Below are 71637 nucleotides of genomic sequence, written 5' to 3' on the forward strand. Positions count from 1 at the left end.
ACTCGCGCAAACATACACCTGACAAAAATATACTTATTATATACACGACTCCATGGCATTAAGATTGCAAATTCTTCAGTTTGCATCAAATGATGGATATATACTACAGAGTACAGATAGGCACACTGAAATTTTTTCAGCACCTTAGACTACATACATGACAATAGTCGTCTTTGCCAAATAGATAGGAAACCAAAAAACAGAATCACCGTGCTGGTTTATTTAATGAGCCTTTTAACAGAATCACCGTGATGGTCCATTAAACCAAAAAACAGAATCACCAAGATTACCGATATCAAGATTTTCCAACTCCATGCATAGTATAGCTGCTTTTTATTTTTCTACGAATCACCGTGCTATTTTATTTAATGGACCATCAGTTAAAGCAATACAGTGGGGGAAATACATAAATGAGCCTTAGCTAATACAAACTCCACTAATGTTTTTCTCAGCACATTGCTAGCAGTTATATCAGTTTAACTTCTTCCTTGATTTATGTAATTGATACATAACCAAGGGAGCTATCAGTTAAAGATCCTCAATGACATTAGAGCCATATCACATCGACTTCAGAACAAGGGAATAACAAGACTTGCGACGGAAATACCTAGAATGAAACTAGAAGATGTGGCGGAAACAGATTTCTTCAGTTAATGATCTCTTCCTCTGATGGTCTTGCTTGCGCCTGCGCCTTGTCTTCAGTCCCTGAGCCTGATGCAGCTACTTCATGGTCCTCCTCCGCATCTACCAGGCCGGCTAAACAAAATGAAGGGAGGAAGCAACAGAATTAAATAATTATGAAAAATTAGTGGGAAGACCAAGCAGAGCAGTTGTGTCGATTCACCTCCTGATTCAGATGGCATGCTGGTCAAGAAGTATCGTGACAACATATCCCTTGCCCTGATAGCGTCCTCACTTTCGACCTGCCGCACGTCCTCACAGTAATATGAATCCTCAATGCTCGGCATGGCTGCATCATCCTCCATATCTATGACTATGTTATGCAAGTAGCAGCAAGCATGGATTGCTTCAACTAGAGTGTCCGTATTGACAGGGCATGACGGCTCTCCCTGCAGATACTTCCATGTGTCTCTTAACCTTGCCAGCGCTTTCAGTGCACAATTTGTGGCTCTGGAATGTCTCCTATTGAACTCTGCCTTGAAGTCTGAGAGGTCTTCTTCCTGGTAAGGTGTGAGTAGCCACGGGAGAAGAGGGTATCCTGCATCACCAATTATGTACTCCCCGACTTCTGATCCATCTAATCCCACCTTCAGCTTGCTGCCATTCAGCCAACCGCCCTCCTCGCACTTCTTGAACAAATAAGATTCATGCAAAATGCTCGACTGGTTCATGCTGCTTATCGGACCCCACCAAATGTTCCTGAACCTCATCTCTGGATCAATGACGAGCTGGACTAGGATGCTGTCATTCTTCTCGCGGTCCCAGTTTGGTCCAAATGGGATGTGAGTTGTACATATAACACCGCAGCAATTATGCATATTGTGGATCTTGTCAAACATCGACTTGAACTTATCCATTTCACTGGACTCTGTCCAGCGCAAGTTGCGCCTTGCTCGCTGCCACACAGCAACAGCGAAGCTCTCAGTTACCAACAAGACTGTTGACTCCTTCATGCCAACAGAGGATCCTATGGTCTCTGTTGGCTCACTAGAGTGCAACCTTTTCAGAGCAATGGCTACGCGGTCTTCTAAAGCCAGTAACCTCCCATCATCAAAGGTGTAGCTGTTCATATCTTTTAGTGACGGCACATAAACCAAGCTGCAGATGTAGCTAAAGGTTTTTCTCGTCATTTTGAAGACAGACTCAAATCTTTGTGTGTCCTCAAAATGAGTTAAGGTTCCTGCATGAGAAGAAAACATAAATGTGGTCACACAATTCATAATTTGCATGGAAGAGTTCAACTGTGATATTTGAAAAAAATACTGAGGTCCAGAAATCACATATGAGCTATAATTATTAAAAGAGATTACTCTCTATTTTCAATCTGGATATAACCATTACAAAAGGATGAAAAACTAGTTGTCTAATGTCTATTTTCTTTAGAGAAAAAGCTAGTCATATCTTTGTTGACATTACTATCACATTTTGTTGGCCTACCCTGGAAGGGCATCTGCACGGAGAATATATTCATACTTCAACATACAAATGAAAGATAGAAAACAAAGAGAACAAAATAACACAAACAGACAAGTTAAGATGAATGAGCAATGCTAATTTACCTTTTGACATGAAAGCAGAGAGGTTGACATTCGTCTCCAAGTTGCAGGGGGTTGCTGTGTACAAGGCATACCATTTTTTCGAATTATCTCCTTCACGTGCATATGCCTTTACATGCTCAACCTGGCTGAACTTGTCCCACTCAGGACCAGATTGTCCCATGGCTATGGAAGCGAGCAGTGCTAGGCTACAATGTAGCTCCAAATGCCTTGGGTTTATACCTCCCATGTATTTTGGAAATGTTTCCATGTCTTTGTCCGTGAGTATGAGCCTCTGGAGTGCGGGAACACCCTCCAACATCTTCAATTTTGAGCAGTGGGTGATAATAAGCTTCTGCAGTCTGGGGAGATTGGCTATCCTCTCCATGTCAGGGTTTCTATGCAGTTCCAGGTCAACCAGATATGGAAAGTTCTGTAGAGAAGTGAGAGCCTGGACATATTTTATGGATAATTTTTTCAAAGCTCTTGCCTGGAAGGCAAGGCCAGGAGGAAGACATGACAATTTGCAGTGTGTTAGCAAAAGTTCCTGCAAGACAGGAAAGGCCGGGACTTGCTCCTCCCACTCCCACTCCTCCCATTCCACCATTACTATAAAGTTCATTGAATACAATCTCGGAAATGCATCCACCATCTGGGAAGGACATGGACCGTGGCCATGGTAGGACTGGATGAATTCAGGCCCAACACGCCTGATGGCCGGAGCACGTCGGATCTGAATGAACTCCAAATAGGGGAACTGACACAAGCCATCAGGAAGTTGTGTGCAGCAAGTTAGGTCCTCAATGAACAGAATCCTCAAGCACTCAAGGGGCACAACTGATGATGACATCATCCAGCTTGGGAACCATCGGCCAAAATATCCTTTGATGTAAAGATATTCTAACCCGGGCGGAGGGCAGAGCTCATCAAATACCTTCTTGATTAGTTGCTGCCCTTCGTGAGAGACACCATCTTCCTCTTTAATCAGCCCATCATCTTGCAATCTACTACCACAATACAAGGATAGGTCGGTAAGATGCACCTTCTCACCAAGCTTTACCTTTGCTGCAGACGAGGAAGAAGTTACATTCTTCAGCCCCCTTATTCCAACATGCCGAAGCTGATAAAGAGGGCCCAACTCTTCCAAGCTGCACCAATCACCATCCACCTGGGCTGGAAAACCACGTACTATCCTCAGGTTTGTTAGAGCACAAAACCCCCTTGGTATGCCATTTATACTTGTGTCACTGAAGTTAACAGACCTTAGCTGCCCTAACTTCACAATGCTATCTGGAAGATTCACAAATTGTTGGCATCCAAAAAGGCTAATGTACTGCAAGAATTTCATCTTTCCAATGCTATCCGGCAGACTAGATATGTCCGTGTTTTCTAACGACAAGTACCTCAGGTGCTTGAGTTCTTGAAAAGATTCAAGCAATGCTACAACATGTGCAGAAGTTATACATAAAGTTCGTAAACATGGAAAAGTACCTAAAGAATCAATAGGCTTCATATTTATGTGGCCAACTGATATTAGTGTTCTCAATGTCTTTTGTGCCTGTAGAGAACTCCAGTCTAACCCATTTGATTCCAATGCTTTGCTTTCTAGAGATAGCCGAAGAAACTGATGTGCACTAAGTTTACTAGCAATATTAGTTTCTCCACTGTGAGCTGCTAGTGCCTCATCTCTAGACACAAATTGAGCAAATGAGCGTACGACATCATGCATGTTGCAGATAGATTGATCAACATATCTTACATTTGGCTCTATTAGGTTCCTCAATATCAGCTCCTTATAGTACTTCCTTCCTAGTTCTTCCAAGTCGTGTGAGGATCCATGAAGAAATCCTTCACTAATCCACATGCCAATGATATCATCATCACAAAACAATCCATTATTAGGGAGAAGAGAGTAGTATAGGAAGCATTGTTTCATGGAAGAAGACAGATCTTCATAGCTCAAATATATTGCACGGTTTAGTGCTTCAGGCATTTCAGATACCGACCACATAGAATCATCCAGAACCATCTTCCACTCCCGCTGTGTTTTATCCTTCTGACACAAGAGTCCCCCCATTATTTTGAGAGCAAGAGGCAAACCGTCACATTTTCCTATGATTTGCAACCCAATATCCTTTAGCATATCAATTTCACGTCCAATTGTCGAGACTATCTACAAGCAGTTTAACCAATAGTCAATGCAGAGAAGCTTGCCTTTTTAGAATAGTAGCGGTTACTTAGCCGCTAGTGTCAATTCAATGTTAGTCAATAATTAGCTTGTGAAGAAAAGAAGCTAATAAAATACCAGTTAATGTATTACTTAAACTAAGTTGTCAAGTGAATGAACTGATAACCAGGGATGTCGCTATCTCAACCGGGTTATCTAGCACGTGAGCTACTATCATCAGAACAAGATGACAAGGACGTAAGTGCTAAGCTGTATTCTGATCTTTTGTATCATATTAATATTTTCTAAATTACCCGCATCTGTAACATGGACAGGGTGGCCTATGTCTATTGATTGGCCTGGGCATGCTTCCATGTGATTCTAGTTTCTACTGATTACAGTTATGTTGCCGCTTCATGTGGGTTTATTGACACCTCCAGCCAAACACAACTGAATTTTGGTCCAAGGATTGAGCATATATTTGTGAGCATGGTGGTAGAACAATAACACCTTGCTAGTTTCTTACATTTATACCATGTCCCAAATTATACATACTGTTTGGACTTGCATTTCTTGTCGACCACATATATCCTTTTTTTTACTTTCTACTTCATTTGTATATACAAGGCCACCTTGTAGTTTGGGTTTAACTTTGACCATTGATTTGACCAATAAAAAAAAATATATATAGAGAGAGATACTAAGCTCTCATGATTTGAAACGTTCTAGTGCTTCAGGGGTTATGGGGTCACTGTGGGCCCTGCATGTAAGGTTGTGTGCTATTAATTTTATTTCTCCTTTTTTCTCCACACATTTTAATTCATGAGTGCTTATTGAAATTTGTCAACCTCTTCTCTTTCCGTGTTTCGACCCTGATGTCAGCCGGCGGCTGCCATGGATCCATCACGGACCTTTGTGCGGGGCCTCGTTGCGGGTGGAAGAGGTTGCTCCGAGCGCCATTGAGCCACAAATTCGTGCTCACAGCCTCCGCGCCCGTCGGGGCCGTGCGGCCGTGGGGAGGTAGGGACAGCGGATTTGCTACCTGTTGTCGGTGGGGAAGAAGCACCGCCGTCCTTGCAGCCAAAGGTAGTTTCTCTAGTAGTTTTCGTGCGTTTTAATTTTAGGACGGGTGATATGTAGATTAAATCGCGGATTAATATTTTTTAGATGGATAATGATTGAAGTTCGTCGTCCTCATCGTCGTCGGATGATTCCGACATAGAGGATATGCTTTTCGACAACGATGTCGAGCACCTTGACTTCTTGTATCTCGTCCAAGAATTTGAGGCTGGCAAGAAGAGAAAGCGTCGAAGGAGAGCCTTGGCGCAACGGTAAAGTTGTTGCCTTGTGACCATGAGGTCACAGGTTCAAGTCCAAGTCCTGAAATCAGCCTCTTACAGAAATGTGGGGAAAGATTGCGTACTATAAACTAAAAGTGGTCCGATCCTGCACAAGCGACAGGTACGTGCACTGGGCTGCCCTTCAAGAAGAGAAAGCGTTGAGGATCGACGATTGACCATCTTTGCATTTCGCGCAACTGAGCTCTCAGCCATTCCATGTGCATGAAAGCTTACTTCACCGTGGCACCGACCTATCCGACTCACCTCTTCTAGGCGTTATCGAATGCTTAGATCTCTTTTTGTTCGCATTGTCGAAGCTTGCGAGCAGAACTGTCATTTTTTCACTCTCAGGAGGAATGCCGTCGGTTTGCTTTGGTTTAGTTCACACCAAAAGATATCGGCGGCAATGAGAGTGTTAGCATATGGAAATCTGGCTGAGTACACCGATAAGTATCTTCGCATTGTAGATGATACCACACTCAAATGCGTGCGGGTGTTTGCCAACGTTTAGATCTAGGGGTTTTGGTCCCGAGTATCTCCGAGCTCCCAATGAGGACACAAAGAAGTTGATGGCGATGAATGAAGCAAGAGGATGGCCGGGCAATACACCGGCCCATGGTTGCCAGAAATCCGGGTCATTCGGGTTGTGGGATGAGGAACGAGGTCGTGGGTCGCCACCCCTCCGGAACAAGGTGCGGCGCAGGGTTATACATCTTCGATACATCATTTTGGGACATGGATCACGCCCGATAATTATGGGTCGATGACATGGTACGATACATGACATGGAGGGAAAGCTTGCGTTGTTTTTCTTCAAATAATTGTGATATTCTTATGATATTTCCTAATATTGCGTAGATGGAAAATCTCGCCCAGAATTTCGCATCTACCACAGCCCACCAGCCCACTTCCTACTATTTCACCACCCCATGAGATACTTTCCTTTGGGCCGCAATTCTTCTTACCTTCTTCACTGAAGTCGTGCCTTCCCTAATCCTAAGTTCCTGACCAAGCCGTGGCCAGCAAGGCGGCGACGACCATAGTGGATCACAGAAGGGCAGGGCATTGTTAGATCTTCTAGCCGGGGTACTCAGAAATGGCGGGAGAGGGACATGCGACAGCTTGACGTCCGGACAACAGACGAACAGACTTCAAAATCTTGCGCAGAGCGGATTGCCTGGTAAACCTCCATGAACTAGTTCTTGTAATATTGTTCATGTGGTCTTGCTTTTGCAAATTCGGGATCATCCTAATCGATTTGGCTCACAATCCATCCACTGACCCTGGTCAACCCCATGTTATTCCCGACCCTCGATCCGAGTCGATTGGCCCTGGGTCAAGGAAGCACCATCATACCGCAAACTAAGCTACTATGCATCGGCCATAAACGTGATCCTGCTATTGTGCTCGAAGCCATGGCTTCGCATGACTTGTGGATTTGGCATTACTTCTTTGGTTTGCCGGGTTCTCTCAATGATATCAATGTATAACAGAGATCACATCTTGTGCTCGGCTTGCTAGTGGAGATGCTCCGGCTTGCAACTACACCGTCAATGGACATGACTATACCATGGGGTATTATCTTGGCAACGGTACCCTTAATGGTCAACATTTGTGAAGACCATCAGTAAGCCAAAAGTCAAGAAGCAAACTATTTTTTCCCAAGCACAAGAAGCATGCCGAAAGGATATCGAGAAGGCATTTGGTGTGTTGCAAGCTCAGTTGCCATTGTGCGAGATCCTGCTCACTTCTGGGATAAGAAATCACTCTCAAATATCATGACTGCATGTGTAATTCTACACAATATGATTATTGAGGATGCTATGACAATATTGGTAGTCGTGTCAAGCCTGCCAGGAACCAGGATAGGATCAATGCATTTCTGGTGACCTACCGGCAAATTGAGGACAATGTTGCACACACCAGCTCTGTGATGATCTCATTGAGCACCAACACCAGCTGTATGGGAGGTAGACTCCCATTTTGTTCATTTGATCTTAGTTTTATTCATGTGTGATTTGAACCATTCTTTTCATTCCGAACCATTCGTTATTATTTTAATTATTCGAATTTGAACATTCGTTGTAATTGAAGTCCGCCTATGTTGTCTCAACATAGCCAGTGCCAAGCCCGGGTAAAGGAGGAGGGTTGTGATATGTTTGGTGAGCCAACGTCAAAACTCAACCACTCTTATGGAGATGAAACCCAAAAGAAAATCGTTGGGGCATAATCCTATCAGCGACGCGCCATATCGAAACCCGGGTGTGGTGTTAAATGGGAAAGGGTCGGGTCGTCACCCCTTGGTAGTGCGCCGTATCTTGATATAGATACAATCTCAAGTGAGCAAGGATCGGGTCATCGCATCCTTAGTGGTGTGCTACATCAGTGTGTGGGTGCAGTGGAAGGGTCTTCACATTTGAATCGACGAGTGCGAAGGGTAAGGAAGCTAGACGAGCCTAGGAGGGTTCGTTTAGGTAGCTAGAACGTAGAGTCCCTTACAGGTAAGCTTTAGGAGCTAGTTGATACAGCGGTGACGTGAGGAGAGGTGTTGATATCTTTTTTGCCCAAGAAATCAAATGGAGGGGACAGAAGGCGAAGGAGGTGGAGGATACCAGCTTCACGCTATGGTACACGGGGACGGCTACGAACAGAAATGGATTAGACATCTTGGTCAACAAGAGCCTCAAGTATGGAGTGGTAGACGTCAAGAGGCATGGGGACCGGATTATCCCGGTCAAGCTGGTAGTTAGAGGCTTTGTTCTCAATGTTATTAGCGTGTATGTCCCGCAAGCAGGCCACAACGAGAACACCAAGAAGGAGTTCAGGGAAGGCCTGGAGGACATATTCAGGAGTGTACCTATTGGCAAGAAGCTCTACATAGAAGGAGACCTCAATGGCCACGTGGATACATCTAATAATGGTTTTGAACGGGTGCATGAGGGCTTTGCTCTAGCCTACGACATGGTCATAGCTAACACTCTCTTTAAAAAAGAGAGAATCACATCTAGTGACTTTTAGCAGTGGTCAACACTCTAGCCAGGTTGATTTCTTCCTCTCGAGAAGAGAAGACAAGCGTGCTTGCCTAGATTGTAAGGTGATACCTGGAGAGAGCGTTGTCCCTGAACATAAGTTTGGTGGCTGACTTCCGCTTTTGGATTCGCGTCCAACAGGATAAGTCTGCAAAAGTCGCTAGAACGAAGTGTTGGAAGCTCGAGGGGGAGTAGCTCAGGCATTCAAGGAGAGGGTCATTAAGGAGGACCCTTGGGAGGAAGGAGATGATGCAGACAATAAGTGGATGAAGATTGCGACTTGCACACGTAAGGTGGCCTCCGAGGAGTTTGGAGTGTCTAAGGGAAGTAGAAGCGAAGCTAAAGATACCTAGTGCTAGAACTATGATGTTCAGAAGGCTATTAAGGAGAAGAAATATTGTTTCGGACGCCTTTACCTGGATAGGGGTGCAGACAACATAGAGAAGTACAAGGTGGCAAGGAAGGCCGCAATGCGAGCTGTGAGTGAAGCAAGGGGTCGGGCATATGAGGACCTCTACCAGCGGTTAGACATGAAGGAAGGCGAAAGGGACATCTATAAGATGGTCAAGATCCAAGAGAGGAGGACGAGGGATGTCGACCAAGTCAAATGCATCAAGGACGGAGCAGACCAGCTCCTGGTGAAGGACGAGGAGATTAAACATAGATGGCAGGAATACTTCGACAAGCTGTTCAATGGGGAGAATGAGAGCTCTTCTATTGATTTGGAAGACTCCTTTGATGATACTATCAGACATTTTGTGCATCGAATCCAGGGGACTAAAGTCAAGGATGCTTTGAAAGGGATAAAAAGAGGCAAGGTGATGGGCCCTGATTCTATCGCCATTGAGGTGTGGAGAGGCCTCTGAGACATAGCGAGGACATGGCTAGTAAGCTTTTCAACCTCATTTTTTAGCAGACAAGATGCCAGAAGAATGGAGACAGAGTATATTAGTATCAATCTTCAAGAACAAGGGGGGTAGTCAGAGTTGTACAAATTATCGTGGAATTAAGATGATGAGCCATACAATGAAGCTATCGGAGAGTCATTGAGCATTGCTTGAGAAGACTGACAAACGTGACCAAAAATCAAATTGGTTTCATGCCTGGAAGGTCGACCATGATCACCGCAAAAAAAAGGTCGACCATGAAAGCTATTTTCTTGGTATGGCAATTTATGTAGAGATATAGGGAGAAAAAGGATGACCCGCATATACCCGCATATGGTATTCGTTGACTTGAAGAAGGCCTATGACAAAATACCGCGGAATGTCATGTGGTGGGCCTTAGAGAAACAAAAAGTCCCAACAAAGTACATTACCCTCATCAATGATAGTACAATAATATTGTGATAAGTGTTCCAACAAGTGATGGCAGCACTGATGACTTTCCTATTAAAATAGGACTGCACCATGGGTCAGCTTTGAGACCTTATCTTTTTTGCTTTGGTGATGGATGAGGTCACAAGGGATATACAAGGAGATATCCCATGATGTATGCTCTTTGCGGATGATAGTGCTAATAGTTGATAGTCGCACGGGGGTTAATATGAAGTTAGAACTATGGAGACAAACCTTGGAATCGAAAAGTTTTAGACTTAGTAGAACTAAAACCGAGTACATGAGGTGCGGCTTCAATTTACTAGGCACAAGGAGAGGTTAGCCTTGATAGGCAGGTAGTGCTTCAGAAGAATACCTTTCGATATTAGGGGTCAATGCTGCAGAAGGATGGGGATATTGATGAAGATGTGAACCATCAAATCAAAGCCGGATGGATGAAGTGGCGCCAAAGTTCTGGCGTTCTCTGTTGACAAGAGAGTGCCACAAAAGCTAAAAGGCAGGCTCTATAGGACAGCGATTCGACCCGCAATGTTGTATGGCGCTCAGTGTTGACCGACTAAAAGACGACATGTCAACAATTAGGTGTGGCGAAGATGCGCATGTTGAGATGGATGTTTGGCCTGACAATAAAGGATTGGGTCCAGAATGATGATATACGAGATAGATCTGGAGTAGCACCGATTGAAGAAAAGCTTGTCCAACATCGTTCGAGATGTTGGGGCATACTTAGAGCAGGCCTCCAGAAGCTCCAGTGCATAGCGGACGGCTAAAGCGTGCTGATAATGTCAAGAGAGGTCGAGATTATGTTTTTTTAGACAAACATCAAGATTATGTCAATACGTATCGTTGCCCCCCCCCCCCCCCCCCCCTAATAACCCGAGTAAAAACCAAGAGGAAAGAAAGGAGAATAGGCCCATAAGAAAGCCCACTCGTGGTAATGGCCTGTTCTCCTAGTGCCCCGGGTATTATGTGAAAAACCTAGACCCTGGCGTGATTAACGCGTGCCCGAAGGCGATAAGTGTCTGCTGCCGGTTGTCGCTCCGGTGCCTCTGCCCGCCTGCTCGTCACTAGATTCCACTCCGATTAAATCAGGCAGACACTGACGACAGGTGATCCTCCGTACAATACTATAAACTCCAACTAGCCAAGGTTAGCACGTACTCTTTCCTAATCTATCTGAACTCTCATCTTATATGTGTCAGAAATTGTTCATCCGATTCTAGTTATTTTGACTGCATGATCTACTATGCTAATTTGTTTTTAAATTCTTTTGATTGTGCAATCCGTGACACGGTCATGAGGAGAAAAGCCCCCCGAAACGCCATAAATATTGATTCAACTTTAGGCATGCTGCTTAAAATTCTCAATATACTAACATTGTTAAAGTGGATAATGTGCTAGATCCAATTGAAGATAACTTGATTCAAAATTTCATGATAATTTACACTTATTGGGAATTAGCTAGCAACTAGGTTATCTTCTGATGAAATTGTTAATAATTTTAATATTTTTGGTGATTATAGGGGCAAATTTAAACTAATATAAATGTAATCATTTATTTTAATTGCATCAAAGTGACGTATTATTCTAGTATTATGGAATTATTTCTTTGCACATGACAATTTTCTTTAACTATCTTGGCTTGGGCCCCCCCTATACCCAAATCCTGGCACCGCCCCTGAGGTAGACCGAACTTGACATGGGAGGAGTCTGTAAAAAGAGATCTGAAGGATTGGAGTATCACCAGGACAGGGGCGTGGAAGCATGTTTTCCATGTGCCAGAATTATGAGTTGGTTGCGAGATCTTATAGATTTCAGCTCTAGTCTACCCCAACTTGTTTGGGACTAAGCTTTGTTGTTGTTGGGCATTTGTTGTAGTTGAGATGATTATTCTGTTGTATGATGCTAACATATTAATAAGTTTGATTTATATTGCTGTTGTATCAAGATTTATGTTGTTCAAAATCATGAATTGGGCAAAAACCCTAAAAATGGGTTTACGGTACTGCATGACCTTGGGCGGAACAGATGTCGTAAGCTCGTACGACAGACTTTTGGGGAACTGTAAACTGGTTCTGCGGGACGAGTTTTTTTGGGGATCTGCTAGAGATGCTCTTACTATCATACAACTTATTGTTTGTTTATTGACTCTTCCAGCCAAACTCGACTGAATTTTGGTCCAATGATAAACGATGGATATGTGACGATGATGGAAGGACAATACCAACTTGGTACTTTCTCACATTTATACTCCCTCTGTAACAAAACGTAAGATGTTTTTATGCCCTATGCAACCAAAAAACACCTTACATTTTGGTACGGAGGAAGTACCTTATATCCCGGATTAGCAATTTTGTTCGGACTTGCATTTCAAGTGACTATTATATACATTTCAAAATTAACTTTCTGAAAGGAGAACAATTATTTCTTTAGGAAGAAACTAGCTCAGGTTTGGAAAGGAAACAAAGTAATTTAATGCTCTTGTGGATCAAAGGGCAAGAGAGAGTTTAAGGATGAGACTAATCTTTATTGATAGCTGGAGATTCATGAACAGCCAATAGCTCCTTATATATTAGAGACTCCAACTAAAATCAACAGAAGGGAAAACCGAGAACCTACATAAATCTATAGCCTCCTATGAATCCAGACCTGATCAATCTGGTATGAATCCAGACCTGATCCCAACTGCTGCTAACCTACTTCTAGACTGGGCTTGTGCCTGAGTAAAAGGTGATGGTTAACATAGGCATTTTACTCACACCCTTAATTGTGGTTTTCAATTCTAAACAGAGGCCATACTTTATTCGGTTTACATCCAAAAATGATACATTTGGGAATATATGAGCATGAGGTCGTTTAATCAACCTTGGTCATGATACCTAGGTTAAAAGTATTTTGCCTTTTTTACACAGGGCACACCAGGGTGTGTACATGTGTGTAGTTGCATAATTATAGTGTCCATGTGGTGTATAGATTGGCTGTTTTATTTGGACTGAGGCTGCAATTGAGGTAGTGCTTGAAAATGCTACTCTATTCCTGGAACCTAATGGTTTAGACCCTGGCAGACACCCATGCGAGAACAAAGGAAAATCACCATACCAGCATTTCTGGAGATATGCAACTCTTTATTTCTAACAAGACCTATTACTATTTCCGGAATCATAAGGCATCCAATGACTCAAAACTGTATTCTAATATATTTACGAATAGGCTGGATTGCATACCTAAAGATTGGTGTAATGTGTCTGTCGACTCCAAGAAAAGGTGGGAGAAAAAACTTCAATGTGGCACATAGTTATCACAACGCCCTAGTCCTGGCCATCTCAGGCCCGGCCCTGTCGGCCCACCCAGGCCCGGCCCTAAAATCCAGGGCCTAGGCCCGATGGGCTTGCCCATGGGCCGGGCTTGGGCCTGAGTTTTGAGCCCACCAGTAGGGCCTGGACGAGCTTGGGCTTGGCATATTGGCATTTTAAGGAAGAGGCCCGGCCCACGGCCCTAAGCCCTAAGGGCTTTCTAGGGATTTTTACCAGATGGGCCGGGCTTGGGCTTGAAAAGTAGGACCAGTGATAGGGCCTGAGCCTCAATTTTTTGCCGTGGGCTTTTTCAGGCCCGGCCCAAGCCCGGCCCGGCCCGGCCCATGGCCAGATATACAAGGCCCTAAGAAAAAACTAAGCTGGCACCATACAAATGCCAGAACGATGGTGTAACTTACTAAATGAAAATGGCTAAGATATAACACTCTAAAAACTATGCATCCGGGAAGTTCTATATATACAACAAAATCCATCGTCCAATAAGAGACAACACACTGTGAGTAGCCTTACTATCTCTACTCCAATCAAGCATTGAGCTAGTAATTATAAAGATGCATAGAGTTTAGTTACACACCTGTTTCTTGAGCAATGACCATGCATCCTCCTCCTTCAATTTGTCCACATGGTGGTAGGGAAGCACATCTTTCATCCTCGAGCCACTCTTTCATCTCTAGTAGTGACGACGACTCGACTACCTCGAGCCACAACATTAGACAAGGGTGTTTTAAGCACATCATCCCATGCTCCATGGTTCCAAACATCATCTAGCATCAGGAATAGCCTCTTCCCTTTCAAGGTAGTGGAAAGGATTGACTGAAGCAAAGCCAACACCTTTTCACCACCATGTACTCCCCCGGCTTGCGTGATGATTGTCCTTAGAAGCTCAACCTTGTCAAAGTCCTTGTTGATGCTCAACCATATTGTCTTGTCAAAGTTGGCATTCATTGTTTCGTCATTGAAGATTTTCTGGGCAAGAGTGGTCTTACCGATCCCACCAACACCAACAACAGCGAACACCATGATATTGTTGTTGCTCTCTTTTTCAGAAAGCATCATCTCAACCAGTTTTCTTGTGTCTTCTTCGATCTTCTCCCCGACTACACCCTGCCGGTCGAACTCCCCTGATGTCTCACGCCTGGCATCACTAGAACGAGGGGCGTGCACATTGATGCCACGATCCTCATAGGAACTAAGATTGATGAAGCTAAAAGCAGCGCTTCGCTCCTTGATGGCGTCGAGCCTCTTGTTAAGCGCCTTGATGCGGGTGCCGATATCGCGGGCAAGGGAGGGATTCCGCATGCAAAAGAGCAAGGGGTTGAAGCACCCGCAGTCTACTTTGGATGGACCGCGCTCCATGGCCTTGAGCTTGCAGAGGTCGAGGATGTCGGCAGCTTTGTACATGGCGCGCTTGAGCTGGCCGACCCACTCTCGCACGGTCTCGTCGGTGATGTTTCTCCTGTCAGCGTCGGCAAGGAAGTTCTTGAGGTCCCTAAGCTTGACGTCCATCTTGTCGATGTCGTCTTCGACTCCAAGTAGCATGTGCACCTCCTCGCTCACCATTTCGGTCAGCATGTTTTGCACGTAGGATGCGAAGGCATCCAGGACCATGGCCATTTTTGCTCTGTTCTGCTGTAACAAAAGAGGGCAAAGTCAGGTAGGAATTAACCACTCAACAGAGGGTGAGAAACCAAAAACTGCTGCAGTAAGAAGCTTTATTTGTGGGACTCGCCTGCAGTCAAGCTCCGATTTTTCTTTTCCAATAAATAAAATTTCCCCAATCTCACTCCGGCGGCGCCCAGAAGCGACCCGGCACCGCGGCCAGGACCTGAACCGTCCGTCCGGGATCCCACTGCGAAGGCAGGGGGAGCAGCCCGTCCTTGTGGACGGCGAGCGGTAACTCGGGGCAGTCGAGTGGATGTCCTCCGGCCGGCAAACTGACGGCAGCCACGACTGAAATACCGACCACACCCGGCCGTCGCCGGAATCGAACCGCAGCTCGCCGGCGTCAATCTGAGCCTGGGCACTCGCGATTTGTAGCGAGGGAGCTCGGTTCAGGCTGGGAGTTGCTGTGATTGGATCGGATTTGGGTATGGTGTGGCGTATGGCGCGCCGGAGGAGGGGAGGCCAGGCAGGGGCACCGAACCGGGGAGGAAGCCATCTATAGCTAGCTACGCGAGAGATGAGATTCTTTGAGCAACGGCACACGCTGCCTGCCGCGGTTCCTTGCCCTCTCTCAAGTCTCAACTCAACTCAAAAGAGGGCGATGCGAGAGAAGAGAAGAGATGCTTTGCTCTCCTTCCACTCCGGGCGGAAGGCCTTCTTTTTCTTTTTTCCTTTCCTTCTTTTGGTCCGATGCTGTTTTCTACTACAATACTTATTAATTAAATAATTAATTGGTTCGATCCTTTTTTTATGATGAAACTACATATGTTGAGCTCTATTGATTAACAGCAATCTTCATAGAGATTAATACACGAACTAACATTACATAAATGTTAAACAGCAAATTTCGCCAAGCTGTGTGCTCCGTGGTCACGGTTTCTTCCTTCATGTCTGTAGTAGCATTCTTCATATTCCTTGGCATGCCCAACGACCTCTCTGTTTTCTCAGAGATATCTCTAACAATAGTCATACAGTCCGATGCAATGAATTACATGCAAGGGCTTGCGCCTCACGACAATTTCAACTATTATTTTTTGGGGGTAAATAAGGTATTTCATATTCATCATAGTAGTATTCTTCTGATGCCTTCTGGAGCCAAATCTTGTTATCCTAACCCAGATCGATGAACTTCGAACATCTCCGAGGGGACACCACAAACGATCCCCATATGTTCGAGCGAACAGTCTGGACACAAAAAAAGCCCCCTCTACAATCGGGCCCCTCATACCGCCTGGTTCATTTTGTCAGACCGTCCGGCACCACCCAAATCTAGTCCATATGCGGAGCCGATTTGGGGTCATCTGGACGTGTTTGCCACGTCAACCAGACACACCAGATCCATCCATTACCGAACATGCCTTCTTCCTCTCCTATTCTATAATACTCTCTTCATTTCTTTATGTAAGGTGTATTATTTTTGGCACAGTGACCAAGACACATAATTATAGACATTTTAGGACAAAATTACCCTTGACAAATTTATTTGTTAGTGGCAAGTAAATCAGTTATTCGAGGAAATATGAGATACATGCAATCGACAGAGAGATACTTTCTTTCTTTTGCTACAAGGAGACATACAGACAATCAGAAGAGAGATACTTTCTCTTTTTATGGAGGGCTAACAAGGAAATTATTAGGAATTAGAAGAAATGCACCTTACATTCTGCATTTTTATAAAAAAAACAAATACACCTTATATAAAGGAACGGAGGGAGTATTACAGCTACCTAAGGGCATCTCCAATGACGACCCGTAAATTTTCTACACATCCTTCCGCGGACAGGATGCGCTCTAGGTGTGGAGGCGTCCCGATCCGGATCTGGGGATAGGCACTCGTCACGCTCATCCAGTGTCCTAGTGGCACCGAGGAGCGACCAAGCGAAAGCTTCACACTTTGTTGCCGATGACGGCGACTCTCACGAGCGCCTCTTTCTTCTTGAAGACGTCGTCGTGGTGCTCCTATTCGTGTCTGGGCTCCAGGTGAAAACTTTTGTCCGTTTCGGACTCGGCAGCGGTGATGCTTTGCACCGTTCTCCCTTCGAAGGGTGTTATTGTGGAGTTTAGCTGTACTAGGGTGTTGTGTGGCATTGTACTCCTTTCTTCCTTTGTTCTCTTTCGGTTGCGTACTCACGTGCATTCTGTGTGTGCCGATTATCCTAGGATCGGTTTTATAAGAGGGCTACCTCTTCACTTTGTGTCGTCTGGCCGTGTGCTTTGTTCGGTTGGTGCTTTATATATAAAACGGGGCGAGAGCCTGTTTTGAGAAGTGTGTTTTCCTTTTTTACAATGCGTTATTTTGATGGTCTCTTTCCGAGGGTATAATTATGTGTTATCTGCAAATTTAATCGATACGCACAAAAGTTTTGTGCAGTGGTCACCATCACTACATGTATTATATTGGTGCTACAGTGTCATATGTTGGCATTTAGAGATTGATATATTTTATAAGTTGGCTGTCGCAGATTGATCTGAGAAATCATTGACCAGTCAAAATTGTTAACCAAATTCAAAACTAGACACATCAGAACCAAGTATTCTCTCAAAACCTAGTTGTTCGGCCATCATCAGTATGAAACCTTCCCCTATCGAAAAAAGAAACCTTAGTTTTCATCAAACACTTTGAGAATGATCAATCAAACAGTTACACGGTGACTTGAGACAGAGTCTTTGAGTGTGCATATTTGTTAGGCAATAACCGTATCCTTCAAAGCGAGCATGTAAAGTCATTTGCTAAGCAAACACTTGACGAGCTAAACGATGATATAGGATACATGTGTTATTTAATTCATACCAACAAGGTCCAAGACCTTTCATGAGTTGGCTGATCATCGATATAGTTTCGACTTATAATGATCTGGATATGTATGTCAGTATACATTATTATTAAGTCATGGGTAAAAGATCGATGCGGATGAACCGTGTGTCAGTGTACGTGTAACATCTTTAACTGAATTTACATGTTTTTTCAGTCTGAACCTAGATGTTTTATCCAACCCGTGCGAGCTTGCGACTTCATGTGCTGTATGTAAACTCTAATTAGGCAGCTTTATCTAGCTTCTGCCTTTGATACTACATCTGGCTCATGCACTAGGGATCCTTTGCCGTCTGATAATAAATGAAGGTGGTATGCCTAATTTGGATCTTAATTTGAGCGCCAACGTATGCTTTGAACTGCTGTCTGCGAAATTAACCGCAGCTGAACATTGCCTGCAGTGACATAGGCCCCCTATTGAGAAAGGCTTCTTTGGGAAACCTTGATGGTTTTCTGGATGAATGAAGCCGAGTGGATGACATGATGGACGAATTCTTCAAATCAACTGGATTTCCTTGAGCACACCTACACCTGAGTACCTGACACTTCACACTGGGACCCCCTTTCCCTTCTCGTGATTGATAATCACCTTGATCAGCACTTGATTCAGAATCACTGGTGTTCCATCAGCAAAGTGGGAATGATTTTGTCAACAAAAGAAAGAAGCCCGAAACCGCGCGCATATGGAAAAACAGCTTGACTTGTCAAGTTACATGCGTTGCTGGCAGGCGTCCATTCTACTGCTCTCTCCAATTCCTAGCTTTTGATTTCTGAAGTCAAAGCAAGCAAACTGAAGAAGTCCTGTCTCCAAACGACCAAGCCAAGAAACAAAGGAGGAAAGACGACTCCGTTTTACTACTGCTGGAGTTTCATGGATGATCTCAGCAATAATAATAATTGACTTAAAAAATACTACCAGTCTTTGTTCTTTTCCTTTCCTAATACTCGTATCAGTTATTTGGGCATCACACCTCCAACCAACAAGCCAGTTAAGAAATAAAGAAAGAAAATGACTCTGTTTTACTACTACTGGAGTTGCGCTTGAAACTAAGATCAAGGTGTTTCTCTTCACCTTTTCTCTTAGTACAATTTAATCCGTACTAGTAAATACAGTAATGTCAAATGGCCCCCAATATCTCTGAGACTGGAGTCAAGCTGATCCATTCATTCTTGTTGCATTATGGAATTCATCAAAAGTTCCCAAATTAAATAATTACTTGCACAAACATACGTATGTCACAAAAAAGACAAGTCTCCAAGCAGCTACACTACATCGTCGTTTCTCAACACAACAAAGCTTACTGCCAATCCACAAAGTACAGACTACATAGCAACACTCTGTCTTTGCCAAGTAGATAGATAACCAAAATTAAAAAAGAATGTCGAACTTCAGTAGTTCATGCTGCAGCGTCAAAGTAGGCTTCCCTTTCACCAGGGCTTCTCTGCATTCATGCATGGATAAGCTCCAATCACATCCAGCATAATCGATGCCTGCTTCCCTTTCACCAGATCAAACCAGCACAATCGATGCCTGCTTCCCTTTCACCTGATCAAACCAGCACAATCGATGCTGGCTTCCCTTTCACCTGATCAAACCAAGGTTTCAATTATATCAGATATATACGACCATGCAACAGGGCTTAACATATCAAGAAGTTCCATGTTTCCACGCATAGTACAGCTGCTAACTTTATTAACCAGACCACACATGCTATTATATGAACCATTGGCCAAAGCCTAAAGCAATAGCCAGTACAGAGTGTCAGTCAACGCACTGCTGATAGTTTGTATCAATTACCATTCTTTCGGAGTTCTGTAATTAACATATACTGTAGTAACCAAGGGAGTTAACCAGTTCAAGATTATCACTAGCATTATAGCCATACCAAAAGAATAAACCAAGAAAAGAGAACTCTAATTTTTCTGGATGGAGGGAATCACAGGCCTTGAAGCAGTGTGCTAGCAGTAGTACCTAGTTAATGATCTCTTCATCTGCTGTTCTTGTATGCGCTTCTTGGTTCTTGTTTTCACCCACAGGGCCTGATGAAGCTCCTTTGTTATCCTCTGCATCCACCAGGAAGAAATAGGGTTTAATATATCAACATTTTTTATCTCCATTGGCTAAAGCACAGATGCTATTAAATGAACCGTTGGCTAAAGCAATTGCCAACACAGAGTATCAATTACCATTCTTTGAGAGTTATGTTATCAATATATAGTAACCAAGGGAGTTAATCAGTTCAAGATTCTCACTAGCATTAGTGCCATATCAAAAGAACAAACCAAGAAAAAAAGAACTCTGATATTTCTGGATGGAGGGAATAACAGGACTTGAAGCACATTGTGCTAGCACTAGTACCTAGTTTATGATCTCTTCATCCTCTGTTCTTGTCTGCACTTCTTGTTTCTTGTTTTCACCCCTTGAGCCTGATGAAGCTGCTTCATCATCCTGCTCTGCATCCACCGGAAGAAAATAAATATGAAAAATTACGAACAGAGCAACCGAACGATCAAATTAAGATGCAGGAGAAGTTACGGTAATTTACCTCTCGATTTGGAAGACCTGCTGGGCAAGAAGTGTTGCGACAGGATATTCCTCGCCCAGACAGCGTCCTCGTTTGCTAACTGGCGCACTTCCTTGGAGTAATTCCTCCCCTTGGGGCTCAGCATTGCTGCATCATCCTCCATTTCTATGACTATGTTATGCAACGTGCAGCAGGCATCTATCATTTTACCTAGAGTTTTCAGGTTGGCCGGCCACCACGCCTCTCCCTGCAGACACTTCCATATATCTTTGAGCCTTGCCAGCGCCTTCAGAGCACAGTTTGTGGCCGCAGAATGTCTCCTATTGAACTCTGCCTTGGAATCTGAGAGATCTTCTTCCTGGTAAGGTGTGAGTAACCATGGGAGAAGAGGATATCCTGCATCACCAATTATGTATTCCCCGACTTCTGATCCATCTAATGCTACCTTCAGCTTGCTGCCATTCAGCCAACCTCCCTTCTCGCACTCCTTGAAGATTCGAGAGTCCTGCAAAACGCTCGACTGGTTCATACCTGATCTGAGCCAAATATTTCTAAACCTCATCTCTGAATCAACGACAACTTGCATCAGTGTACCAAAATTCTTCTCATGGTCCCAGTGTGGTCCAAATGGGATGTGCGTTGTACATATAACACCGCAGCAGTTATGCATATTGTGGATCTTGTCAAACTTGGATTTGATTTCATCCTTTTCACTGCAGTCTGGCCAGCTTGTGTGGTGGACTGCCCTCTCGCACATTGCAGCAACGAACCTCTCAGTTACCAACAAGATGATTGACTCGTTCACACCAACAGAGGATCCTATGCTCTCTGTTAGCTCACTGGACTGCAACCTTCTAAGAGCAACGGCTACCCGATCTTCTAAAGACAGCACCCTACCGTCAACAAAGGTGTAGCTATTCATATCTTCCATTGATGGCCCCATCACCAAACTGCAGATGTAGCTAAAGGTTTTCTTCGTCATTTTGAAGAGAGACTCGAATCTTTGTGTGTCCTCAAAAAAGGTCAAGGTTCCTGCATAAGAAGCCGTAAAAGCGGTTACACAATTCATAGGTAAGAGCTCAGTTGTTGACAGAGTTACTACAGTGAGAACCAGAAACATCACATGAGCAGGGGAACTAGTAGGGAACAAGTGAGAACAATAGAAACTTAGTAGATGACGGACTCCATCCAAATCAGAAAGTAACATTGGTCAACAAATAGCCATTGCAAAATGATAGAAGGCTAGTTATCTATTTTCTTTGGAGAAAAAAAAGCTAGTAATATATTCAAAAAACCATGTTCACATTACTACCATGTAATTGTTGTTGTACTCTGCGAGGGTGTATTCAAAAGGAGTAGTTGGGAGCATATTCAAACTCCAACATACTGACGGAAGGTAGAAAACAAGGAGAATAGTTCAGATAACCAGAATAAATTACCTCTCAACATGAAAGAGAGGCTGACATTTGTCTCCAACTTGTAGGGGTTAGCTGTGTACAAGACATACCATTTCCTTGAATTATCTCCTTCGCGTGCATATGCCTTGACATGCTCAACATGGCTGAACTTGTCCCACTCAGGGCCAGATTCTCCCGCGGCTATGGAAGCGAGCAGTGCTAGGCTGCAGTATAGCTCCAAATGCCTTGGGTTTATACCTCCCATGTATTCTGGGAGTGACTCCATGTCCTTATCCGCGAGTATGAGCCTCTGGAGTGCAGGAACACCCTCCAGCACCTTCAGCTTTGGGCAGTCTTCGATGCTAAGCTTCTGCAGTCTGGGAAGATTAGTGAACCTCTCCAGGTCAAGGTTTTCATCCAGTTTCAGCTCGACCAGAGATGGAAAGTTCTCTAGATAGGTAAGACCTTGGACATATCTTATCGATAAGGAATACAAAGCCCTTGCTTGGGAGGTAAGACCAGGAGGAAGACACCTCAATTTGCACCGATATAGCCTAAGTACCTGCAAGACAGGAAAGGCTGGCACTTGCTCCTCCCACTGCCACTCCTCCCACTCCACCATTCCTCCTAAATTCATCTCATGCAATCTTGGAAATGCAGGCAGCATTTGGGAAGGACGAGGACTGTGGTGATGGTAGGACTGCAGGAAATCAGGTCCAACAAGCTTGATGGCTGGAGCACGATTGATCTGAATGAGCTCCAAATAAGGGAGTTGACACAAACCAATAGGAAGCTGTGTGCAGTATGCTAGGTCGGCAATGAACAGAATCCTTAAGTTCTTGAGGGGCACATCTAGTGATGAAATCATCCACCTTGGGAGCCGTTGGCCAAAATATCCTCTGATGTAAAGAGTTTCTAACCTGGACGGAGGGCAGAGCTCATCAAACAACTTCTCGATTTGTTGTTGCGCTTCCTCAGACACGCAATCTTCCTCTTTAATCAGCCCATCATCTCCCAATATACTACCACAATTTAAGAATAGAATAGTAAGATGCACCTTGTTGATAAGCTTTGCCTTTGCTGCATATGAGGAAGCAGTTATATTCTCTAATCCGTCCAATCCAAGACTGTTGAGCCGAGAAAGTGGACCCAACTCTTCCAAACTACACCAATCACCATCCACCTGGGCTGGAAAACCATGTAATACCCTCAAGTTCGTTAGAGCATGGAACCCCCTAGGTATGCCTTCTATGCTTGTTCCACTGAAGTTAAGGTACCTTAGCTGCGCTAACTTTACAAAGCTACGGGGAACTTTAACAAATTGCTCACATCCTGTAAGGCTAATGTACTGCAAGAATTTCATCTTTCCAATGCTATCAGGTAGACTTGATATATCAGTGTTTCCTAAGGACAAGTACCTCAGGTGCTTGAGTTCATGCAAGGATTCAAGCAATGCTACAACATGTGCATAATCTATATGTAAAGTTCGTAGAAATGGAAAATGAACCAAAGAATCACCAGGCTTGATATTTATATAGCCAACTGATATTAGTGCCCTTAATGTCTTTTGTGCTTGCAAAGAACTCCACTCCAACCCATCTGATTCTGATGTTTTGCTTTCTACCGATAACCGGAGAAACTCATGTGCAGTAAGTTTACTAACAATATTAATTTCTCCACTCTGAACTGCTAGTGCCTCATTTCTAGCCACAAATTGAGCAAATGAGCATACAACATCATGCATGTTGCACACATCTTCACCAACATACTTTGTATTTGGCTCTAAAAGATTCCTCAGCATCAGCTCCTTATAGCAATTTCTTCCGAGCTCTTCTAAGTCATCTGAGGTCCCGTGAAGAAATCCTTCACTTATCCACATGCCAATGATTTCATTGCTAAAAAACACTGCAGTTTTAGGGAGAAGGGAGAAATGCAGAAAGCATTGTTTGGCACAAGAAGGTAAATCTTCATAGCTTAAATATAATGCATGGTTTAGCTCTTCAGGCATTCCAGATATCGACCATACAGAATCATCCAGAACCATCTCCCACTCACGGTGTCTTTTGCCCTTCTGACACAATAGACCTCCCATTACTTTTACTGCAAGAGGCAAACCATCACATTTTGCTATAATTTGCAACCCAATGTCCTTGAGCATATCAATGTCACGTCCATCAGTCTCACTTGAGATTATCTGCAAGCAGTTGAACTGATGGAGTCAATAAGGAGTGTTTTTTCCTTGAGAGAAAAAATTGCCGTTTGCTAACTGCTAGCGTTGAATCAATATTAGTCAATAATAGGCTAGTGGAGAAAAGAGACTCGAAAGATTGGTTAATGTACTGCTTAAATTAAACTATTAAGTGAATGAACTGGTAAGCAGGGATGTTGCTGTTAGTATCATGTGAGTGGGCCTGGGCACGCTTTAGTATCATTGACTGATTACAGTTTTTCCATACTGCAGGTATAGTACTACTGGACAACTTAATGTGGATTTATTGACACCTCCAGCCAAACACGACCGAGTTTCAGCCCAAGGAAGAACAATACCACTGTTTTTCACCTCTTTATGAGTTTTAGCCTAAGGACTGACTATGTATTTGTGAACATGATGGAAATGGAAGAACATTTTTTCAGCTTTGATAAATCGAAGAACATTTGTATAATCCTAATTATCCATTTTGTTTGGACTAGCATTTTAGGTAATGACTACATATATTTCAAAATTTTAGCTTTCTAAAAGTGAGAAACAATGCCAAGAAGGGAAAATAATTCTTTGACACTAGCAAAAGTTAATTGCTCTCAGATAGAACTGTATTTGCGTTATTATTGGAGTTTAGTTTTGCACCTGTTTCTTGAGCAATGACCAGGCATCCTCCAAGTCTAATTTGTCCACATGGTGGTAGGGAGGCATAGCTTTCATCCTCTGAGCTACTATTTCACCTCTAGTAGTGACAAGGACTCGGCTACCTCGAGCCAAAGCATTAGTCAAGGGTGTTTTAAGCACATCATCCCATGCTCCATGGTTCCACACATCATCTAGCACCAGAAATAGCTTCTTCCCTTTCAAGGTAGCGGCAAGGATTGGCTGAAGCACAGCCAATGCCTTTTCACCACCATGTACTCCCCCGGCTTGCGTGATGATTGTCCTGAGCAACTCAACCTTGTCAAAGTCCTTATTGATGCTCAGCCATATCATCTTCTCGAACTCAGCATTCAAGGCTTCATCGTTAAAGACCTTCTGGGCAAGAGTGGTCTTGCCGATTCCACCGACACCAACAATGGCGACCACCATGATGTTGGTGTTGCCCTCCTTTTCACTCAGCATGATCTCAACCAGCTTTCTTGTGTCTTGTTCGATCTTCTCTCCGACTACACCTGACCGGTCAAACTCCCCTGAAGTCTCACGTCTGGTATCGCCAGAATGAGATCCATGGACCTTGTTGCCACGATCCTCATAGGAACCAAGATTAATGAAGCTGAAAGCAGCGCTTCGCTCCTTGATGGTGTCGAGCCTCTTATTGAGCGCCTTGATGCGAGTACCGATGTCGTGGGCATGGGAGGGATTCCGCATGCAGAAGAGCAAGGGGTTGAAGCACCCCACATCTTTAGTGGACGGATCATGCTCCATGGCCTTGAGCTTGCACAGGTCTAGGACATCGGTGGCTTCGTACATGGCACGCTTGAGCTGGGCCACCCACTCTTGCACGCTCTTGTCGGTGATGTTTCTCCTATCAGCGTCGGTGAGAAAGTTGTTGAGGTCCCTGAGCTTGAGATCCATCTTGTCAATCTCGTCTCCGACTCCAAGCAGCATGTGCACCTCTTCGCTGGCCATCTCCGTCAGCATGCTCTGTACATAGGATGCAAAGGCATCCAGGACCATGGCCATTTTGGCTGTGTTTTGCTGCAACAAAGATAAATCAACACCACGTCGTTATCATTCCTTGCCAGTCGGTGCAGCTAAGGGTTAATTACTGGTTGTTACTATTTAAAAAATGATCAATTACTGGTTTAAAAATAGAAACTGGCATCAGGTTGGAATGCTGAAGCGATAAGCATGCGAAACAGCAAAATGAAAATAGGCAAGCACAAGCTACCTGCCAGATGGATAGAAGCAAGCAAACCCAAGCTTATGTGTCACTCAAAGTCTGAGTATTCGTCGTCGTCGTCACCGGCTCACCGCCGGCTCCACCATGCCGCCCCCGTCGCGGCTGCAGCTGTGCTGCCACTGCCCTCACCGTCGTGTCGCCATGGAGCGGCTGGCATGGACCAAGCACGGTAGGACGTCGCTTGGAGGAGATGTGAGCAGGAGGGAGGCTGCGCTCGGAGTAGATGTGAGCAGGAGGGGCAGCAGCCAGCGAGGTGATTGATGGAGGAATCAGGGAGAGACGCGAGGCGAGTAATGGAGGCAGGGAGAGCAGGGGGGCAGTGACAGTGAGTGAGGAGTGGCGGTACAGCAGAGGGGGCGAGGAGTGGGGCGGAGCGAGCGACGAATGATTGAGAGAGAGAGAGAGGGTGTCAACATTAACTACTACGTACTTCCTCCGTTCATAAATATTTGTCTTTCTAGACATTTTAACAAGTGACTACATACGGAGCAAAATGAGTGAATCTACACTCTAAAATATGTCTACATACAGATGTATGTAGTAGTCCATTTGAAATGTCTAGAAAGACAAATATTTAGGAACGGAGGGAGTACTCTGCCACCGTTCCTCTGATGCATTTTCGTGTTTCGTTTTTTTTTGCCCACTGCTCCGTTCGTTCGGCTTCGGCCTCGCCTCCATCCAACCTGACCTAAATTAAGAACGGATTTGCGTCCACAAGAACAGTAGACGGACAGAAAATGAGTTTGCGTCCACGTATTGGGCCATCATTTCTACCCACGCAGAATCAAGCGAACAAAATGCGTGCATGCACAGACACTGCTATACCTTGCTTTTACTGAGACCAAGGGAAACCTCACATGAAGGGAGACACGAGATGACCCGGCCTAGGCGCGTGGGCAGCAGCAACCTCTCTTTTTTCGCATTCGTTCTTTCACTTTTGTTTATACATCCAAATATTCAAAATCAATATATTCCAAAAACACTCTACATAAAACATTTAAGAAATGTTAATTTAGTGTTTGTAAAATGTTAAATGTGTATAGCAAAAATATTTCTCATGTATATTGAAAATGTATACAGAAAATGCAATGTGTATGAAAAAAGTTGATCATGTACTTAATTTTTTTTAATCAAGCATTAAAAAGATATTTATCATTTTTTCAATGTTAAACGTGTATAAAAAATTGTTCCCTGATGTGTAGGAAAAATATAGAACATGTATTAAAAAAGTTGAACATAAAAACATAAATTGTGAAGAATGTTATCATGTATTAGAAATGTTAGCCATATATTTCCAAAATGTTAACCGTGTATACAAAACGTCTTGATATATACAAAAGATGTATTATGCGTATGACAAATGTAGTCATCAAACACAAGAAATATTAATCAACTACTTGAAAAAGGTTAAATATGTACAAAAATTGTTTCTCATGTAGACGAAAATTGTAGAACATGTATTAAAATTATGGAACATATTTTTTTTAAAGTGTTGAACATGTATAAAAAATGTTAATCATAGATTTCCAAATATTAAACATGTATTAAAAAATATGCCTGTTATATACCAAAATTGTACAATGTGTACTGGAAGAATTCATCAATCATATTTGTTTAGAATGCTAATCATATATTTTGAAAATATTAAACATGCATAAAGCAATATTGCTGTTGTATACACAAAAAGTAAAAATGTGCACGAAAATGTAGATATGGACTGAAGAAAAACAGGAAGAAAAATGGTCAAAGAAACAAAATAAATACCTCAAAAAAAATCCAAGGAAAACCATGAAATCCCATGAGAAAACAAAGAAAAACAGAATAAAACCAAAGAAAAACATAAAAAAACTGATGAAAACTAAGAAAGAAAGAAAGAAAAACCAAGGAAAATGGAATAAAAATGAAAAAAACCAATAAAAAGAGAAAGAAACAAATGAAAAATCAAAGAAAAACGAAGATAGAAATGGAAAAAATAGTAAAGCCGGAATAAAACAGAAAACGATGAAAAAACAAAGGACAAACACCAAAAAGCATGAAAAAACAAAAAGGCCCAAGAAGAACAGGAAAGAAACAACAACAACACAAAAGCAAGCAAAACGCAGCGAGTGAATGAGCGCCCGAGCGTGCGAGCCCGGCAAAATTAACAATTTTGACCTATGGACGCAATCAATTCACGAAATAAACTGCACCTAAAACTATTTCACGCGGCTGACCTTTTTGAGTGGCGCCCGGCATGCAGGCGGCACACCCTACGGTGCAACCCCCAGCTCTGGGGGGTTGCACCTCTGTCCACCGTGGCAGCCCCTGGGCCCGCACCCAGCAGTGCAGCGCCTCCGAGCTAGGCGCCACACATGTAATGTGCAGCGCCTAGCCCTTAGGCGTTGCACTGTCTGTTACTAGTTGGTCGGGCCCCTCTCCCCCACTCCCCCCACACACACCCCAACCCCAAACCCGAGATCTACCCCCTCTCCCCCTCTCAAATCCTTCCCCAAATCTTACAAATTTGAAGATTTTGTCTGTGGATTTCGAACTCAAACCCTCCCTCAAGGTAATATTCTCCGATCCCCTTGTTTTGATCCAAGTAATGTTAACAAATTGCTCATTTGTTGCGAGTTTGGGGAAACCCTAGTTTTCTATGGATCTAGAGATTTGCATGGAGATGTGAGATGTTTGTTTGCCAATTTCCTATGATTCGGCTTGTTGGTATGTTAGGGTTATTCTTATGGGTGTTCTTATTTTGGTTCTAGGGTTAGGGTTAGGGTTAGGATTATGGTTGTTGTTTCATATATATGTTAGGGTTTGTATTCCGTGTTAATCTTTGGATTAGTACTCATGGAAGAAATGTTACGTTGTGTTGTTTGAATGCTTATAGGGATGGGAAGAACATGTGTGTTTGTTCATCATGGGGACAAAGACGCCTTCTTGAAAGGCAATATTGAACCGAACGCAGATGAAATTGACATGGTGTTTGATAATAGTCCTAGCTATGCGGAGCTCTTGCAACAAGTGAGGAAAGATTTGAATTGGATGGCCCTAGATATCGTTCAGTTGGAGGGAAGGAATAATGTTGGTTTTGGAATGCACATACGTTGAAAGACAATGTGTGTCAACTCGGAGCAACGTTGGGTTGCATACAAGAAGACGGTGGCCGAATCACTAGACAAGGCTCTTGAGTTATTTGCAATGAAAAAGGTTGATTCAAGTTTGCATTTGGACTTGAACCGGAACCCCTCCCCTTTGGTTGCTAGTAGCCCCCCACCCTTGAACCGGGATGAAATGGTTGAACCTCTTATGACCCAAGAAGTGAGGCCAACATTGAGCCCATTTCCAAACAATCAAAATGAAGCTTTGCAAGAGGAGAATAATGAGTATGCGGACGATGAAAATGAAGTTGATCTCCATGACAACAATGTGGGTGATCTTGACCAGTATGATTTGCAAGAGACAATGGACCATTCCATCCCTTATTCCCGTGGCTATGTGATACGTCTCCGTCGTATCTACTTTTCCAAACACCTTTGCCCTTGTTTTGGACTCTTACTTGCATGATTTGAATGGAACTAACCCAGACCGACGCTGTTTTCAGCAGAACTGCCATGGTGTTATTTTTGTGCAGAAATAAAAGTTCTCGGAAGGACCTGAAACTCCACGGAAGTTATTTTTGGAATTAATAAAAAATACTGGCGAAAGAATCAAGGCCAGTGGGTCCACACCCTGTCCATGAGGGTGGGGGGCGCCCCCCTAGGGCGCGCCCCCTGCCTCATGGGCCCCCTGGTGCTCCACCGACCTCAACTCCAACTCCATATATTCAAGTTCGGGGAGAAAAAAAATCAGAGAGAAGGATTCATCGCGTTTTATGATACAGAGCCGCCGCCAAGCCCTAAACTCTCTCGGGAGGGCTGATCTGGAGTCCGTTCGGGGCTCCGGAGAGGGGAATCCGTCGCTGTCGTCATCATCAACCATCCTCCATCACCAATTTCATGATGTTCACCGCCGTGCGTGAGTAATTCCATCATAGGCTTGCTGGACGGTGATGGGTTGGATGAGATTTACCATGTAATCGAGTTAGTTTTGTTAGGGTTTGATCCCTGGTATCCACTATGTTCTGAGATAGATGTTGCTATGACTTTCCTATGCTTAATGTTTGTCACTAGGGCCCGAGTGCCATGATTTCAGATCTGAACCTATTATGTTTTCATGAATATATATGAGTTCTTGATCCTATCTTGCAAGTCTATAGTCACCTATTATGTGTTATGATCCGTTAACTCCGAAGTGACAATAATCGGAATACTTATCGATGATGACCGTAGTTTGAGGAGTTCATGTATTCACTAGGTGTTAATGCTTTGGTCCAGTACTCTATTAAAAGGAGGCCTTGATATTCTTATTTTCCAGTAGGACCCCGCTGCCACGGGAGGGTAGGACAAAAGATATCATGCAAGTTCTTTTCCATAAGCATGTATGACTATATTTGGAATACATGCCTACATTACATTGATGAACTGGAGCTAGTTCTGTGTCACCTATGTTATAACTATTGCATGAGGAATCGCATCCGACATAATTATCCATCACTGATCTAATGCCTACGAGCTTTTCACATATTGTTCTTTGCTTAGTTACTTTACCGTTGCCACTATTACCGTTACTTTCATACTACTTTGCTACTAAATACTTTGCCGCGGATACTAAGTTATCTAGGTGTGGTTGAATTGACAACTCAACTGCTAATACTTGAGAATATTCTTTGGCTCCCCTTGTGTCGAATCAATAAATTTGGGTTGAATACTCTACCCTCGAAAACTGTTGCGATCCCCTATACATGCGGGTTATCACTATGCATCGGATTCAGATGACGAAGGTCCCGATGAACAAGTTGATGAGGACGAGTTCACGACAAAGGAGGCCGAAAGTTTCGAGAAGGTATTCAGTCGGGATCATCAGACTACATTGTTCAAGGATGTTAGTCTCGCGGATGAAGCCCTGGTAGATGGTGGCCAAGGTATATCTCTTGGGGTTAGGCCAAGCTCTCACCGTAATTTGGATGATGGCAAGAACAAAATTGTGGGTTTATGATCAAGTTTATCTATGAGAAATATTTGAATCTCCTCTGAATTCTTTTATGTGTGATTAAGTTATCTTTACAAGTCTCTTCGAATTATCAGTTTGGTTTGGCCTACTAGATTGATCTTTCTTGCCATGGGAGAAGTGCTTAGCTCTGGGTTCAATCTTGCCGTGTCCTTTCCCAGTGACAACAGGGGCAACAAGGCACGTATTGTATTGTTGCCATCGAGGATAAAAATATGGGGTTTATATCATATTGCATGAGTTTATCCCTCTATATCATGTCATCTTTCTTAATGCGTTACTATGTTCTTCATGAACTTAATACTCTAGATGCAGGCAGGAGTCGGTCGATGTGTGGAGTAATAGTAGTAGATGCAGAAGGGAGTCGGTCTACTTGTCACGGACGTGATGCCTATATACATGATCATGCCAAGATAATCTCATAATTATTTGCTTTTCTGTCAATTGCTCGACAGTAATTTGTTCACCCACCGTAATAATTATGCTATCTTGAGAGAAGCCACTAGTGAAACCTATGGCCCCCGGGTCTATCTCTTATTATGTAAGCTTTCAATCTATTTTTATTTGCATCTTTACCTTTCCAATCTATATCATAAAATACCCAAAATATATTTATCTTATCATATTATCTCTATCAAATCTCACTTTCGCAAGTGGCCTTGAAGGGATTGACAACCCCTTTATTGTGTTGGTTGTGAGTTCTTGTTTGTTTGTTTGTGTAGTTCTTCAAGGAAAACCAACGCAAGCTCAAGACGTAGCAGCGTCCACAGGTTAAAATTGTCAATTTTGCCAGCGAGCCCGTTACTGTAGTGAGCACTGACAACTTTTAGCGAGACAGAAGCTATTCTCGCTAGAAGCGAGATATAGCTGTCGTGCACTGGTCCGGGGCTTGGGATATTTTTGTGCCTAGCCTAAGGCCATCTCCACCGCGCGATCCCAAATGGACGTCCGTTTTGTCCGGATTTAGTCCGTTTGGGTAGGGCGATGGGGTCGTGTCCGGGCCTGTCTTGGGATGCGGTGGTCGTGCGTCCAACGCGCGGCCGCATCCTTTTACCCCATCCCGCCCGCCTCTTTCAAACAACAACGTTTCAAATACCAGTGGCTGGCCTAGTTCACGCCCGGCAACAAAGCCAGCGGCCTACACGTCCTCGCCGGCAACACAGCCAACGGCCAGCAACACAGCCGACCTCCAAAATGAATAGTTTTGTTCGCCGGCAACACAACCAGTCTTCAGAATGAATCAGGTTCTCGCCGGCACACAGCCAGCGGCCCAGCGGGCGGCACCCATGCCAGCCTCCAAAAAAGAACGGCCATAGCCAATCGGATGACCTAGTTCAGGCCGGCGGCGTCGAACATCTCCTTCTGCATGGCCTCGAACCAGCTCCTCATCTTGTCGCTCATCTTGCTCAAGTCCACGCTCATGATCGCAAGGGCGACCTCCTTCGGTTTGGTTGCGGCATTGGTGGCCTCGATGTCGAGCTGCCTCTACCTGGCCTTGACATTCTCGGCCTCGATGTCGAGCTGCCTTTGCTGCGCCGCCTCCTTCATGCCGATCTTCCGTCTCTTGGCCGCCTCCTCCATCTCAAGCTTCTTCCTTTGAAGCTCTAGGTATTGTTTCATTTGCTCGTCCTTGCTTTGCCGCTTCTTCTCATCCCTTACATCCTTTTGAGACATCATGCCATGCAACGTCTCATGCAAGGCCATGGATGAGGCATCATGTATGTCGTCCACCTAGGAGTTGGTCTTGCCCCTCGGCCTCTTCAACGCCTCGCCATCTCCACCTCCGACGAACTTGGCCGTCTTCTTGCCTCTCTTCCTTTGTCGCTCACGGTATTGATCCTTGATCTTTGGGCACATGTTGATGATCGTCCAACAATGCATAAGAGTGAATGGCTTGTCATTGTGCCGGGCCTTGAATGCTTCCAAAGATTGAAATGCCCACACCATAAGATCAACAAGAATTGGACATGCAAACATGCACAAGGCTGAAGTCACTTTGCCGTAGCAAGGAAAAGAACTAGGATGGGGAGAGCATACCATGTCCCCAACGCCGAGACCACTCACGGGTCGTGCTTCAACGCTCTCAAATGCGGCGCAATATTTGTTGCACTCTTGTTGGATGAACAACCACCTCTTTTGAATCGAGGTGATGCCACGGTTGCTTGTGATTTGGTAGGGCTCAAACATCTTCCTTTCATGGAAAGTTTTGTGGACTCTCGTCCAAAAAACTATGCCCTTTTATTGAGCGCCCGTCCTCGGATCTTGGCTAATCTCCATCCAACATTGGCAAATCAACTTGTCCTCCACTTGTGTATATGGACCCGTGCGAATGCTCTTCCTCCTCTTTTGTGCTTCCGCTCTTTGGGTGAGCTCGTCGATGGACAATGGCTCGCCACTAATATCCACGTCATTGCCTTCTTCTTCATCACCATCACCTTCGACATAGATGTCATCGTCCTCATGCCACGAGTCACCATGGTCGTAGTCAGCACGGTCGTCGGCGTCTTCATTGGCAGTGAACTGTCCGCGGCCATCCTGACTTTGGGTCTCGTCGGGGTCGTAGACAAGGACGTGCCCACCCTCGCAGATCACTTCCTCAATGAACTGGTCGTAGTAGGGGTCGTTTGTGTTGTCATTCCGTCGAAAAAGACGCGGGGGGGGGGGGGGGGGCATGGTGCCTGTAAAGCGACCGTGCATGCTTTCTTTGCATCTCGATGGACGGACGGCCGCCGCTACTGGAACCAGGGGTGACGTTGAGGTCGATGTCGGCCGCTGTGCGCGGGGTGGACGGCGGGATCGCGCTCACGTCCGGCGACCCCGAGAAACGGGTCTGTCCGTCGTGCCTTGGCGGGGGGAAGCCGGGCGACATTGGCATGGTCCGCGACGATGGCGACTGGCAGTGCGTAGGCCGGGTGACCGACGACCCTGTGCTCGCCGGACCGACGGCCGCTCCAGAGAAACCGGCCGGACGACAAATTCCCATCATGAGAAGGGCGTGCGCTTTGCTGACGATGGCCTCCTTCTCTTCGACCTCGGTCTTGTGCGCGCGGCCTCAATCGCAGCGCGGTCGGCGGCTCTCTTGGCCGCGGCGATGTTGTCCTTGGCGGCCGCCCTCCGGCTCTTCCTCTTCGCCGATTCCGCGTCCAACTTGGCGATCTCCTCCGGCGTGCACTCCGACCGCGGCTTCCTTGGCGCCTTGCCCTTCTTCTTCTTGGCCATTCCGGGCGGGGCGACGGCCGGCCCGCTGGAGTTTGGCTGGGCGTCGGTCATGGACGGGGGAGGGAGTGGGACGGCGGGACGTGGAAGGGTTTGGGGGGGGGGGGAAATGGCACCAAAGGGGCCGTAGGAGGTTTTGCTTTGTGTCACCGACAGGCGGGCCAGGGACAGACAAGCGCGCGCGTCCCACCTGTCCGCGCGCTGTCCGTTTAACCCCAAAACCGGCGCAAACTTGAGCCGGGATGGGTCGATAGCGGACACAAAACGGACAAAAGTCCATTTGCTCTGGGCCGCCCAGTTTGTCCCTTTTACCTCAAACGAACGGGGCCGAACAAAATGGGGTCGCGCGGTGGAGATGGCCTAACACAGCCCAGCACGCACAACCCGGCGAACTACAGCTTGCCCGCTGCACAGGCCAACCATCATCGCGCCTCGGCCTCCCGACCTAGACGGTCTCTCGCGCCGCCTCCCGACCTAGACCGACTTCTCCCTCCCGCGGTCCCGCTGTCTGCGGTGCGAGCGCTGCCGTTCGTCGCCCTCCCGACCTCCCACCGCCGCGCGGCTACCTGGCTCCGCTGCCACGACCGTCGAAGGTACTGCTCTTGCCTGCGGGCCTCCACCCTGCCGCAGACAATGAGTATGCAGGGTATTTTTGTTTTTTCTTGTACCTGATTCTTGGTTTGTGTGTGCACGTCTTGATGCCCCAGCACCTAGCTCCAATAAATCACCAGGTCATCTTCACGTTGTATAAACAGAGCTAGAATTGGACGCAATTGATATTTTGAACAGAAGTGCGTTGAGGTTACATTCTAGATTTATTAAGAAGTCAACATTCCAACTCTCAATTTATCCTCAAAGGTTATTCGAATACTAGATATTTCCATGGAGTCGTCAATGGCAGACACAAGAAAAAAATTATTCATTCCCTACAACAGGAAGAGGGAACGATTGAGGGGCATGAGCAACTTAAATCCTACATCACTAATTATTATAAAATTTTGTTCGGAGCCCCAGAGGAAGGAAACTTCTCGATGGATGAGTCCCGAATAGATGACATCCCCTAGGTCTCTGATGAGGAAAATGGACTTCTAACAGCCCCGTACACCGAGGAGGAAGTTAGAAATGCAGTTTTCTTAATGGAGCACAACAAAGCCCCGGGTCCGGATGGTTTTCCCGCTGAGTTCTATCAGAACTTCTGGGAAGTCATCAAACCGGATCTCCTACTTTTGTTTAGTGACCTACATGCTGGCCAACTAGAATTGTTTCGCTTAAACTTCAGTGAGATTATTTTATTACCTAAGGTTAATGAGGCTGAAAGGATACAACAATATAGACCTATTTGCCTCCTTAATTATGTTTTAAAATATTTACGAAGGTTGCGACGATCAGGCTAAATACGGTTGCTGAACACGTGGTTCGTCCTTCACAGACTGCTTTTATGCAAGGAAGACACATCCTAGATGGAGTTGTCATCCTTCATGAAACAATTCATGAATTACATCGAAAAAAATTGAATGGGGTGGTACTCAAATTAGACTTTGAAAAAGCTTATGAGAAAGTCAAATGACCATTTCTTCAACAGACTCTCAGAATGAAAGGATTTTCTGCAGAGTGGCGCGCTATGATCCATAGCTTCTTTTCTGGAGGTAGTGTTGCCATTAAGGTCAATGATGACATTGGACACTATTTCCAAACGAAAAAGGGGTTGCGACAAGGTGACTCCATATCGCCCATGCTATTCAATATAGTGGTGGATATGCTAGCGGTCATGATTGAGCGTGCCATGGTTGATGGCTAAATTGATGGGGTAGTAAATCATCTAGTTGATGGTGGTCTCTCTATACTTCAATATGCCGACGATACGATTCTCTTCATGGATCATGACCTCGAGAAAGCGAGAAATCTGAAATTAATTTTATCCGCATTCGAGCAACTCTCAGGTCTTAAGATCAATTTTCACAAAAGTAAGTTGTTTTGGTTTGGCGAGGCTCAAGACGACTCCCACCTATACGCCGAACTATTCGGATGCGGGTTGGGCCAGTTTCCGATCACATATTTGGGGATACCGATACATTATCGGAGACTCACAAATGTTGAATGGAAACACGTCGAGGAGAGACTGCAAAAAAGACTTAGCAGTTTGAAAGGTAAATTGCTGTCTCTGGGTGGAAGGTTGGTCCTCATAAATTCAGTACTAAGTAACACGATACTATATATGATTTCCTTCTTCCAATTGCCGAAAGGAGTTTTACATAGATTAGATTATTTCCGATCAAGATTCTTTTGGCAAGGAGATAGCGAGAAAAAGAAATATCGACTGGCTAAATGGAGTGTGGTTTGCCGTCCCAAAGACCAAGGTGGGTTGGGCATTCATGACCTTGAGGTTAAGAATAGGGCCTTCCTCGGCAAATGGTTGTTTAAATTAATGACGGGAGATGGTGTATGGCAAACCCTCCTGAGAAGGAAATATGTGGGTTCCAAGGCGGTATCTCAAGTATACTGGAAGCCAGGGGATTCTCACTTCTGGGCAGGTCTGATGGCTACGAAGAAATATTTCTTCTCGTATGGATCCTTCTTGATTAAGGACGGCTCGAAAATTAGATTCTGGGAGGACAAGTGGCTGGGAAATTCCACACTCCGAGAACAATATCCGGCTCTATATAACATTGTGTGTCATAAGGGTGATATTATCGCCACGGTAATGGAATCATTTCTGCCAAATGTGACATTCAGAAGAGATTTAAATTGGATCCAGACTTCAATCATGGCATATCCTGCTCCAACGTTTGTCCACGATGCATTTGTCACATGGGTCTGATGTATTTCGATGGAACCTACATGCGAATGGACAATTCTCAGTGGAGTCTATGTATAGAGCGTTAATCCAGTCTGATGTGCCAGTTGATAATAACAAGAAGATCTGGAAGATGAAGATACCTCTAAAGAATAAAATCTTTGCATGGTATCTTCGTCGCGGAGTCATTCTTACTAAAGATAACCTTCTTAAGAGAAATTGGCATGGAAGCCCGCAATGTATCTTTTGTCACCATGATGAGACAATTAAACATTTATTCTTCCAATGCAAATTGGCTCGTTCTATATGATCAGTCATCTAGATAGCTTCTGGCTTGTATCCTCCTTGCAGTGTTGCTAATGTATTTGGCAACTGGTTACATGGGATAGATTACAAGTTTAGAACTATTCTTAGGGTGGGAGCGCTTGCCGTTATTTGGTCGCTTTGGCTATGTAGAAATGATAAGATGTTTAACGATAAAAGTACTTCTCTGATGCAGGTTATCTACAGGTGTACCGGGACTCTTCGTTTATGGTCCTCTCTACAACGTGTGGAGAATCGAGGCTTGTTTACGAAGGTGTGTACACGATTGGAGGATACGGCGAGGGATACTTTTACCCAACATGGGTGGCAGCATGATCTTAGGATTGGCCCACCTCCGCTTTAGGCGTTATACATACTCGGTTTCTTTGTATTTCGCCTTCTTAATTTTTGTTTCTGTGAGAGAACTTTTTTGGCTGTGTGCATCGTAGTTATGTAGAGGCCGGGTGTAATACTTAAACCTTTTAAGTAATAAAGCGCCCCTTTTTGATTTTTTTTTTGAGAAATTTTCGGAAAAATAAAAGTAAAATAAAAAAATAAAATAAATTTTCTTATGGGTCAATAAGCTACCCCATCGAACGAAACGTTCGATCTGGAGGTGATCCCCCACAGAGCAGAAGCGTTCGATCTGGGTGGAACCCCCCAGCGAACGAAATCACCCTGCCGACACCTCGCTCTCAGCACGACCCCTCTGGATGGCCCATAGGCCCAGTTAAATAGGAGTAATTGGTTGCGGAAAAATGCCATGAGCAAAAAAACTATATATATATTCTTATATTAAGAAAAAGGAACAAAGACATAAATTTACAGTTTGCCATGCCCTATGTATACAAGAATGTGATGTTATACTTGAAATAACTGCCATCCTCTAATATAGAAATTTGCAAGGTATATTAAAAAAAAGAGAAAAGTATATTTTTCATCCCTCAATTTTTGACGGAGTCTAGATTTAATCCCTCAACTAGAAACCGGGTAATTTGCACCTCAAACTTTCAATACGGGACAAATTTTGTCCCTCGACACAACTAAAGCGGTTTCTGAGCTGACTTGGCATGTTTTTGACCGGTCATAGTCCAAGTAGCCGTATTTCTCTGTCCTACTGATCCTATCTCTTCTTCCCTCTTGTTATCTCTCTCTAATGGGCATTTCAACGAGCACTTATAGTGCATCGGCTGCACAAGCGCTGTGGTGGCATGCCAGGACGCCGGCGGTGATGACGCCGAGCTAGCGCTTGAGGGGCTCTACAACTTGTCGGGAGCAGCACGGGCTGCCCGCAGCGGCATAGGACTCCTCCACGACTCGTCATGTGTAGGTGCTCCACCTCGCCGTCATAGTAAACCACACCAAAGGAAGCAACGCCGGAGGCCCTAAATCGCTGACGCCCAAATCGTCTTCCTCGACTTCCGTGACTGTCGTCGCACTGCGATCTCCCCCTCTTGCAAGCTCCGGTTCATCCTGTCGGCTTCCTAAGCTCCCCGTGGTCCTACCTAAGCCTCACGCGTCCTCCCCGTGCTTGGTTTCCCAGACGCGCGGACACCCCAGCTTGCTCCAAGGCATGGCGCAGCCTCTCCCCGCTAGCACCCGCCTCGTCCAGATTCCAGAGCGCTGCCGCCGGTGCAAGCTATTTTGCCAACGTGAGGAGCGATTTGCCAGCTCCTTTGCCATGTTGGCGTGGACCGGTCAAACCAGTCAAAATCCATGCTAAGTCGGCAGTGAAACCTGGTCTGCTGATACAAGGGACGAAATTTGTCCGGTATTAAAATTTGAGGTGCAAAATACCTGGTTTCGTAGTTGAGGGACTAAATCTAAACTCTATGAATAATTGAGGGACGAAAAGTATACGTTTCTCTTAAAAAATTGGTACAATGGCACCCAATGTGTGTTTAACAAGGTAGACCAAGGAGAAAAAATTGGTTTCTCTAAAAACATGGCAAATTTATAAAAAATATAAAGTTTTCATGCAAAAAGATATAAAAAGCAAGAAAGCCTTATGCTACATTTTTTTACTTAGTTTGTTTCAATAAAAAATGCCATGTTCGAAAAAATGGATAAAATTGGCCATGGTCTAACAAAAAAAAATAAAAACGCCATGTAAAAAAATAAAATTGCAATAGTTTAATTAAATTTTGAAAGTGGTCCAAAAAAGTGAAAAAAATGTCATGTTGGCACAAATTTGCCATCAATGTTATGCGGTATTTTGGGGTAGTTATAACTGCTAATTTTTTTATGTTGTCAATTTCTTTTGGACCCAGGGTTTACTTCAATCCTGGCCCCACCGCTGCCGATATTGACGGGTCTACTCAAGACAAAGCCTTCAAGAAAATATCTACGTCTTTTAAGAGTGGATTTTTTACTCTCGAGCACCATAGAGCCTGAATTTTAAATCATTCAAAATTCAACTTTTTAAGTTTCAAAAAAAATCCGAAAATAAATACTCAAATACTTATAGATGTATAATAAGATTTGTTAACATGATGCCTACATGTTTGTAAAAACAAGGAAATCACGGTTAAAGATAAAAGTATGTCCAGGTTGTTAGGAAAAGCATGTGTTGTGCAAGATAAGAGAACACACATGACACAACATTTGTTAACAAGGTTCAACAAAAGAGTCTGTCCTACAGGCATAAATAAGTGGGCTCCTCCCTACAGTATATTGTGCCATGATGGTTACAGAAGTGGTGCTCTCTATTTATGAGGCTCAGGTTACAGGATTCACAAATATAATCTAACCTTAAATCCTATTACAACACAAAGTCCACAAAACATATCATCATACACTTAAGTATTTAACCAAAGATTCCCTAAATAATTATTGAACCAAATATATGGAAAGGCATACTAGAGTATAGTGTGACGGAAGTTCAATAGAAACCAAACCACACTGACATCACCGAACTAGTCTAGCTAAGAGCTCTTAGCCTGAGGCCTTTTCCCTTGCCAATTCAGAGGCAAAGTGATCCTTTTTTATGTCCTTCAGCTTCAAAACCACATCGTTCATTGTCATCCTTTGCTCAGGGGATTCGCTCGAACAAATCAGACCTAGCTCAAATATTGACACAAGCAGGTTGGCATCAAACCGTGTGGAAGACGATGCTGGAGACCAAGTAGTACTGCTTTGCTGATGAAATCTGTGATCAATGTCCTCACGCTGTAGGAACCTCTCATCCACAACATCCATGAGCATTGATGGAAATGCTTGGGATACCCACTGCCTGAGGCTGAATTCTCCAATGAACATGGGACCCGTAGGACTCTTCCCAGTGAAGACTTCAAGAAGCATGATCCCAAAGCTAAACACATCACTTTTCCTTGAAGCCTTCCCCATGAGTGCAAGCTCTGTTCAAGGAAAAAAGGTTCAAGAGTACTATGATTAATAATAGCAATAACTAGCATCCTTCCAATAAGTTGATAAAGCTTGATTATACCAAGTATATATGTATGTATGTACCTGGTGCCATGTACCCAATTGTTCCTGGCATACTTGCTGAAATCATGGAGTTGTCATCACCGGTAAGTAATTTAGCAATTCCAAAGTCCGCAACATGTGATGTCATCTCCTCATCGAATAACACATTACTAGGTTTGAGGTCACAGTGTAGGACAACTTGATGATGATGATGGTGCAGATATTCCATTGCCTCAGCCACGCCAAGCATAGCATCCAATCTTTTGATGAACCCCAGTGGTTCCCTAATTCCTCCGTGCAAATGTGACTCCAAGCTGCCATTCGGCATGTACTGAAGCAACAATGCTCTGAAATCCATGTTGGAACAAGTATTCAGTATCCTTATTAAGTTGCGATGCCTAGCCATCCGCAACACTTCACATTCAGCATCAAAGCTCCTCATGGCTCGCTCGACATGCATGTTGAGCACTTTTACTGCAACCACCAAACCATGACCCAGTTGGGCCTTGAAAACTTTGCCAAAGTTTCCAGCTCCAAGGAGGTTGCTCTCGTTGAAGTTTTCTGTAGCACGTGCAATCTCATGGTAGGATACTAACTTGTGTCTGATAACATCAGCTATGTGAATGGAATTTGTAACATTTTGATGCTTTTTCTTCTTCCTTTTGTCAAGAAGGTATACACACGCTGCTAAGGCACCAACTGCTACGATGCCAGCAGGGAGTATGAACCTGAGAAAGTGCTGACTATGAGTTGACTTGTCCAAACATGGTGAGAATCCAATACGTGGAGCACCGCACAGCCCCTTATTCCCAATCAATGATTGCAAGCTTAGGCTTGAGAAAACACCTCCATTTGGTATTTGCCCTTGTAGCTCATTAAAGGAGAGGTTCAGATCAGTAAGGTAGGTAAAATTTGCAAGGTAATTTGGTATTCCACCTGAAAGATTGTTATAGGATAGGTCCAGAGTTGCTAAGTTGGTCAAATGATGAAAACTATCTGGTATTGAATCGTCAAATGAGTTCTGAGATAGATTTAGATAGCTTAACATCACAAGCTGTCCAAATGAACTAGGGAGGCGACCAACGAAGAGATTAGAAGATAAGTCTATTTTGTCAATGGCTTGCATGTGGCTTAGGTCAGAAGGCAAGGCTCCTGTTAGGGTGTTATGGAACAGACTTAATTCTATAAGGTTATCAAGATGAAATAGGTGTGATGGTATAGTCGAAGATAGATTGTTAGAGGACAGGAAAATATACTGTATTGTAGTAATATTTACTAGGCCATCTGGTATGGAGCCAGAGAATTTATTATCATTGAGAGCTATAACTACAATGTTCTTCAGCATACCTGATTGTGCGGGGATTGGTCCAGTCATGCTGTTTTCAGAGAGATCAAGTGCCTCGAGATTCTCCAACATCATGATGGATTCTGGGATTTCTCCAGTTAGTTGGTTGTCGCTGAAGCTTATTTTACGGATATCACTTAGATTTGACAGTGTAGCTGGAAACCTGCCGGTTAACTTGTTCCTGATTGCTGTAAATTCTAATAGATTCTGAGAGAGGTTTCCAACATAGTTAGGAAGACTCCCAGTGAATGAGTTTGTTGATATGGCAAGGATTTGAAGCTTCCTACAGTTACAAAGGCTGCCCAAGAAATCAAGGTTCCCTTGGAGGTGATTCATTCGGATATCAAGATGAAAAAGAGATCTAATGTTGCCAAGTGTTGATGGTACTGTTGCGGTCAACAGATTTGATTCCAATACCAAGAACTGTAGATCGGACAAGTTCCCTAGAAAGGCAGGAAAGGAGCCCGTAAGTTGATTGTATGAAAGATGCAGCACAGTGAGTTGGCTGAGTTTCCCCAGTTCCACTGGAATCTGGCCGCTTAGGTTGCAGAATGAGATGTCAAGCACGGAGAGCATGGTTAGGTTGCCGAGCACACTGGGGATTGAGCCAACAAGTTCATTCCGGCCTATAGAAACGAAGGAGAGTCGTGGCAGTTTAGCGAGCCATGTTGGCACAGTATCAACAAAAAGATTTCCACCAATCGAGATTACCTCAAGGTTGTGGCAGTCTTCTAGGCCTGATGGGAGATGACCAGTAAATTTGTTCCGATGGAGGGCTATCTTTCGTAACAGGGGGAGATTAAAGCTTTGGTTGCTTGGTATAGGCCCAGTTAGGTTGTTGGTTCCCAGCAACAAGATCTCAAGCCTAGACATGTTGAATATGGTAGGAGGTACTGGACCTGACAGACTGTTGTGGCCAAGGTCAAGAATTCTAATACGAGGTAACCTTGCAAGAACATCAGGGATGGAGCCAGTGAGGCTTGTGTTGGTGAGGTTGAGGACATGGAGGAAAGAAAGGTTACCAAGATGAGGGATGAGGCCTCCTTGGAGCGGCATATCCGGCAGCGACACAGCAGTCACACGTTGCTGATGTCGCCGGCTGCACGACACACCCACCCAGCTGCAGAAGGACTTGTTTCTTGTCCAGCCATCGCGAAGGATGCCGAGGGGGTCCGAGAGCTGGGATTTGAATGCGAGCAGCGCCGCAAGATCACCGGTGGTGTTGCTGCCGGCGTGATGCGAAGCATCTGCTGCCCCAGCCGCCGCTGACAGCAACAGTACGGATGCTAATAGCTGTAGGTGGTGAATGTGCAGTGGAAGTTGGCCCATGGTTTTCGTCTCTGAGGAACTTGTTTTTGGTTCCTTTCTCTGCGCTCTAGATCGCCTCTTAAACACCCAACCCATCAGATCGTAATCATGTTGGGCGTCAACGTCAAGTAGCCACCCACCATCGACCTTGACTCCAGCTTTCACATTATGCAATCAACGCTTGGTGTTTCATTGCTGATAGGGATGTAACTGGACATGACCCTGACCTTGACCCTGACTAGACCGCCACCAACACACGGCGGTCCTCTAACGTCCCTACAAAGACCAGAAAAGCAGAGCCCGAGTAAACCACCAGCAAAGGAGTAGAAATTTCTGCCGTCAAACACAACCCCACTAAAATGAGATCATGATCTGCAGCAGCAAAACCATGGGTAACTTCCCGGTTGGCTTCATTCCAAAGACCTTGGCTTGGCTTATACAGTATTGATGTAACACAGCCCTTCGACTACCAGTGCCATGTACTCCCTCCGTCCGGAAATACTTGTCATCAAAATAGATGAAAATGGATGTATCTAGAACTAAAATACATCTAGATGCATCTATTTCAATGACAAGTATTTCCGGACTGAGGGAGTAGTTTCGTGGTGCTCCGTTTGATACGATGGAACGGGTCGAAGCCAGCGCTCCCGTCCCTATCGGAATCATGGTCTGCAGCAACTTTGTAATGGAAATCCATGTAGCAGATCAAGTGGGCACACTGATGTACTTACATTCAGCTCGGCTGTTACTCATGCTTGCTGAAGGTGATCCGACTTACACACAACAGAAAATAGCATCGACATAAAAAAAGAAGAAGGCAAAAGGACCATATCGTCACAAAAAATATATCAATCCGCCTTCTTCTAGCTAGGGCAGCAGTAAAGCTTGACATATAGGTGAAGGAAAAAAAACCGTGTACCATGTCGCTTATCTTTATCTTTACCTAATAATAAAGTATCGATCGCTACTGGCCGCTCACCGTCACGGTATTTTTAAGAAAAATCTTGCAGTTTTGTCTAATCCAGTGCGCAGTCCATGAGTAAAAAAACGTTTCGCTAGGGTAACCGCCCTCAATTTCCCCTCCGCGCCACCACGCACGTGAGATGCCCGTCCACCTGTTTTCGTGCCGCCACCCACCGGAGACCACTTGCCGGCCGCCACTGACGAGGGCCCCACGCCGGCGATCTCCTCTCAGCCCACCTGCCTCCCCTTTCCTCTCTGTTCTTTTGCTTCTCTCTCCGCCCGTTGTTCATCCGCGACCGACCGAGCTCGCCCCAATCCATGGCCCTCTCCTTCCGCCCAGATCTGGCCCGTCGAGACTAGCCATTGAGTATTGCCAGGCAACGCTACTTGTGCACTTTAGTGATACACGTTCCATATAGCTTTTTTGCGTGTATATATATATCCTCGTATCTTCTCTTGTGTCATAAGTTGTTCCTGCAGATACTTGATTGTTATCTTGGTTTGAGAATTTCGGATAGTGGTCATATAAACAAAACCAATAATATAAGAGACAAAAGCTTTTAAGCAAAGAGAAAAACAAAGAACTTGTAAGCAATAGCCATAGCATCGTCACATTGCATATCAAATTGCCGTACTTGATAATCTTGGATCAACCTGAGAGAAACATCAGAAACCATACACATATAGCATACTTGGGATAGAAAGTCTATATATTTTGTCTCTCATAGGTTGTGCACAAGTTTCATATCCGCCAATTGAGCAATTGTGCAACAAGAGCGTTTTCCGTGCATTCCACATTTTGTGCCCATTTCTTGGTTGTACAACCCCATTTATCTATGCATGTGTGTGTTTCTGTGTGCAAGTGCCACTCCTTGCTATTGGTCTACTTGTTTCACTTGTGAATTTGTGAATCTCTTTCAACAATATTGAGTCTTGCTAACAATTGCATAAAGTTTGTGCCACTATCCTAACCAACCTCCTCAATAAGCTTTACTTGTCTAGGTGTGAGAAACAAACACGATACGAATTCTATTATCATAACATTACATTGAGTGATACTCGATACATCATCAATCTTCGGAAAAGATAACTTTGGTTTTGTTCTCTCATTTCCTACTCACCACTACTTAATCATGATGGATAGACCGAGCACTTCTTCAAATCCACTTTCGACGAGCATGACACACCGAACGACTAAATATCCAAGACCCGACTCTTTGGAGTGCAACGAGCCTTGCATCAAGAAAATGAAGCTTTGGGCGACCGCATCGAGTAACTCGCCACCGACTTGCGTCAATCCGAAGAAAAAACAAGAGACTACCTCGACGCCAAGCTTTCTACCCAAATGGAAGAGTTTTGTGCCATGATGGTTAACCGCGCTTCTTCCACTTCGTCTTCGTCATGACCACCAAGAACGTCAAGCTTCAAAAAAAATCCATTCCATGGCAATAGTTCACAAGACCACATTAGAGCATTGACCTACAACATTTGCATAATTCATTCAATTTCATCATGAAATGCGTGATCGTGCAACTGACATTCAACTCCAAAATAATTTGATTGAGTGTATATGGACTCACCTTGGCAACCAATAAATGTATTGAATCGATTTTTTCAATGTATATGTGACAATTTAAGTTTCATTCGGTTTGTAAACTATGACATTTTTATTTGGTTGTAAATTATTTTTTATTATTGTGTAAAACTATGTGATTTTTTTGGTTGTGCAATGCTTTATTATAGTTTAAATATACAAATGAAAACATTGTGCACATTTGACCGCTGGCCAGCCTGACGGACCAAATGGGTAAACCAGTTGGGCGCACTCCACTGCCATGAAAAGACAAATGCGTCTGGATGCAGCATCTTTACCCATCCTAAACGGATGAAATTTGTGTCTGGTCAGTTGGCCTTACGAGCTGGGGGGCCGGGGCGTGAAGTGGAGGTTGCGCGACGCAGTGCGGGCGTTGTCCCTACTCTCGTGGTTTGGATGGAGGCAAACATGACGAGGCGAGATTCAACGGCTGAGAGCATCTTCAGTCGCGCCCCCAACAGCCCCTCAGGGCGATTTTTTTCGTGCCGGCATCGAAAAAATCCACAGTCACGCCTTCAGGACGCCGAAATCCGCCAGCTCGATTTGTTTTTAGGCCCGGCGATCTCAGGCCGAACCCAGCGCACTGGGGGCCGCTCGGGGGGTCCGGCGGCAGGGAAAAACACGCAGCGAAAAGTCAAGGCAATTGTCCAAACTCACCCCCACCCCCGCGCGCTCGATCGCCACCCTACCGATCCAGTCGCCACCCACCGCCCACCATCGCTTGATAGGCCTTCCCCACAGGAAAAAGAAAGAAGGTTTCGCCGCGGCAACCTCTCCACCACCTTCCTGGGCGAGTTTCCCAGTGCTCCGGCCACGCGGGGAGGGATACCGGTGGCTGTGCGCCCACCACGCCTGCCAGATGCTCGGCGATTTGTCTTCTCGGTGAATGGACTTGAACGATGAGGAGGCGCTCATGGCACTGCTGGAGGAAGAAGCCGATGCCACCGTCCAGGACGAGGAGCATCTCATGGTCCTCGCCACCCTGGCCGGCCTGCTCGCGAGCAATGAAAAGCCACATCGAGGTGGCTCGGCGCCGGGGTGGCTGAAAGCAAAGAACCGGCATCGTCTAGAAGGCTATTGCATGCTCTACTCCGACTACTTCGCCGACGCTCCACTGCACGCCGACAAAGTATTTCAGCGCCGTTATCGGATGAGCCGAAAGCTTTTCCTCAGAATTGTGAATTCCATCCGGGAGTTCGACATCTACTTCAAGTGCAAGAAGGATTGCACCGGCAAACTTCGATTCACCTCAATCCAGAAGTGCACGACAGCGACGAGGATGCTTGCATATGGAGCTCCCGGTGATTCCCTGGACGACTATGGGCGCATGACCGAGTCCACGATCATTGAGTGTTTCTACAAGTCCTACAGGACAAAGTGTTTGGACCGCAATACTTGCGATCACCCAATGCTGAAGACACTGCTCGGATCCTAGCACAGAATGCAGCAAGACGGTTTCCTGGGATGCTTGGAAGCATCGACTGAATGCTTTGAAAATGGAAGAACTATCCATTTGCTTGGCAGTTGATGTACAAAGGCGCCAAAGGCGGTTGCAGTGTGATACTTGAGGCAGTGCCCACACAGGACCTCTGGATTTGGCACTCCTTCTTTGGTATGTCAGGAACTCACAATGACATCAACGTGCTATAGTGCTCCCCTGTCTTTGTGAAGCTTGTTGAAGGTCATTCTCCTCTGGTGAATTTCATGGTCAATGGGCGGCACTACAACAAGGGATACTACCTAGCTGATGGCATCTATCCGAGATGGTCTACATTTGTGAAGACTATCTCAAACCCTGTGCCAGGAGGCAAGAACTCCCACTTTGCAAAGGTTCAGGAGGCTTGCAGGAAGGATTTTGAGCGGGTATTTGGTGTTCTCCAATCTCAATTTGCTGTTGTCCGGTACCCCGCTCAGACCTGGTCAAAAGATCAAATGTGGGATATCATGACTTACTGTGTCATCCTGCACAACATGATCATTGAGAGCGAGCAGGAAGAGCCAGTATTTGACACTGAACCATATTACAGGCAGGGTCCTCTTGCGGAAGTTGATCATCAGCTACCTGCAACCTGGACTGCCTTTCTCAATATGCGCCAGGAGATCCGAGACCCGCGGGTGCATCAACAACTGCAGCAGGATCTAGTGGAGCACCTATGGAGGCTCAAGGGCAACGCCTAACTCGAAGCGTGATGAAATATGAGTTTTTATTTGTTGAACTATATAATTTATATTGAACTATTTGTTGTTGAACTATTTGATTTTTATTGTTTTTTTGTGATGAACTATGTGATAAAAAATAATTTGTTTCGAACCACAGCGAATATGGCCCTTTTTTTGCCGAAAATGGGCTGAGAAGCAGGCAAAATAGCGCCTAAAATGGGACCGATATTGGCGCCTTCGGGTGGCGGCTAGGAACCCAATCGCCCCAGAGCCGATTTCGCGCCTGCTCACCCCCAGGCGACAGTTTTTAAGCATCCTGAAGGGCCAACAGCTGGAGATGCTCTGACACAAGTGTGATCATGGGTCTGGCAAGGTGACCAGTTTGGGTGACTTGATTGGTCGACCGAGCGTGTCTTTTTTCTTTTTCTTCAAGCTTGTAAATGTACTTTTGTTTTCTTACTTCATCAGATTCTATGCATTTTTTTTGAAAATACAGATTCTATGCAAATTTGTAATGACGCCGATAATGCCCACACGTATAGGCGTTAAGGAGTCTGCCCACACAATTTGTATGGTGTTTGAGTATTAGCCCATACATCTACGTGTGGGCAAAACAAGTAATGCCCACACGCCTTTTTTTCCTCACGGTCCCTTTCACACATGCCTACGTGTGGGCAAAATAAATAATGTCCACATGCCCATACTTCAGGTCTCCTATCTTATGGTCCACACGCCCCGCGTGACAGTTACTACGCGTCCCCGCAGTTGCCATGGTCTGGACCCTCTTCCATGTTCATTTAACTGCAGTTGCCATGTCGCTGAACTACAGTTGCCATGTCGGACAACTACAGTTTCCACATATGGTCTGGTCTACTGCAGTTGCCATGATTTCAAAACGTTAGGAGTTGCCACCTACTAACACTGGGCAGTTGCCATGTAGCACTACAAAAAAGGCATGGCAAAAAACATGTTCAGGTAAAAGAGAGAGTTGCCATGTGCTCACAAGCATGCTAGGGCAGTTGCCATGTAAAAAAAAGAGTTATCATCTGCTTACGTGGACGTTAGGGCAGTTGCCATGTACCATGCAGAACACATGGCAACTCGGGTAGAAGAGAGTTGCCATCTTCTTACAAGCAAAGCTATGGCAGTTGCCATGTACCCTGCAGAAACACATGGCAACTGCCAGCTTTGTGTGTGGGCGAGGAGACGAGCGTGTGGGCGAAGTGATAAACACCCACATACCACCCCCTCTGCGTGCGTGAAAACTGGTGTGTGGGCGAATTGCTAAACGCCCACACACCAGCCCCCCATGTGGTCAAAAAAATGTGTGGGCGACCGGAAAAATGCCCACACACCAGTCCAGTCCTACGTGGCACACAAAAACTAGTAGAGCGCGCCAAGAATTGTGCAGAATTGGTTGGACGAGGATCCATACGTGTGGGCGTTAGAGCATCTCCAGCCGCGCCCCCAACTGCCCCCCCTAGGCAACTTTTTCGGCGCCGGCGCTAAAAAATGCCCCATTCGTGCCTCCAGGACGACGAAAATTGCCGGTTCGGCTCTTTTTTCCGCCCGGCAGCCGCAGGCCGAACCTGGCGCGCTGGGGGGCGCTTGGGGGCTCCGGCGCAAGGGAAAAGCCGTCAGGTGAAAAGTCAAGATTTTTCTTCCCCGACCTGCCTCCCACACCCGCGTTCTCGGCCGCCACTAGCTATATCCCGGCGCCTGCTACGTCTTGAGTTTGCGTTGCTTTTCCTTGAAGAGGAAAGGGTGATTCGACAATAGTAGCGTAAGTATTTCCCTTAGTTTTTGAGAACCAAGGTATCAATCCAGTAGGAGGCTTCTCAACAAGTCCCACAAACCTACACAAACAAACAAAGAACTCGCAACCAACGCAATAAAGGGGTTGTCAATCCCTTCACGGCCACTTGCGAAAGTGAGATCTAACAGAGATAATATGATAAGATAAATATATTTTTGGTATTTTATAATATAGATGCAGAAAATGAAGATGCAAATAAAAGTAAATTGGAAGCAAATATGATAAGAGATAGATCCGGCGGCCATAGGTTTCACTAGAGGCTTCTCTCGAGAGCATAAGTATTACGGTGGGTGAACAAATTACTGTTGAGCAATTGATAGAAAAGCGAATAATTATGAGATTATCTAGGCATGATCATGTATATAGGCATCACGTCCGTAACAAGTAGACCGACTCCTGCCTAAATCTACTACTATTACTCCACACATCGACCGCTATCTAGTATGCATCTAGAGTATTAAGTTCATAAGAACAGAGTAACGCATTAAGCAAGATGACATGATGTAAAGGGATAAACTCAAGCAATATGATATAAACCCCATCTTTTTATCCTCGATGGCAACAATACAATACGTGTCTTGCAACCCTTTCTGTCACTGGGTAAGAACACCACAAAATTGAACCCAAAGCTAAGCACTTCTCCCATGGCAAGAACGATCAATCTAGTAGGCCAAACCAAACCGATAATTCGAAGAGACTTGCAAAGATAACTCAATCATATAAAAGAATTCAGAGAAGATTCAATTATTATCCAAAGAAAAACTTGATCATAAACCCACAATTCATTGGATCTCGACAAACATACCACAAAAAGAGATTACATCGAATAGATCTCCACAAGAGAGGGGGAGAACATTGTATTGAGATCCAAAAAGAGAGAAGAAGTCATCTAGCTAATGACTATGGACCCGAAGGTCTGTGGTAAACTACTCACAACTCATCGGAAGGGCTATGGTGTTGATGTAGAATCCTGCCATGGTGAAATCTCCCTCCGGCAGAACGCCGGCGACGACTCCAAGATGGGATCTCGCTGATACAGTAGGTTACGGTGGCAGAAATATTTCTTCGGGTGCTCCCTGGATGTTTTTGGGGTATGTAGGCTTATATAGGAGGAAGAAGTACGTCAATGGCCGTCCGAGGAGCCCACGAGACAGGGGGACGCACCCTATAGGGGGGGGCTACCCTCTCGTGGTCGCTTCGGCTGCTTCTTGACTTGCACTCCAAGTCCTCTGGATCACGTTCGTTCCAAAAATCACGCTTCCGAATGTTTCATTCCGTTTGGACTCCGTTTGATATTCCTTTCCTTCGAAATACTAAAATAGACAAAAAAAACAGCAATACGGGCTGGGCCTCCGGTTAGTAGGTTAGTCCCAAAAATGATAATAATGTATAAAGTAAAGCCCATAAACATACAAAATAGGTAATATAATAGCATGGAACAATAAAAAATTATAGATACGTTGGAGACGTATCAAGCATCCCCAAGCTTAATTCTTGCTCATCCTCGAGTAGGTAAATGATAAAAACAGAATTTTTGTTGTGGAATGCTACCTAGCATAATTCTCAATGTAATTTTCTTTATTGTAGCATGAATGTTTCAGATCCAAATGATTCAAAATAAAAGCTTATAAAACATAAAAATAATAATGCTTCAAAGCATACTAACAAATAATCATGTCCTATCAAAATAACATAGCCAAAGAAAGCTTATCCCTACAAAATCATATAGTTAGGCCATGCTTCATTTTCATTACACAAAATACTCCCATCATGCACAACCCCGATGACGAGCCAAGCAATTGGTTCATACTTTTTAACGCGCTTCAGCTTTTCAACTCTTACGCAATACATGAGCGCAAGCCATGGACATAGCACTATGGTGGTCTACTGTGGTGGTTGTGAGGACAAAAAGTGGGAGAAGATAGTCTCACATCAACTAGGTGTATCAACGGGCTATGGAGATGCCCATCAATAGATATCAATGTGAGTGAATAGGGATTACCATGCAACGGATGCACTAGAGCTATAAATATATGAAAGCTCAACAAAAGAAACTAAGTGGGTGTGCATCCAACTTGCTTGCTCACGAAGACCTAGGGCATTTTGAGGAAGCCTATCATTGGAATATACAAGCCAAGTTCTATAATGAAAAATTCCCACTAGTATATGAAAGTGACAACATATGAGACTCTCTATCATGAAGATCATGGTGCTATTTTTGAAGCACAAGTGTGGAAAAAGAGATAATAGCAATTGTCCTTTCTCTCTTTTTCTCTCATTTTTTTCTTTTTCTTTTTCTTCTTTTCTCTTTTTTTCTTTTTCTCTATTTTTTCTCTTTTTTTGTTTTTGGTGGGCTTCTTTGGCCTCTTTTATTTTTATAAAGTCCAAAGTCCAATCCCGACTTGTGGTGGATAGTCTTCATCATCCTTTCCTCACTGGGACAATGCTCTAATAATGAAGATCATCACTTTTTTTATGGATTTACAACTCAAGAATTACAACTCAAAGATAGAACAAAATATGACTCTATATGAATGCCTCCGGCAGTGTACCGGGATATGCAATGAACCAAGAGTGACATGTATGAAAATTATGAAGGTGGCCTTGCCACAAATACGATGTCAACTACATGATCATGCAAAGAGCAACATGACAATGATGAAACGTGTCATAATAAATGGAACGGTGGAAAGTTGCATGGCAATATATCTCGGAATGGCTATGGAAATGACATATAGGTAGGTATGGTGGCTGTTTTGAGGAAGGTAGATAATGGGTTCATGATACCGGCGAAAATTGCGCAGTATAATAGAAGCTAGCAAAATGGAAGGATGAGTGTGCGTATATCCATGGACTCACATTAGTCATAAAGAACTCATATACTTATTGCAAAAGTCTACTTCGCCCTCGAAGCAAAGTACTACTACGCATGCCCCAAGAGGGATAGATTGGTAGGAAAATTCCATCGCTCATCCCCGACTGCCACTCATAGGGAAGACACTCAAAAGAGCACCTCATGCAACAAATTTGTCACGCAACTTTTACCATACGTGCATGCTACTGGACTTGCCAACTTCAACAAAAGTATTTCTTAATTTCATATTTATCCACTAGCATAACCCTAACATTACTACCTTTATATCTCAAAACAATTATCAAGCATCAAATTGATCCTAGCATCCAATTCATTTTCTATGATAGTTTTTATTATACCCAACTTGGATGCTCATCGTTCTAGGACCAAATTAATAACCAAAGAAAATATCATGATGTTCTAAGAGACTCTCAAAGTAATATAAGTGAAGCATGAGAGACTAGCAATCTCTTTAAAATTAATCCACCGCCATGCCCTAAAAGATATAAGTGAAGCACTAGAGCAAAAACTATCAAGCTCAAAAGATATAAGTGAAGCACATAGAGTATTCTATCAAATCCTAATCAAATAGGCTTCTCCCAAAAAGGTGTGTTACAATAAGGATGATTGTGGTAAACCAAAAAGCAAAGACTAATATAATACATGACGCTCCAAGCAAAACACATATCCTGTGGTGAATAAAAATATAGCTCCAAGTAAAGTTACCAATGAACGAAGACGAAAGAGGGGATGCCTGCCCGGGGCATCCCCAAGCTTAGGCTTTTGACTATCCTTGAATATCTCGGGGTGCCATGGGCATCCCCAAGCTTAGGCTCTTTGGCATCCTTTATTCCATAGTCCATAAAAGCTTTACCCAAAACTTGAAAACTTCACAACACAAAACTCAATAAGAAATCTTATAAGCACCGTTAGTGAAAGAAAACAAAACCACCACATAAGGTACTGTAATGAACTCATTTTTTATTTATTTTGGTGTTAAACCTACTGTATTCCAAGTTCTCTATGGTTCATACCCTTACATACTAGCCATAGATGCATCAAAATAAGCAAACAACACACGAAAGGCAGAATCTGTCAAAAACAGAACAGTCTGTAGCAATCTGTAACTAACGCAAACTTCTGGAACCTCACAAATCCTACCAAAATAGGACGTCCTAAACAATTTGTTTATTGATCAGCAACAAAAAGAATCAATGCAAAAGCACGTTCCTGTGATTTATTGAATTGTTTTTTCGTGAGCGCAAAGTTTCTATTTTTCAGCAGAATCAAATCAACTCATATCATAGGTTATCCTATAGGTTCTACTTGGCACAAACACTAATTAAAAGAAGAAAACACATCCAAACAGAAAGTAGAAACAAAATTTATTACTAAACAGGAACAAAAACAAAGAACACAATGAAAATTGGGTTGCCTCCCAATTAGCGCCATCGTTTAACGCCCCTAGCTAGGCATAAAAGCGAAGATAGATCTAAGTAGTGCCATCTTTGGCACTTGGTTCATCAATAGAGCACTTATAATGTTTAGGGGTTTCTCCCTTTTTGGAAAAGATAAAACCTTTAGACAAAAATTGAAGAAATTCGTTTTTAGATGAAGTTTCTTTAATGATAGAGAGACAATTGGGATGCTCACTTATGGATTTGAGATCCGTGTCTCCCTTATTAGAAGTTTCACCCTTATTTTTAGGAACATAAATAAACTTGGCAGTTTTGGTAGGGGGTTTTGGAGTGTTTTTCATAGAAGAAAACGCCGAACCTAAGTTAGTAATGATATCCTCAAGTTTACCAATTCTTGCAGAATCTAGATCTAATTTTTCATTAACTATAGGTTCTTTCTCTTTAAGATTTTTCAAAGTGACTCCAACCCTAGATCCGTATTGGGTGATTTGATTGTGAATCTTTTTGTCCAAATTTTCAATTAACTCAACAGTGGCAATTTTATTTTCAATAATCTCAAGCCGTTGCATAACATGTTCCAAAGTTAAAATAGTTCCATTAACTAAGAGAGGTGGTGAACCAAACAAATCTAACATAGCATTATAGGCTTCAAACGTGTGGCTATTCAAGAAATCCCCTCCGGCAACTGTATCAAGAACACATCTATTCCAAGGAGTAATGCCTACATAAAAATTGTGAAGAAGAACGGAAGTAGAAAGCTTCCTATTGGATTTATTTTGAGCATTGCAAATTCTATGCCAAGCATCTTTTAAATTTTCTCCCTCCCTTTGCTTAAAATTGAGAATTTCATGTTCAGGAGTAATAACAAGGATAGGAGGACTAGCCATAACGACAAGGTAAACGAACTAACACACGAGCAAACAGAAAACGACAAGCGAAAGAGAGGAGATTGGGAAAGAGAGGGCGAATAAAATGGCAAGGGTGAAGTGGGGAGAGGAAAACGAGAGGCAAATGAAAAATAATGTAAATGCGAGGGAGATGAGTTTGTGATGGGTACTTGGTATGTCTTGACTTGAGCAAAGACCTCCCCGATAATGGCGCCAGAAATCCTTCTTGCTACGTCTTGAGCTTGTGTTGGTTTTTCTTGAAGAGGAAAGGGTGATGCAGCAATAGTAGCGTAAGTATTTCCCTCAGTGTTTGAGAACCAAGGTATCAATCCAGTAGGAGGCTCCTCAACAAGTCCCACAAACCTACACAAACAAACAAAGAACTCGCAACCAACGCAATAAAGGGGTTGTCAATCCCTTCACGGCCACTTGCGAAAGTGAGATCTGATAGAGATAATATGATAAGATCAATATATTTTTGGTATTTTATAATATAGATGCAGAAAATAAAGATGCAAATAAAAGTAAATTGGAAGCAAATATGATAAGAGATAGACCCAGGGGCCATAGGTTTCACTAGAGGCATCTCTCGAGAGCATAAGTATTACGGTGGGTGAACAAACTACTGTCGAGCAATTGATAGAAAAGCGAATAATTATGTGATTATCTAGGCATGATCATGTATATAGGCATCACGTCCGCAAGAAGTAGACCGACTCCTACCTGCATCTACTACTATTACTCCACACATCGACCGCTATGCAGCATGCATCTAGAGTATTAAGTTCATAAGAACAGAGTAACGCATTCAGCAAGATGACATGATGTAGAGGGATAAACTCAAGCAATATGATATAAACCCCATCTTTTTATCCTTGATGGCAACAATACAATATGTGTCTTCCAACCCTTTCTGTCACTGGGTAAGAACACCGCAAGATTGAACCCAAAGCTAAGCACTTCTCCCATGGCAAGAAAGATCAATCTAGTAGGCCAAACCAAACCAATAATTCGAAGAGACTTGCAAAGATAACTCAATCATATAAAAGAATTCAGAGAAGATTCAATTATTATCCAAAGATAAACTTGATCATAAACCCACAATTCATCGGATCTCGACAAACACACCGCAAAAAGAGATTACATCGAATAAATCTCCACAAGAGAGGGGGGGAACATTGTATTGAGATCCAAAAAGAGAGAAGAAGCCATCTAGCTAATAACTATGGACCCGAAGGTCTGTGGTAAACTACTCACAACTCATCGGAAGGGCTATGGTGTTGATGTAGAAGCCCTCCGTGGTAGAGTCCTCCTCCGGCAGAACGCCGGCGACGGCTCCAAGATGGAATCTCGTGGATACAGAAGGTTATTGTGGTGGAAATATTTCTTCGAGTGCTCCCTGGATGTTTTTGGGGTATGTAGGCTTATATAGGAGGAAGAAGTACGCCGGTGGCCGCCCGAGGGGCCCACGAGACAGGGGGTACCCTATAGGGGGGGAGGGGGCTACCATCTCGTGGCCGCCTTGTCTGCTTCTTGACTTGCACTCCAAGTCCTCTGGATCACGTTCGTTCCAAAAATCACGCTTCCGAAGATTTCATTCCGTTTGGACTCCGTTTGATATTTCTTTCCTTCGAAATACTTAAATAGACAAAAAACAGCAATATGGGATGGGCCTCCGGTTAGTAGGTTAGTCCAAAAAATGATAATAATGTATAAAATAAAGCCCATAAACATCCAAAACAGGTAATATAATAGCATGGAACAATCAAAAATTATGGATACGTTGGAGACGTATCAGCGCCGCCCGCCGCCCTTCACCGCTAGATAGCCGGTAGATAGCCATTCCCTGCCGGAAAAATAACAGAGGTTCACTGCGGCAACCCCTCCAATAACAGCTGGGCATTTCTGGCCGCCGTTTCCGGCCGCGGAGGGGCAGTTTAGCGGCGGGTACACGCCCACCGGGCGCAAGGTGTTCGGCGATTTGCCTGCCTCGGCGATGGACTCGGATGACGAGGAAGTGCTCGCCGTAGTGTTGGAGGAGGAACCCGAGGCCGACGTCCAGGAAGAAGAGCATCTCATGGTGCTCGCTGCCCTCACCCAGCTGCTGGTGAGCAATGAAAAGCCGCGGCGAGGTGGTTCGGCGCCGGGGCGGGTGAAAGCAAAGAACCGACATCGTCTCGAAGGCTACTGCATGTTGTACTCCGACTACTTCGCCGATGCTCCACTTCACGGCGACAGAACATTTCGGCGCCGTTATCGGATGAGCAGAAAGCTTTTCCTCAGAATTGTGAATTCCATCCGGGAGTTCGACAACTACTTCAAATGCAAGATGGATTGCACCGGCAAACTTGGATTCACTTCGATCCATAAATGCACGACAGCGATGAGGATGCTTGCATACATAGCTCCCGGTGACTCACAGGACGACTATGGGCGCATGGCCGAGTCCACCAGCATAGAGTGTTTCTACAAGTTCTGTCGGGCAGTGGTGACAGTGTTTGGACCGCAATACTTGAGAACACCCAATGTGGAAGACACTGCTCGGATCCTAGCACAGAATGCAGCAAGAGGATTTCCTGGGATGCTTGGAAGCATCAACTGTATGCATTGGAAATGGAAGAACTATCAATTTGCTTGGCAGGGGATGTACAAAGGCGCCAAAGGCGGTTGCAGTGTGGTACTTGAGGCGGTGGCCACACATGACCTCTAGATTTGGCACTCCTTCTTTGGTATGCCAGGAACTCACAATGATATCAACATGCTGCAGTGCTCTCCTGTCTTTGCCAAGCTTGTTGAAGGTCATTCTCCTCCGGTGAACTTCGAGATCAATGGGCGGCACTACAACAAGGGGTACTATGTAGCTGATGTCATCTATCCGAGATGGTCGACATTTGTGAACACCATCAAAAACCCTGTGCCTGGAGGCAAAAACGCCTGGTTTGCAAAGATTCAGGAGGCTTGCAAGAAGGATGTCGAGCGGACATTTGGTGTGCTCCAATCTCGATTTGCTGTTGTCCGATACCCCGCGCAGACCTGGTCGAAAGATCAAATGTGGGAGATCATGACCTGCTGTGTCGTCTTGCACAACATGATCATTGAGAGCGAGCAGGAAGAGCCAGTGTTTGACACTGAACCATACCACAGGCAGGGTCATCTTGCCCAAGTTGATCACTAGCTACCGGCAACCTGGACTGCCTATCTCAGTATGCGTCAAGAGATCCGAGACCCACAGGTGCATCATCAACTGCAGCAACATCTGATAGAGCACCTATGGAGGCTCAAGGGCGACGCCGGGCGCGACATGTGATGAAATATGAGTTTTTATTTGTTGAACTATTTAGTTCGTATTGAACTATTTGTTGTTTGTACTATTTTGTTGGAGTATTTGATTTTTCGTGATGAAATATGTGTTAAAAAAATATTTACATTGATAATTAAACGCCGAGCCATGGCGAACCACGCCGAATATGGGCCTATTCTCGTCCATATGGGCCCTTTTCGCCAAAATGGGGCTTCAAAATTGAGCCTACATCGGCGCTTAGGGGCGAGCTGGGGGCGACGACTGGGCGCAAAACCACCCCCAGCGCCGAAGGAATCGCCGACTCGCCGCCAGGGAGCGATTTTTATGCGCCTGGGGGGCCAACGGCTGGAGATACTCTTAGTCTTTCCGATTTGTAAAAGTAAGTACAACATAGGGAGAAATCCTCCTGTTTTACGCCAAAATTTATTTCAGGAACGTGGTGACATGTAGATTTTTTTCCTAACAAAGAGTCGTGAAGAAATACAAGTCCACCTCTGACTTTTTGACCGTGGCGGAGTACATATAGCGAACTAGTCAAGTTGAAAACCAGGTGTCGGTGTCAAAACCGGTGGATCTCGGGTAGGGGGTCCCGAACTGTGCGTCTAGGCGGATGGTAACAGGAGACAAGGGACACGATGTTTTACCCAGGTTCGGGCCCTCTTGATGGAGGTAAAACCCTACGTCCTGCTCGATTAATATTGATGATGTGTGTTACAAGAGTAGATCTACCACGAGATCGAGGAGGCTAAACCCTAGAAGCTAGCCTATGGTATGATTGTTGTTCGTCCTATGGACTAAAGCCATCCGGTTTATATAGACATTGGAGAGGGCTAGGGTTACACAGAGTCGGTTACAATGGTAGGAATCTACATATCCGTATCGCCAAGCTTGCCTTCCATGCCAAGGAAAGTCCCATCCGGACACGGGACGAAGTCTTCAATCTTGTATCTTCATAGTCTTGGAGTCCGGCCGATGATGATAGTTCGGCTATCCGGACACCCCCTAGTCCGGAACGCCCTCAGTAGCCCCTGAACCAGGCTTCAATGACGACGAGTCCGGCGCGCATGTTGTTTTCGGCATTGGAAGGCGGGTTCTTCCTCCGAATAATTTATAGAAGATTGTGAACACCAGGATAGTGTCCGGCTCTGCAAAAATAAATTCCACGTACCACCGTAGAGAGAATAATATTACACAAGTTCAATCTGCTGACGTATTTTGTGGCATGACGTCACACCACTACGAAGCCTTTACTCGAATTGTTTTGTATCACCTCCGTGCATTTAGCGAGGCGGTTTCCTTGGCACGTCTTGTCGAAGCAGAGATCGTGTTCCCCTTATTCCGGGATTCCCATCAATACGGACGTGGGTAACCCAACCGTGCCCGTTACCACGCCCCCTCCATCGAAGGCGGGTTCCAAACGGTCACGGGGACGACTCTTGGTATTCTCCCTCTTTATAATGAGACCAAGGCCCATTCTTTTCCTTCAATCCTCTATCGAATCTGCCCCTCGCCCCGAGTTCCAATACCCAAGGCTCCATATCCGGGTACCTTCGATCTTCGACAATGTCCGTCCCCGACCTACGAGGCCGGTGGATGCCCTCCTCCATCACGGAAGAGGACGTGCTAAAGCTAAGAGATGCCAGGTACTTAACCTACGAGATTTCGCATAGGCTGCCTGCCCGAGGGCAAGTTATTCCTACTCCCGAGCCCGGCGAGAGCGTTGTGTTCGTGTCTCACCTCCGTAGGGGCTTAGGCTTCCCGATGGACCCCTTCGTGAGGGGGCTCATGTTTTACTATGGGCTGGAATTCCATGAATTGGCTCCGGAGTCCATCCTCCACATCTCATCGTTCATTGCCGTTTGTGAGGCTTTCCTCCGCACTACCCCTCACTTCGGCTTATGGCTCAAAACCTTCAATGTGGAGCCGAAGATGATCGAGGGGCGTCAGGCAGAGTGCGGAGGGGCGACTATAAGCAAGAGGGCCGATGCTCCATGGCCCGAGGGCTCTTTTCAAGAGGAGCTCGGCGTGTGGCAACAGGAGTGGTTCTATATCACCGCTCCCAGGGGCAGCAGGCAGAGGCCGCCGCCCGTCTTCCGCTTAGGCCCTCCACAACAGTTGACGTCATGGGTCAACAAGGGGCGTGACTGGGGGCCGCCCAAAGACGTACCCCTTTTGCAGTACCGGATTCGAGGCCTCCAAGAAAGGGAGATCAATCTGGTTGCAGTAGTGCAGGTTATGCTGATCCGGTGCCTACTGCCCTGCAAACGTCGCCCCCTCCGCCTGTGGGAATTTAATCCGGAGGGGCCACAAGCTCTTCAACACTTCATGGGTTTGACACCCATGGAGATGTACAAACTATTCTTCGGATCGCAAGAGATGCGTCCGGAATTAACCAAGGATGCTGGCCTAAGCTGCAATCGCCCGGATACTCAAGTAAGTAGCCCTATGTCCGGACACATCATCCATTCATTTACTGTGGGTTTGCCTTTTAACCAGCTATCCCTTGGACAGGAGTGGCTAGCGCAAGCAAAACTGATACGGTGTCCGGCCCCCCTCCCTGAGACCAGCAGGATCCCGTGTTAATCAAAATGTTAGAGGTTGCACCTTCGGAGGAGGGCGAAGGAGGACACAAGGGATCTACCACCCCAACCATGGAGGCTTTCAGTAAAGGAGGAATTGAGAGTCCCTCCTTCCAAAGAGAGAAGAGGACCGCTTCCGAAGACCCGGAGGCCAAGGCCTCAAAGCGGGGAAAGAAATCTGTACCGGAAGGTCCCGTGCCGGGAAGAGCCCCAGCCGACCTGTCTCCTCGGAGGAATCAGCCCTCCAGCGAGCCGTAAGTAAAAAAGGGGGAATTTTGTAATAGTGAACATCCCTGTTTAATTTCTAAGGGTAACCGAAGTTTTCGCCTTGTAGTTCGGATCTCAGCCCATCTCAGCATAGCTCATCTTCGGGAGACCTTCGTCCGGATATGATGGAGAGTGAAACGCCTCCATCTGCCGCCCCATCGTGCGGGGCGGACGACCCTGAGGTGTCGTCGCAAAGGGTCTCCCCGAGTCCGGCGGGGCCAGAGAGTTCGGCACCCATTGGAGTACGGTCGGTGGAGCTGCAGGATTTTCTTAAGAGGCATCCATCTCAGCAGATCACCGCACATTAATGAGTATGGTGATTGAGAGGATCTCGTCCGCCGAAAGCGGGTTGTGTGAGGCCGTCGGAAGTTTGCTGACGGGATTTGAGGTACGCAAAAAATGATATACCTTTTGACAGTTTTTGCACATAAAGTGCGGCCTGTATAGATAGTAGCCCCTGAGACTTGGTATGCTGTCGAAAGCGGCAGCGTGCCGAGGATCATAATCTCAGTTATATAATGTCGCCTTTCCTATGCAGGTGGCGAAACGTTCGGTGGCCAGCCGGACTGATGGAGTTGCCGAGCTTAAGAGGCAACTCGACGTTGCGGATGCGGACATCTCGCTGGTCAATAAATGACTCGATGAGTCACAAGGTGCGTGGTTGCTCTATGGTCGCCTAGTAAGGGAGCTGACACCCATTCCTTACAATTTGTATGCCTGATGCAGATAGTGCTGCTGCTATGGAAGGCCTTCGAGCAGAACTTGCTCGGGCCAAGGAGCAAGCCAGAAAAAGCGAGGCGGCTGCCTCGAAGGCAGGGGAAGAGCTAGAAGCCGAGAAGGCTGCTCACTGCCGAAGCAGGGAGGAGATGGCCCGAATGGCCATGAAATTCAAAGTTGCTACCGACCGCCTGGAGGTTCTTGAAGGAGAACACCGAGCGGAGCAAGAGGACTTGAAGAAGGCCGACGCCGAAGCCAAGGTTGCCCGTAGTGCGATGCGGGCTATGAAGGAGGAACTTCGTCAGGTCGGAGACATTGTGGCTGGAAAGCCCTTTATGCTGCGTAGGAAGTTCACGGATCCGAAGTATGCTCAGCTGAGCCGATTGTACGGTGCGGAGGATCCTTATATGGACTTGGCGGCGAGTGCGGCGGACGCAGTCGTGCACTTTTGAAGCCAGGAGGATCATGAAGTGGAAGAGCTTTTCTAGTCTCAATTCCATAGTCGGAGCGTCCACTTCCGTTGAGTGATCGGCTGGTTGAGTGGGCTGAGCTGAATAGATTGTCCGGACTTGCCATGACGGATGTGGTCGCTCATCTGTGGCCGAAAAGGCCCAAGCCGAAGATTTATTTTGGCTTGTTGCAGCAATTCCTTGGGGCGGTGCCGCGTATTGGGGCGATGAAGCGGTCGGCATGCATAGAAGGTGCACGGATGGCTCTCACCCGTGGTAAGACATACTGGGCGGAGATGGATGCCATCACTGTTGCATCCCGGGGTTCGGACAAAAGCCGATTCCCCATCGAGCACTATTTTGAGAAAGTCCTGCAGGGCGCTCGTATAATAGAGGCACAATGCTTGAAAGATGTTATGTTTGAATGACATGGATGATTTCTGAGATCATGTTTATAATGCAATAACTTTTTATACTTGTGTGCTCAAGTATTGAACTATCTCCTGTGCGGCCGTATATGTATGAATAACCTGAAAGTTGCAGTCTTTGGCTTCAGCCCCCACGCACATGGTGCGGGGGTATTTGCAAAATAAAAAAGCGCTTTTTCACACTTAATCCAATGTCTTGGTCCTTTTAGGGAGGTGATAGCGTAGCAAACTTGGCAACCTGACTATAATGCTTTATCACTTTCACTTAGCCATATGAGCTTGAATGTGGGGCTACTATATAGCCCCTAGCGGCACCGCTCCTCTCCGAACATCGAGGCGCGTATGTGCCTGACCGGGAAGCGGTCCTTCGTCAAAGCGGAGGAATTCTAAACATTCCAATGGTCGATCGAGTGGTTGACCAGTCTCTCGCTATATCATGACAGTCAGTTTTTGGCTTTCTCTACTGAGGTGCTCGCCCGGCCGAACCGGGGCACAATCGCAGTAGTTCTCCTGGTGCCGCGTTAGCTGATGATACGGAACATAAGGCAGCAAAACACAGGAGCCGGGCAAAACCAACATTTGACCAAAGACATGATTCGGAGATGATGCATATAAGGCCTAACTTGAGACGCCGAACACTCCCTGAGGTGTTCGGTCTTTATGATATCGGGCAGAACAATGCCCTAAGCCCCTAGTGTCCAGGTACGGTCGGGAACTTCTGGCGCGGCCGATGCCAAAACGCCAGCCTCCTCCTCGGCTATGGTGGGAAACCGGGGGATGTGTATCAACAAGAGACAGTAAGAAAGGTTTACGCAGGGTCTTAATCTGAAAATAATCCTTGCAACGGGTCCCTGCTGCACGTCTGCGCCTATGTCTCCGTTGTGCTGTATCCTAGACGGGTGTAGCACGTGCTTCATCTGTAAAAGAGAAGGACTTAGTTTCTAAGAAATATCGTGCAAAAAATTGTATGAAATAAAGTATAATTTGGAAGATGAAGAAAGTTGAGCTTTATTGGCTCTCATCATTTATACTCGCAGCCCCTTGTAAAGGGGATATGCGGCTGGGAAGCCCCTTGTTTAGTTAAGCCGGACTCGCCTAACCGTGTCCGGGGTCTGAATGACCTGTGTTTAGGGGCCTTGACCTGCAAGGTCGGAGTGGCTTTCAAGGCAGCCCCACGCTCTCTGTGGTCGAGGGACACTCGTAGTTACTCTTTAATGAGATTATTCCGCGTGGACCGGGCATTGTAAGTATAAGAGACGTGTAGTGTGGTATGGCGCTAAAGCGGGCGAAAGCTTTGTGCCCCAGCAGTGCTTGATGGCCACTGTGAAATGGGGTGCTGCGAAGAATGGGCCTTTCGCGACGGACGTTGTTGGATGAACCGAACGCGACCTCTAGTGGTACAGAGCCCGTATGATTGGCTTAAAGGCCTGGCATCACTCCTTTAAAGGAAGTGTTGTTATGTCGAAGGTCTATCCCCATTCTGCAGACGGTCTCCTGGTATGGCAGGTGCCGCACTCTGTTTTCGTGTTATCACATGAAGTGAGTTCACTGTTTTGACTTCTAGTGGGAAAGTCTTCTGTTGTCCGGAGTGCTGCTTTTGGGGTTCATCACTTCCGCTTGGTGTGTCGAGCCCCTTGTGTTCGGCATTAAGTCGGCCGGACTGCTTGAAGACCCAACAATCTCTGTGGGTATGGTTTGCAGGCTTTCCGGAGGTACCGTGTATTTGACATAGCCTGTCTAGAATCTTATTTAGGTTGGATAGCTCGTCGCTGTTGTCCTTGAGGGGCAGTGTTTTGTTATTCGGCCGAGAGCTTTTGAATCCGGTGTTGACCGCCGTACTATTTGAGCCATTTTCCTTGTTCCGGCGCTGATCTTTTCTGCGTCGTGATTTCCCATTTTCATCCCTGACTTCGGATGTACTCGGGTCACTGGTGCTGCATATAGCCAGCCATCTGTCCTCCCCTGCACAAAAGCGGGTCATGAGGCTTGTTAGTGCGGCCATTGTTCTTGTTTTTTCTTGGCCGAGGTGTCTGGCGAGCCATTCATCTCGGACGTTGTGTTTAAAGGCTGCTAAGGCTTCAGCGTCCGGACAGTCGACTATCTGGTTCTTTTTAGTGAGGAACCTGCTCCAGAATTTGCGTGCTGACTCTCCGGGCTGTTGAGTTATGTGACTTAAATCGTCTGCGTCCGGAGGCCGGACATAAGTCCCCTGAAAATTTGCTCGAAATGCATCCTCAAGCTCTTCCCAACTTCCGATGGTATTTTCTGGGAGGCTTTTAAGCCAATGCCGAGATGGCCCTTTGAGCTTGAGGGGTAGGTATTTTATGGCATGGAGATCGTCTCCTCTGGCCATATGTATGTGTGGGATATAGTCCTCAATCCAGACTCCGGGGTCTGTTGTTCCGTCATATGCCTCTATGTTTACGGGTTTGAATCCCGCTGGAAATCCATGATCCAGTACCTCGTCGGTGAAACATAGTGGGTGTGCGGCGCCCCTATATTTGGGTGTGTCGTTGTCTTCAAATGTTCGGCGGGTTATGTTGCTTCCTGGAGTCTTCTTTTTCTGTCCATAAATAGATCTGACTAGGTAGTCTTTTTTCCGAGGATCTTTATGCTGACCGTGTGCCGGTTTATGTGCGACGCCCCTTGTTGCTCTTGGCCTGTCATCTGGTCGTCTATACGGCCAGGCGGCTTCTTTCTTTTTTGACTGCGGGGGCTCTAAGGCCTCCTCGTCGAATTCGGGCTACAGCTTGCGCTTTGGGTAGCTCTTTCTCTGGTGACTAGCGCCATGTTTATCTGCCCTGTTGAGTACTTTGCTCCATCTCATTCTGAGTGCGTCCTCCGCTGTTTTGAGCTTCCGCTTTTGCTTCTTCAAACTTCTTGCCGTGGCGACGAGCCTTTTATGAAGATTCGTATGCTCTGGTGATGTGAGATCGTCTTCGCCGGGGATGGGTTGCTTGTCCAGTTCATGTCCGGCTGGCTGCTTGATGGCGTGTGCGTCGTCCACTGCTTCGCCCTGCTCTAGGGCCTTGTCCGTATGGGTGCCGTTTTTATCGAGGCCGGTCTTCGGGCGGCGCTTGCGTCGCCGTTTTGGTTGTTTGTTGGGGGAGTTGTCCTTCGCCACGTCCCGTTTTTCCTCATTGTCGCTTCCTTTTGGTGTATCCACCATGTATACGTCGTGAGTTGCGGTGGCTTTCCAGTGCCCGGTGGGCGCTGGTTCTTGGTCGTCTCCGGCATCGTCGTCCATACCGTTGATGTCTTCGGAGTCGTAGTCTAGCATGTCGGTTAGATCGTCGACAGAGGCTACCACGTGGGTGGTGGGTGGGCTTTGAATTTCTTCGTCGTCCGCATCCCAACCATCCTGACCGCAGTCCGGCCAGGGCTCTCCTGATAACGAGAGACACTTTAGCGAACTCAAGATGTCGCCGAAAGGTGAGTGTTGAAAGATGTCCGCTGCTGTGAACTCCATGATCGGCGCCCAATCAGATTCGATCGGAGGGGACTCGGGAGGTTCTGAGTCCGGCAAGGAGTCCGGCACCTCGGAGTCACGAGCTTCATGAGGGACAAGTTCATTGTTCGGCTCTATCGCCGTAGAGTTTGCAGCCCCCGAGGCGATGTCTAGCCATCCGTCCTCGATCTGCGCAGCTGGCTCCGGATTGAAGATCGGAGCGGGCTCGAGTGCGGCCTCCAGGGTACTGTCCGGCAGCAGAGCTAAATCATGCCTGTTGTGGCAGTGCGGCTCGCTCGGCTGTGGCTCGAATCCATCGAGGATCAAGTCCCCATGGATGTCAGCCGTGAAGTTCAAACTTCCAAATCTGACCTGACGGCCAGGGGCGTAGCTTTCGATCTGCTCTAGATGGCCAAGTGAATTGGCCCGCAGTGCAAAGCCGCCGAATACGAAGATCTGTCCGGGAAGAAAAGTCTCACCCTGGACTACGTCTTTGATAATGATCGAAGAAGCCATCGAGCCTATCGGTGACGACACAGAGGAACTCTCAATGAAAGCACCAATGTCGGTATCAAAACCGGCGGATCTCGGGTAGGGGGTCCCAAACTGTGTGTCTAGGCGGATGGTAACAGGAGGCAAGGGACACGATGTTTTACCCAGGTTCGGACCCTCTTGATGGAGGTAAAACCCTACATCCTGCTCGATTAATATTGATGATGTGTGTTACAAGAGTAGATCTACCACGAAATCAAGGAGGCTAAACCCTAGAAGCTAGCCTATGGTATGATTGTTGTTCGTCCTATGGACTAAAGCCATCCGGTTTATATAGACACCGAAGAGGGCTAGGGTTACACAGAGTCAGTTACAATGGTAGGAAATCTACATATCCGTATCGCCAAGCTTGCCTTCCACGCCAAGGAAAGTCCCATCCGGACACGGGACGAAGTCTTCAATCTTGTATCTTCATAGTCTTGGAGTCCGGCCGATGATGATAGTTCGGCTATCCGGACACCCCCTAGTCCGGAACTCCCTCACCAGGCGTGACTCATCATACGTGTTAATTTTGCAGGCGATCGTTCGTCGAAACAGGAGAGCCAAACATATGGCGGCGGGGTTGCGTCGGTTGCTGCCGATGGTCAGCCGGCGACTCGCTACCCATCAGCCCCTCTCCTCCTCCACCGGCGCCAGTGCCGCCGGTGCCACCAAGGCTGCCCAGGTTCGCACCCATCCATGTCTACTTTGTTTCATTTTTATAATTTTTTCAATTCAACATTACTTCTATTTTAATTTTTTTAAGAGTACAATTTTATTATTTTTTGTACTATTATTTATTTTCCACCTTTGTTTCGTTTTTTTTTCTTTCCTAATTTTTGTAAATTTTTTTAATTCAAAATTTAACTCATTTCTATTTTTTAAATTTATTTTCATTCTATTTTGCTAATATTATTTAGCTGTCCTGTTTTTTTTCTTTCCTAATTTTCAAACTTTTTTTGCACTTGTAGTTTAAATTTTTCTGTTTCTATATTTTGAACAACAATTGTATACAGTATAACATTTTTAAATAATAGTATTAATTCAAACACTCAATTTGCAAACAATATTTTAAAACCATGCAAACACACTCGATATTTCATCATAGTTTTCATAAATATTTTACAGAATACTAGAAATTTAACGTAACTAAACTAAACAACATTAGGAAAATAATTAAACATTACTAAACGTTATTTCGAAAGTAACCTAAACTAAACTACTCGTCCTCGACACCGCCAAAGTCCATCTCGTCGTAGAGCCCGTCGCCGTCGTCGCTGTCGTTGCTGCTGCTGTCGTCGTCCAGGTCAACCACCGACGCGGCTGGCGCCGCCGGCGCAACCATCGAGTCGGCCACAGTGGCGTGGTAGCCAGGGAAGTCCGGCGGGTCCTTTGGGTGGACGGCGACTGGGGCGAACTGCATGTACTCCTGCACGAGGGGCGGCGACATCGGTGCGTTCTATGACTCCCGGATCGCCGGCAGGTAGCCCGGCATGTCCTCCGGGTCGCCGGCCTCCGCCGCCATCCGCCTGTACTCGGACAGCAACGCCGGCTCTGGTGGAGGGGCGCGGCTGGACCCAGCCGTCCCGCGCGCGCGTGCGACGTTCGCTGCTGCCAAGGCGGGCAGCGCCGCGGTCACCGGCGAGGGGCCCGCGCGCCGACGGTTTCGAGGGTCGACCGTGCCTCGCTGCGGCGGAACATCGCGTAGCCATGCCCCGGCGGCCGCCTGCGCGCGCTACAGCGCGACCACCTCCTCGAAGGTGCGCCCATCCCAGAGCTGATGCCGCCACGCGCGGTTGTGCTTCGTGGGCGGACGCGGGCCGGCGTACGGGTGGAGGCGGCGCAGGTGGTCGTCGGCGAGGCGATCCGCCCAGCCGGGGTTGTTGGGGGCGCACTGGGGGTCGGCGAGTTCCTCCGGCGACATGCGATCCCGGTACAGGCCGACGGTGCGGGCGAAGAGGTGGGTGCCGACCTCGGGCACCGGCGCCACTGGCACGCCGTTGACGCTCAGGCGCCACCTCGCCGGTAGGCACACGTCGGGCGCGGTGGGGATGATGAAGTGGGCGAGCTCCTCCGCCTCCTCGAGCGTCAAGTTGGGGCGTGCCATCGCCGACGAGAGGGAGAGGTAGGGCGCACGAGGGAGAGGAAGGGAGCAAGAGGGGCGACGCCGGAGGCAGGGGAGAAGGAGAGGGGAGGCGAGGGGCGGTGCGCGAGCGACGGCGGGGCGAGGCGCTCTTTTATAGGCGTATTGGTGGGCGGGGTGGGTGCCGGCGATCAATGCCGGGGTAGCCGAGCGGTCAAGGGCGCAGAAGGCCAGGCGGCGGCGTGTGAATCGGCGCCGGCGATTAATGCCTGGTAGGCGAGCGGTCAAGGGTGCAGAAGGCCAGGCGGCGGCGTGCGCGGGCGGTCAAGCGATGGCGTGCGCAGGCGGGCGTCAGGCGCGCGGCAGGCGGTCAAACGGTGGCGTGTGAATCGGCGCCGCCCGCGGACCGCCGCCGCCGACGGGACGTCTCACTGCGCCGGCGTTAATGGATTCGCACGCCGTACCGAGCCGGATTAATGTATTAGTCTAATTAGGGTTTAGTACCTGTGGGCCCGCCCTCCTCCTCACGCGGCATACACCGCCCATGTACGTGCGTACAGCGGGCCGTACAGCCACATACAGTCACGCGCCTCCCTACGCCGCGGTACGTCGCCCCAACCTTAATTTCTCATCCTACCCCTACTCACTTATCCTCACGAAGGGGTATCTTCTAATCTGGACCGTTGATGTGTCCAGGGGTTGTACCGAAGAAGATGTGAATATTTACTAGGCCATCTAGTATGGAGCCAGAGAATTTATTATCATTGAGAGCTATAACTACAATGTTCTTCAGCATACCAAATTGTGCGGGGATTGGTCCAGTCATGCTGTTTTCAGAGAGATCAAGTGCCTCGAGATTCTCCAACATCATGATGGATTCTGGGATTTCTCCAGTTAGTTGGTTGTCGCCGAAGCTTATCTTACGGATATCACACTTAGATTTGACAGTGTAGCTGGAAACCTGCCGGTTAACTTGTTCCTGATTGCTGTAAATTCTAGTAGATTTTGAGAGAGGTTTCCAACATAGTTAGGAAGACTCCCAATGAATGAGTTTGTTGATATGGCAAGGATTTGAAGCTTCCTACAGTTGCAAAGGCTGCCCAAGAAATCAAGGTTCCCTTGGAGGTGATTCATTCGGATATCGAGATGCAAAAGAGATCTGATGTTGCCAAGTGTTGATGGTACTGTTCCGGTCAACATATTTGATTCCAATTCCAAGAACTGTAGATCGGACAAGTTCCGTAGGAAGGCAGGAAAGGAGCCCGTAAGTTGATTGTATGAAAGATGCAGCACAGTGAGTTGGCTGAGTTTCCCCAGTTCCACTGGAATCTGGCCGCTTAGGTTGCAAAATGAGATGTCAAGCACGGAGAGCATGGTTAGGTTGCCGAGCACACTAGGGATTGACCCAACAAGGTAATTCTTGCCTATGGAAACAAAGGAGAGTCGTGGCAATTTAGCGAGCCATGTTGGCACAACATCGGCAAAAATATTTCCAGCAACCGAGAGTGACTCAAGGTTATGGCAGTTTGCTAGGCCTGATGGGAGATGACCAGTAAATTTGTTCCGATAGAGGGATATCTTTCGTAACAGGGGGAGATTAAAGCTTTTTTTTTAAGGAGGGGGAGATTAAAGCTTTGGTTGCTTGGTATAGGCCCAGTTAAGTTGGTTCCCAGGTACATGATCTCAAGCCCAGACATGTTGAATATGGTAAGAGGTACTGGACCTGACAAACTGTTGTGGCCAAGGTCAGAATTCTAATACGAGGTAAGAGCATCTCCAGCCGTTCGCCCCCCCAGGACGCATAAAAATCGCCCTCTAGGGGCGAGCCGGCGATACAATCGGCGCTGGGGGCGGTTTTGCGCTCATTCGTCGCCCACAGGCACCGAGATTGGCCCACTTTTCAGCCCCCTTTCTGCGAATAAAGGGCCCATATGGGCAAGAATAGGCCCATATTCGGCGTGGTTCGCTGTGGCTCGGCGTTCAATTATCAACATAAATATATTTTTATCACATATTTCATCACAGAAAAATCAAATAATTCAAGAAAATAGTACAACAACAAATAGTTCGAAACAAATTATATAGTTCAACAAATAAAAACTCATATTTCATCACATGTCGCGCCCGGCGTCGCCCTTGAGCCTCCATAGGTGCTCCACCAGATCGCTGCAGCTGATGATGCACCTGCGATTCTCGGATCTCCTGACGCATACTGAGGTAGGCAGTCCAGGTTGCCGCTAGCTGGTGATCAACTTCGGCTAGAGGACCCTGCCTGTAGTATGGTTCAGTGTCAAACACTGGTTCTTTTTGCTCGCTCTCGATGATCATGTTGTGCAAGATGACACAGCAAGCCATGATCTCCCACATTTAATCTTTTGATCAGGTCTGAGCGGGATACCGGACAACAGCAAATCGAGATTGGAGCACACCAAATGCCCGCTCGACATCCTTCCTGCAAGCCTCCTGAATCTTCGCAAACCAGGCGTTCTTGCCTCCTGGCATAGGGTTTGAGATCGTCTTCACAAATCTCGACCATCTCGGATAGATGCCATCAGCTAGATAGTACCCCTTGTTGTAGTGCCGCCGATTGATCTCGAAGTTCACCGGAGGAGAATAACCTTCAACAAGCTTGGCAAAGACAGGAGAGCACTGCAGCACGTTGATGTTATTGTGAGTTCCTGGCATACCAAAGAAGGAGTGCCAAATCCAGAGGTCCCGTGTGGCCACCGTCTCAAGTACCACACTGCAACCGCC

The 71637-nt window shown here is 45.8% G+C and overlaps 4 protein-coding genes across 5 annotated transcripts; all 4 read right to left on the reverse strand.

The window, feature by feature from the left end:
* Positions 1 to 401: 401 nt before the first annotated feature.
* LOC123135712 (protein ALP1-like) lies at positions 402 to 1842 on the reverse strand. Its single transcript, XM_044554896.1, has 2 exons — positions 845 to 1842; positions 402 to 756 (listed from the first exon to the last, which is right to left on the reverse strand). Exons 1-2 carry the CDS (start codon positions 1809 to 1811, stop codon positions 647 to 649), a joined length of 1077 nt encoding a protein of 358 aa, XP_044410831.1. The 5' UTR covers positions 1812 to 1842; the 3' UTR covers positions 402 to 646.
* A 12143-nt stretch (positions 1843 to 13985) lies between these two features.
* LOC123138776 (putative disease resistance protein RGA4) lies at positions 13986 to 15041 on the reverse strand (the record flags this gene model as incomplete). Its single annotated transcript, XM_044558655.1, has 1 exon — positions 13986 to 15041. A coding segment is annotated over one exon (993 nt), but the record flags the coding sequence as incomplete, so codon positions are not given.
* A 4860-nt stretch (positions 15042 to 19901) lies between these two features.
* Positions 19902 to 26252, reverse strand: LOC123135713 (disease resistance protein RGA2). 2 transcript variants are annotated; one of them, XR_006466141.1, is made up of 6 exons: positions 25894 to 26252; positions 24645 to 25700; positions 21842 to 23993; positions 20424 to 21434; positions 20237 to 20326; positions 19902 to 19941 (listed from the first exon to the last, which is right to left on the reverse strand). XR_006466141.1 is itself a non-coding variant. In XM_044554897.1 (6 exons), exons 2-5 carry the CDS (start codon positions 25683 to 25685, stop codon positions 20237 to 20239), a joined length of 4299 nt encoding a protein of 1432 aa, XP_044410832.1. In that variant the 5' UTR covers positions 25686 to 25700; positions 25894 to 26252; the 3' UTR covers positions 19902 to 19941. The 2 variants fall into 2 exon arrangements, 1 of the variants encoding a protein (XP_044410832.1); XM_044554897.1 differs by having other exon boundaries at positions 20237 to 20331.
* Positions 26253 to 40114: 13862 nt separating this feature from the next.
* LOC123135714 (probable LRR receptor-like serine/threonine-protein kinase At3g47570) lies at positions 40115 to 43418 on the reverse strand. The gene is made up of 2 exons (XM_044554898.1): positions 40778 to 43418; positions 40115 to 40665 (listed from the first exon to the last, which is right to left on the reverse strand). The coding sequence occupies exons 1-2, from the start codon at positions 43407 to 43409 to the stop codon at positions 40244 to 40246; spliced, it is 3054 nt and encodes a 1017-aa protein (XP_044410833.1). The 5' UTR covers positions 43410 to 43418; the 3' UTR covers positions 40115 to 40243.
* Between the last annotated feature and the right edge of the window lie 28219 nt (positions 43419 to 71637).

The sequence above is a fragment of the Triticum aestivum genome, chromosome 6B, assembly GCF_018294505.1.
Source record: "Triticum aestivum cultivar Chinese Spring chromosome 6B, IWGSC CS RefSeq v2.1, whole genome shotgun sequence".
In the NCBI taxonomy this organism is placed as follows: Eukaryota; Viridiplantae; Streptophyta; class Magnoliopsida; order Poales; family Poaceae; genus Triticum; species Triticum aestivum.

Bases quoted from the DNA above. Each gene is read 5' to 3' on its own strand.
- LOC123135712 (XM_044554896.1), bottom strand. From the start codon at position 1,811: ATGACGAGAAAAACCTTTAGCTACATCTGCAGCTTGGTTTATGTGCCG. The intron at 757-844 runs GTGAATCGACAC...CATTTTGTTTAG, and splicing joins CATGCCATCTGAATCAGGAG to CCGGCCTGGTAGATGCGGAG.
- LOC123135714 (XM_044554898.1), bottom strand. From the start codon at position 43,409: ATGGGCCAACTTCCACTGCACATTCACCACCTACAGCTATTAGCATCC. The intron at 40,666-40,777 runs GTACATACATAC...TTCCTTGAACAG, and splicing joins AATTGGGTACATGGCACCAG to AGCTTGCACTCATGGGGAAG.
- LOC123135713 (XM_044554897.1), bottom strand. From the start codon at position 25,685: ATGGCCATGGTCCTGGATGCCTTTGCATCCTATGTACAGAGCATGCTG. The intron at 23,994-24,644 runs GTGCAAAACTAA...AACTGCTTGCAG, and splicing joins GGTCATTGCTCAAGAAACAG to ATAATCTCAAGTGAGACTGA. The intron at 20,332-20,423 runs GTAAATTACCGT...CGGTGGATGCAG, and splicing joins CAGGTCTTCCAAATCGAGAG to AGCAGGATGATGAAGCAGCT.